This window comes from Uloborus diversus, chromosome 4, assembly GCF_026930045.1.
Source record: "Uloborus diversus isolate 005 chromosome 4, Udiv.v.3.1, whole genome shotgun sequence".
Lineage (NCBI taxonomy): Eukaryota > Metazoa > Arthropoda > Arachnida > Araneae > Uloboridae > Uloborus > Uloborus diversus.
In genome coordinates this window covers 191571112-191643200 of record NC_072734.1, presented here as the reverse complement: position 1 = coordinate 191643200, position 72089 = coordinate 191571112, and the positions used below count along the sequence as shown (strand labels likewise).

At 36.9% G+C, this 72089-nt stretch overlaps 1 protein-coding gene across 1 annotated transcript; it reads left to right on the top strand.

Moving 5' to 3' along the window:
- The first annotated feature begins 48831 nt into the window (after nucleotides 1–48831).
- Nucleotides 48832–71818, top strand: LOC129221069 (monocarboxylate transporter 12-like). Its single transcript, XM_054855507.1, has 7 exons — nucleotides 48832–49072; nucleotides 54652–54795; nucleotides 56536–57049; nucleotides 58773–59068; nucleotides 62132–62518; nucleotides 66813–66938; nucleotides 71649–71818. Exons 1-7 carry the CDS (start codon nucleotides 48832–48834, stop codon nucleotides 71816–71818), a joined length of 1878 nt encoding a protein of 625 aa, XP_054711482.1.
- Nucleotides 71819–72089: the final 271 nt, after the last annotated feature.

The window sequence follows — 72089 nt, the reverse complement described above, 5'->3', positions numbered from 1 at the left end:
TTGCAAAAATGTAAAAACGTTTCTTCGCCAGCCATTAATGAATAAGTTATTAAAAATGTCAAATTTTAATGACTCTAATCTGTCCTGAAATCAGTTTCCATGGGGAAAATATCCTGCTAAACCATGATTAAAATATCTGAGCCCCCCCCCCCCTTACAGTTTTGCATATGGGCGCTCATGACTGGTTATCCTCCCAGCTCTCATATAACTCGCCAACCCCCCCCCCCAAAAAAAGAGAAGAATACCCCTTACCACCCCCCTTTCTCACGAAAAGTTCAATTGGCGCAGTCTGTGCGATATCTCCCCCCCCCGTAGGTAGTCACCCCATGCATTACATCAAACAAAATGTGTGCGTGCGCACGGGCGCCTACAAGGAGGGGGGGGGGGTATTATGGAGCAAGTTGCACTATTAAAATCTGAGGGAGGGATTTTTTAATTTATTTATTTAAATTTATTTTTTGATTTATTTCATGTTAAATTTTTTTATTTTACTTTAATTTATTTCATTCTATTTATATTTTAATTTATTTATTTTTTTAGTGTGTGTGCGTATGTCATTGGCATAGCACAGAACTTTAAAAAATAATAATAACTAAAAATAAATCTCTACATAGTTTAAAATGAAGTCTCCAAAAAGCGTCTGTGTGTTTGAACTCGCAAAACTCCTTTAAGTCCTGAGAAGGTTTGCAGGCGAGTTCGAAAAGAATTCGACGAATAGTTCTTTTTTTATTCCGATTGAGGCCCAATTTTTACATAAATTCCCGAATATGGGGGTGAAAAATTACTCGCAAATAGTAATATTATATATCGTTGGAAATGGAAGAATTTTCCGCGTTCTACGCAATTTGTTCCAATGCTCTAACTCAATTGCGGTGAGAGTTTTTTACGTTTTTAGCTCGAATTTTTTTAGGTTTAGCTGAAATTTAGGTACTACTTTCTTCATTAAATCCATCAATAAAAAGTGAAGGAATTGTCCCACAGTTTTCTTTTTCACAGCATTGGAAAGAGCTGCTTTTTTTACTCCAGATCTAACTCGACCTATGGTCGAAAGTTTAACCCTCTATCTCCATTAGAAAAAAAAAGTTACAAGCGAATTAAATGAAGTTCAAAAATCTGTTCTCTATTCAAGTTTTTAACATTTTATTTTACGTTTCTACGGTAACGCTTTTTGAATCCATTGTTTATTTCCATATTTCTCACTTTCAATTCTTAAACTTATTTTATTTTGTGTTTCCGTGGTTACGCCTTTTAAATCCATCTTTCTCATTTCAGTTTAATTTCTCAAAAGTATTTTAGTATCTGTCGTCATTGTTTGGCGAGAAAATTTTGCATGATTGTTTTTTTTTCTTTCATTTAATCTTAGTTATTGAAAATACTTCACTTGACGCAATGTTTTTTTTTTTTTTTTTCTCAAGGTAGACCGAACAAAGCCGGGCAACGCAGCTAGTAAATGAATAAATAAAAAATGTTTTTAAAAAAATAAAGTGAAAAAAGAGAGCTGAAAATAAAATGGGAAAGAGCGTTGTGAAAAATGGGGGGACACCCCTTTGCATGTGCTTTCTTTCCCCCCAAAAGCCCTGCATGCGTTATAGAAGCCTTCCACGATATCAAAGCCTTTTGGGGTCGATCCCATCCCCACCCACGGATTTTTCGAGGCTTCAACTTTACCCGTAAGGTGAAATATCCGTCGGGCGCTCTGCCAGCTGATCATCGATTTTGCGTGGACGCAAGGGGCAGGGAAGGGGGGGGGGGGGCACGCAAGAGAAACGAGCGTCCAAATAGAAAGCACAACATACCTTCTTGCTCGTGTTTTACATTCTATTTTGAACGTGATGTGAAAAAAATTTTCAGCTAATCTTGGTTTTAAAAGCGAGACTGACTTTTGCTTGCGGCACTACGGCACTTTAAAGACAATTTAAGATCGTCGTTCGGAAGTCTATCATTGATTTTTCCTTCTTGGAAATGGGCTTCCGAAGCACTATTTATTCGCGAAGTACCTGTGGCAAAACCAAACGTTTGGCAAACTCAGCAAAAGGGCAGTTTTCGAGAATATTTCATTTATGTCAGTAGTTTTGACGTAAAGGCAGTCTGTAGAAAGGAAGGGGGGGGGGGGGATACAGGCTAAGGTGGGGGGGGGGAGGGTCATGCTGGAAAATATGGTTTTGGGTGCGAAAATTTTCTGGAACGTTTGGATGTCAATAATAAAGCGCGAAATCGGACAGGAAGGGCATAAACTTTATCTATTTAATTTGATATTTGAGAAGCAATAAAAGGAAGTATTATTTCAAATATTACTGAAACAAATAATTTATAAATTAAAAGAGACATTGGCAAACAGTTACATTTCATTTAAGAATTAATCGAACACAATGGTGTAATAATTTATTTGCTTTATATCCTACACCGATCCATCTTTGTCTGCAATTATTAACTTATGATTATGATGGATGGATAATATTGTCAACGATTTGGGAGGTGGTCATGACCAAGATGGCCCTCTCACTATAGCCCTTCCCTCCCCCTGTGTATAAATTATTATCAAATAAATAAATAAATAAATAAATAATAAAAATTTAATGTAAATTGTCTTCAAACATATCCTTTTTTAAAAAATGTTTGCTTTTAAAATTAAAACTGGCAAAAGTTGTCCAAACTGACTTTTTGACCTGGCAAAAGACCATCAACTATGACATGTAATCTATGAAACCCCCCCCCCAAAAAAAAAATTACTGTACTTGCGTAAGGGAGGAAGGAGTACAGGGAAAAGCTTTTGATGAAAACTGTTTGAAATTCTCCAATTCTAAGTTTTTAGGTGAATGGCATGAATGAAATTAAAAAAATTATTTGATGAAGAAAAGTATTTTTAAAAAAATGTCCAAATTTCAAACTATTTTATTGATTTTAATGACTAAGCACGCAAAACATTTTTAGTATTATTAGTATTTGAAGTACAAATGTTAGTGTTGAAGTACAAATGTCATACATATGAGCCTTTCATACGCTTTTAATACTGATGCTTGAAATTTTTAATATATTTTGTGGAAGGTGCCATTTTTTTCCAAAAATGACATGCCTATCGTTGGCACTAGGCAACTCACAAAAAAAATTTAATGTACATACTGCTGGCCAAATTGTAAACTTGAATTTTTACAAATGCCAGGCTTTTGGCAACGACATCAATGTAATAAAAACGGATTGAGCAATCCCTCATGAATCATCGCGCTTACGAGAATCGTTAAAATACAGCTCATTAAATCACCGCTATCTTTCTAAATTTCGAAGATATTCAACTAGAATTTTTTAATGAGTTGCTAAATCTACTTGGGTTTAAAATTGATGGGTTTGCCGCAAGAATGGAGTAGCTGTAATTTCAAGGATTTCGAAAGTGTCGCATTAGAGCTGGAAACAGCGATCCACTTTTTTCTTCTTTTTTCGAATTTAAAAGGTTTTTTTTTTTCTTTTCTTTTTCTTTCTTTTTTTCTTTTAGCAATCACGAATAACTTATTGTTCTCACTTGACCGTTTTGGGCGTCTTTTGTGTTCTGCTCCTCCAGTGAGCTACTGGGCGGTGGCGTCCATATCCTACACGCACACACACGCCTGTTCATACACTCACACCCATACGCCTGCCCATACTCAGTCCCCCCCCACACAAGCCTGCCCATACGCGCACGACTGCCCATACTCACACACCCCCACGCCTGCCCATACACACAAGTACACGCCTACACACATACATACACACTCGTGATTGCGAAAAGCATAATTTGAATTCAAGATGTCAAAAATTCTTTTTTTTTTTTGAGCAATCACGATTGCTAATTGTTTTTACTTGACCGTCCTTGGCGTCCGGTTCCTTTTTCAACCCCATTGTCCTCTGCAGGCGCGACTCCTCCGGTCCTGAGCAATCCGCTTCTCCTGGTCGGTGGCGTCCATGTCTTACACACACACACACGCCTTTACACACATACACTCACGCCTACGTGCATACACAACTCACAGGTCTACGCACACACACAAGTCTACACACACACACACACACACAACTATACACACGTAATCGCCCAGGAGGAGGGGCAGGCTTGGGGGGACAGGAGCCGTTTCTAGAAACAATAACTCCAATGAGTAGGGTCCTGTCACAGCTCGTGATTGCGAAAAACATAATTTGAATTTAAAATTTCAGAATTCAAATTCATTTTAATCTAAACTATATTCGATCTACATTCGCACTACAAAAATCTATTCTTTTTTTTTTTAATTTTTATTTATTTATTTATTTTTTTATTTATTTATTAATTTTTTTTGAGCAATCACGATTGCTTATTGTCCTCACTTGACCGTCTTTGGCGTTCGGTTCCTTTTTCAGCTTGGACCGGGGACCTCTGCAGCACCACCGCCCACCGTCCTCTGCAGGCGCGGTTGTCCCCCGGTCCTGAGCTATCCGCTTCTCCTGGTCCGAGGCGTCCATGTCCTACACACACGCACGCTCACACACATACAAACACACGACTTCACACACATACACTCACACACGCCTACGTGCATACACACAGGTCTACGCACAAACTCACGTCTCCACACACACACACACAACTATGTACACGTAACCGCCCAGGAGGAGGGGCAGACTTGGGGGGACAGGAGCCGTTTCTAGAAACAATAACTCCAATGAGTACGGTCCTGTCGCTGTTCGTGATTGCGAAACACATAATTTGAATTCAAAATTTCAGAATTCAAATTAATTTACTTACTTTTTTTTTTTTTTTTTGTACTTTAATATTTGCGGTAACCAAATAAGCAAGCCTGTACAGTAAAGCAAATGAAAAATAGGTGCAACTAAAATGCAAATAAATAATTATTCAAAAAAATTGGAGTTACTGCGCTTTTACCTTCCTACAGCAGTTCTACAACATCACACGCTTTTAAAAGAGCTGCGTGTTTTATTGCACAAACAAGTAGTTCACTTTTTTCCCTATTTGAATCATAGGAGAAAAAACCCTATTTGCACCATTATGCCCCCTGTCCCACTGAGTCACCCTTTTAAAGATTTATGTTTTTACACACATACATTATTGCGTGATGTATATGGGTTTTCATTATTTACACACAATGTGTAGCGTAGGTAACGTGTTGTACCGGTCTAAAGATTTAAAAATGTTAGTTGCCGAGCTCATTTTTTTTATGTTGTCCTTCCTAAAGGACTGCTTTCTTCAATAACGAAGAAGCTTCGCATGTACATAGGAAGAAAGAAAGGGGCTTGGCTGTCCAATCCCATGACTCAAATTCGGTAAGCCTCTCGAAATTCAAAAGATTCTACGCGAACCTCGAACCCATTCAATGTAAAAGGAAATCCAATCTCTGAAAAGCTATCTAAAGGGAGGGGGGGGGGTATGAATGTCACAGTCAATGGCGCGATTTCAGTGTACTCTGATCTATTTGTTATACATCGATAAAAATAAAGTTCAAATGTTTCACTCCTAGATTTTTTTTCCTGTATCCTTTTTCTCCCCTTTGTGTCCTGAGATTTTACGCGATTTTGCGATCGTAAAATTGTTTCTAAGCATCCCACCTAAAGGGCCATTCATTAAGTGCGTATGGATGATTTTGGCATTTTTTGACCCCCCTCCTTTACGTAAGGGTAAGATTTTTAAAAACCCTTAAGCTCCCCCCTATCTTACGGACATTGCCGGCTCTAGTAGTTATGCCGCCCTACATGACATTTACTAGTACCGCCCCCCCCCCCCCATTTAATAATAATAATCTTTACTAATAATAAAACTGAAAGTCTGTCTGGAGGATGTCTGGATGTCTGTGACGCGCATAGCGCCTAGACCGTTCGGCCGATTTTCATGAAATTTGGCACAAAGTTAGTTTGTAGCATGGGGGTGTGCACCTCGAAGCGATTTTTCAAAAATTCGATGTGGTTCTTTTTCTATTCCAATTTTAAGAACAAAACTATCATAAGATGAACGAGTAAATTACGAAATTATCATTACGTGGAACCGTAACATGGGTACAAGCCAATTGGCGAGAAAATTCACCATACATTATTTGTAAATGTACAGGCGAAACAAAAGACCTTTTAATTTCTCTATTACGGGCAAAACCGTGCGGGTACCACTAGTAATTAATAAAATAAAAATAATAGTAAAGTGCTTAAAATTAATGTTTTGCATATCCAAGCACTGGTACACACTCTAAATTATTTTTTTTAGCATTGAAGCAGTGCATCTTACGGCGCTGACACAGATATTCATACTTTTAAAAAATTTCAATTTCAAAATTTGCCGCTCCTAAGATCTGCCGCCCTAGGCAGCCGCCAGGAGCCGGGCCTAGGCAGTCATTCCAAGCTCGTCAGCTTGCGAGATCGAGATTCTCGCTCACGTGATCGGTTATGATGTAGAAATGTCACAAAGTCGTATTCTAATCTAGTCGAACTTAGCTTGCGGCTAGGTTCGAGTAGATTAGAATACGACTTTGTGACATTTCTACGTCACAACCGATCACGTGAGCGAGAATCTCGATCTCGCAAGCTGACGAGTTTGGAATGACCGCCCAGCTTACGTAAGATCCCATTTCGTTTTTCAAAATAATAAAATAACGAATCTTACATCACTGGAATCGTTATTAAATTCGCTATTATTAATTGTTTTAAAAACCTTTTTGTGCAAAGAAATATTAACTAAAAAAAATCTAGACTGAATGTGTTTTCGACAAATATTTTTTGTATATGATGCGATACTAATTAAAAATAAGACAAACCATACACAGTGCAATTTTTTTATTATATTTTACACTATTCATTCTTTGAAACACAAGAAAAAATAGTTCATCCTAATGCGTTTTTACTTCCTTTTACAAAAAAAGAAGTATTCGCGAAAATATTTCACCCAAAAATCGGCCTTAATTTCCATTTTGCTCACCCCCGAATGAATGTTGAGTTTTTTTTTTCAACTCGACCGCACGTGGATATATGCCTAGGAACGTACAGACACCCGAAATATCCATTTTGACGATCCCCGAGTTAATTACAACGAGTTTTCTCACGACGCCTGTATGTACGTATGTATATGCGTATGTGTGTATGTATGCCGCATAACTCAAGAACGGAATGTCCTAGAAAGTTGAAATTTGGTACGTAGGCTCCTAGTGGTGTCTAGTGGTGCACCTTCCCTTTTGGTTGCATTCGGATGCTCCAAAGGGGGTCTTTTGCCCCTTTTTGGGGGGAAATCATCGTTAATTTCGATGTAAACTCAAGTGGTGTTATAAATTGGCGGACACTTGGCGATATATTGCCAGTGTTTTGGTCGCCAAGTTTTGTCGCCAACTTGGCGACAAATTTGGCGATTTTTTTAAAATTTTAAATCTGGTTTTAATTTGGCCACTGTTGGTGATATTTAGAGAGTAAACTGTTGAATCATATCAAAACTGCCAATAATGAGAAAATGACATTAAATTGGAGTAAAAAGAAGTCATGTGATGCACACATCAGCCCGTTTACCTCCCAGAAGCAAATGAAATATGATCCTTGCCAAACCACTTGACCGTGCGGTTTCTGATATGAAATATCGACTTAGGAAATATTACGTAAGAATGAATTTGATCCCTCCCCCTCCAAGTAACGGTATGTAGAGATTTTTCCAACCCCCCTCCCCTTCGGGACCCTTACGTAATTTATGAATGGCCCCTAAGAAACGCAGGACCAATGGTGGAACAGACAGATACACACGCAGACACAGCGAAGTATAGTTAGGGCAAACCTAACTTGGTATTGTGAAGACTATGCTGTTCCTAATCGCAGAATTACACGCAGCCAGATTGGAATCGCCTCAAAAATAGAACTACACTAACTAACCAAAAGTAGTGTTAGGGGTACTCCCTTCCCTTTTTGGTTAGGGGGTTAGAAATAAGTCAACGTCTTAACTCTGTACCTCAGAGCCAGAAAAACGCAAGTCACATAATGGCTACTTTATAGGAGAGAGGGAAAATGTTTGTCTGGCGCATGCAAAGGGTGTGACGTGCACTCTCTTAACACTGGTAAAAAATTATAAAGGATTTTTTTTTTTTGAGCAATCACGATTGCTTATTGCTTTCATTTGACTGTTTTTGACGTTCCTATCATTTTTCCCACCGCCACCCTCCGCACCATCACCGTCGACCGGGTCCTCACGATGCTGCTCCTATAGCGAAAGCCGTCTCCATGTTGCATCCATGTCCTAAACACACGCGCATACATACACGCACCTACACACATATACATATTTACACCTACACACATACACAAACACATACACACACACACGCATACACACAACTACCCACACACTCATGCCTGCACACAGACACAAACACACATGCCTACACACACACACACATACCCCCCACACACAAACACACACGCTTACATATACACACAAACTCGTGATTGCGAAAAACATAATTTGAATTCAAAAGGTCAAAATTCAAATTATTATTATTTTTTTAATTGCATTCATATGGCTCGAACTTTTGGACTGGCTCTGAAGTACAGAATTAACACTGAGTTTTCTTTACTAATAATCAAGTTGAAAGTCTGTCTGGATCTCTGTGACTCACATAGCGCGTAGACCGTTCGGCCGATTTTAAAGAAATTTGGCACAGAATTAGTTTGTAGCATGGGGGTGTGCACCTCGAAGCGATTTTTCGAAAATTCGATTTTGTTCTTTTCCTATTCCAGAACATTTTCCCTAGCAAAATTATCACAAGATTGACGAGTAAATGACGAAGTTATCACAACGTGGAACCGTAACATGGGCAAGCCAATTGCCGAGAAATTCATCACACATTATTTGTAAATATACAGGCGAACCAAAAGACCTTTTAATTTTCAACTACAGGCAAAGCCGTGCGGGTACCACTAGTCAAACATAAATTGAACTTTCTTTCCCGATGAACTTCTACAGAAATCACGACATCAATAATCAAGCTCAACATATATTTCCACCTGATGAGATATGTTTTAATTTTTAAGGTGCTGTTTTTGAAAGGATCTTTTTTTTTTCTTTTAAATTTCTTTTTTTTTTTCTTTTTTCTTTTTTTTTTTTTTTTGTGGAAAAGTAAACAGTTTGCGAAAGAGCGAATCTCCGTCATTTGCCTTTAGAACGCACGTCAACAAAGAGCAGGCATATTTTCGGCGTTATTCCCTCTCTTGTTTGTTTTCCCTCACTTACCCTTGGCACTATTTCTTCGCTTGCAAGCAGAAAAAAAACCCCTGAACGCGCAAGAAAATGCTGATACCTAGACCTAAAGACCGAAAAAAATGCAAATGCATATGTTTATATGCAATGGGGTTGTTTCCTTCACTCAAAAGTACTATTCTTGGTCACTGAGATTGATAGAATAAGCAAAAAAATAACATGGATCCAGAAAATACTTTCATTTTCCCAACAGTTAAGGTTTAATTAATATTTTTAAATGTGCGATTTTTCAGACAAGGCGTGGTCTTGATGACGTCACAAATGATGCAATTTGGCGCATCTATCTGCCGCGATTCCACGTTGTGATAATCAAGAAGCGAATTAAATAGTGCGTTCTACCCTTGCTATATCAACCCTATCGTTGCCAATACACGTGAGTAAAGACGCGAATTAAATATTTTGCTCTGTGAGTGGCAACAGCGAATGGCATTTCATCATTTGTGATGTCATCGGCAGAAGCCGTAATCAATGAAAGCGCACCGATTAAAGTTTTTTTTTTTTTTTTTAATATTAAACTTTGTCAAATTATTTTAAAAATGGTCAGATCCTATGTTTTTAAGCATGCTCGTTCAGAAAAAAATACTTTTAAATTTTGTTTTTGGTAAGATTAGTGCGTACAAATGCATACAAAGGCAAACTTGTAAAATAAATGCATATCACTGCGTTTTTCATTTAGCTTTGAAAGAAATTTAAGAACTAAAGAGCAATTCCTCGTCAGATCAATCACTTTCTTTTCCTCCCCATTTTAGATTTTCATGAAATTTGGTACAAAGGGGCACTTTGCCAAGGTGAGTAATCCTGCCAATTTTTAGATTTCTATCTTGAAAATTGTTCAAAATATATTAGTGTAAAAACACTCAAAATGTGCGAAAAAAAAGGAAAAGTGTGTTCTTTCAAATGGCTGCAGCTTCTCTCCTAATTATAGTAGAATGAAACTTCGAAAACCACTGTAAAGCCAGTGGTGTTCCCATAGGTCGTACTTCATATACGCCGTATACTCTCAAACATTTTTTAGACTTACAGCGTATACCCTCAAGCTTCAAAAAATATCATATTATGACATATAATGAATATGATCGCAGACACATAGTGTGTGTAATGGATTACTAGCAGTATACCCTCAGAAAAATTTATGGGAATATCACTCTGCAGAGCTAAGAAATAGAACTTTCTCTTGATATATTACCTGACTTTCTCATGACAGATTTAAGTTTCAAAGTAATTTACAGTCACTTTTGCTTTTGAATATCTCAAAATGCCACCCCCACAGAATTTGTTGAAAAAAATATATTTTACTGCCCCATCACTATTGTTCCACTGTACAAAAAATAGGCTGACACCTCAACAGCAATTACCTGCAAAAAAAGGAATTATTCATGTATTTTCTGCAGATGTTTTACATTACCTCCATCGTTTGCATTTTTTCATAAAATATGCATATTTTCACAAATCGGCAGGTTTTTTGAATGTGATGGCAATTTCATTTAATAAGCACAATTTTTGTGAAAGGAAAATTCGTCCGTCAAGGTATGACGGGTGAAAATTGCTTCCACACTTGAACGAAGCCATTGCCTGTTTGGTGATATTTTGATAGTTGAAATTTTAACCCTAACACCAGTGGATGAACCCTAAACGCCAGTAGATAGCGTCAATTCGCAACTCCAGAGCTCGAATACGCTACCTTGCGGTGATTAACAATACTACCGAAAAAGGTGCTTCAACAATGAAACAATTTCGTCCCGCATGATATGGCGCGAGTTTCGTTGTTGGTGACGTCAGCGCTACTGCATCATTGGCTATTATACATATGAGGATAAGGTTTTTCCTTTTCGAGAAGATACATTAAGTTATTGTAATGAACATTTCTGGTGAGCAGCATTGTTCGAATAAGATTTTCCATGAGAGTTATTTAAAACTGTAACCTAGATTTTGGAGTATCTTTGGGACAAATTTCAAACATGGATTTCTAAAAGAATCCTGCCATTTCACGCGAAGTCGTTCGATAAAACTTTGCCATTCGATAAAACTGCAGTTTTTGACCTGGAAGATTGCTTACCAAACATACATAAGAATTGTGTTTATCTAATAAAACAATTATTACGTTTTAGTTTGTATTCAAAAACCTGCCGATTTGTCAAAATATGCACATTTCATGAAAAATTAAAATAACATTGTAACAGAACTAATGTAAAACATCTACAGAAAGTATGTAAGAGTTTTCGTTTGTTGCAATGGCTTGTCATTGCGGTGCCAGCCTAATGTTAGGTACAGTGGAGCAATAGTGTTGGGGCAATAATTTTATTTTTTCAAAAAACTCTGAACCTTGAATTTTTTTCAGATATTCAAGGTCAACGGTAAAATGAGCTTGAAACTTCAATCTGTCGTTAGAATGTCAGGTATATTTCTCAATAGAAAGCTCCATTTCGTAGCTTTACAGTGGTTTTTAAAGTTTTATTACTATAACTAGTGGTACCCGCACGGCTTTGCCTGTAGTAGAAAATTAAAAGGTCTTTTGGTTCGCCTGTATAATTACAAATAATGTATGGTGAATTTCTCGCCAATTGGCCTGCCCACGTTACTGTTCCACGTTATGATAACTTGGTAGTTTACTCGTCCATCTTATGATAATTTTGCTCCGGAAAATATTCTTAAAATTGGGAAAGAAAAAGGAACAAAATCGAATTTCCGAAAAATCGCCTCGAGGTGCACATCCCCATGCTGCAAACTCTGTGTCAAATTTCGCGAAAATCGGCCGAACGGTCTCGGCGCTATGCGCGTCACAGAGATCCGGATATCCAGACAGAGAGACTTTCAGCTTTATTATTAGTAAAGATTAGGAGAGAAGCTATATAGTCATTTATAAAAACACACTTTTCCTTTTTTTTTCGCACATTTTAAATTTTTTATTGACCTACATTTTTAACAATTTTCAAAATGAAAATCTATAAAATTGCAGGATTTCTTACCAGGCATATGTGTCATTTCTACCGAACATAAAAATCTAAAATGGTGAGGTCAAGAATGTGATTGATATGACGTGGAATCACACTTTAAAAATCGTCACAAAAAAATCGGCCGAGCCATGGAAGTAATTTCAGGGAAATGGAACTATTAAAAAAAGAAAAAAATAGCTCACAGTGCTTCCTTTAAACACGGCACGGCGCTGCTTTCCAGATCCATAAAACGCTCGTAGCACCAAAAATTGGCGAAATACAATTTTTTTTTTCTGCAAAGCACGAAAATACTCAAATTTTGCTCGTGATCAGGTCAACGAAAAAAAGCATGAAAATCCATAAAACTTCTAGGTAATCTGGAGGAATTGGCAGGCACGATCCACTCATCAAGCACAAGGAATTATGAATGAATATGTATTTTTAAGTCGTAATTTCAATTAGTTCTTAATTAAGTCCGGTTCTTCGACATATCAGACAGATTGAAATCTGAACATCGTTACAGCGGTATATCGCCCAGCCCTAGTTTTGATTCCATTGAGTTTCTGATTCAACAAAGCTGGATTTTATTCTGTTTTTGACAATTTCATTCATTAAAGCGGCTGAGTCAGTCTCCACTGATTCAATTAACCGGCGTCCACTGTAACACAAATGTAGTGGTTTCTGAAATTGCATGATTTTCATGTTTTCCTATTTTTTTCTTTTGCGCTTGTATGGGGGAGGGCGGGGGGGGGGTGACACCACAAATTACCGCCCCGGGTGTCACCCATGCTAGGTACGCCACTGGTGTAGGACTTAATAAACACCATTTTTATCATGATATTTTCGAAAATATCGACAATGTCCGACATTTTGATATTTATCGGTTATTTTGATATATATCCGATATTTTCAATCAGCACAAACTAAAGTCTTCAAAATAGTAAATACATCTGTTGGCTACTTTTACAGTTATTTCGAATTATTTTTATGAATATAGAATTGAAAAGGAATACTATATTACTTTGTTATATTATTGGTATATTAATACATCATAAAAATATAGTACATAACTTTTAGATTATTTTAAATAATAAATGAACAATATTGCCATGATTAATATAATTTTTATATTGAAAACATACCGTAGTTTAAAAAATAAATATCGAAAATATCAAAATATGACGATATTTTCAAAATAAATATCGGATATATATCGTGATATATATCACGATATATATATATCGACTGATATATATCGGCGAACTCTGATAAACACCCCGTATTTCAGTGAAACATTCGCTCTAGCGTACTCATTAGGGCTTCTGCAAATGCGACCTGTTTATTTTAAGTCTTACTTCGATCGTGAATACATCCGAAGCTGCTTAAATCGGCTTAACTGACCTCGGGGACATACTCTTTGAGCAGACGCCGAGAAAATCCCGAAAGCTGCTCATGGGAGGGCAAAAGGGGTCACGGGAGCAGTGTTTTGGTCATGCTGATTTAAGAGAATAAGATAAATGAGCCTGGTTTCCAAATCGAAAGCTGATTCAGAGGGGAATTTTATTAGGATGTACCATATTTCGTATACTTGCGAAATAGGTCGTTAGCGTAAATTAATGTTTATTTCATTGCTACAGTGAAAAACTGTATTCGATAATAAATTTTTAATGTCGAATTTCACATGCTCTGGAGAGAGGAAATGAGTATTTTGGAGGGAAAAAGCATCATACAATACAAGAAGTTCTGTCTAGAACTAGACGAGCCTACTTTCCCATATACCCATACTACTTTCTAGTACCCGATCAATATTCTCAAAAATAGCTAAAATCGCAAAATTTTTCAAACATATTTTTAAAATACTTTAAGCTGAGTTCTAGGAATAAAATATTCCTCACTCATCTAAAAAAAATTAGATGCTTTAAAAAAAATAAAAAAAAATAGCAACTTTTAAACAAAGCAGCTAATGCACTTTTTTCCATTAAAAAAAATCTTTAACAGCTTTCAAAACGAAAAAATAATAATTAAAATTTATAAGCTCATTAAAATAAATACATCATATCAAAAAAAAAAAAAAATCGTTTCTTTTTCCCCTGTTGCCAAAAACATTTTTTAAAATGAATTAATGCACTTACTAAAAAAAAACAATAAAATGTCAACTTAAAGAAATAATTTTCTTTGTCAAAAAAAAAAAAAAAATCGTCTGCTCATATCTTTATGTAGAAACATTAATGACTTCGAGTTTATTCGCCGAAAACTGAATACCTAAATTTAAACTTTAGCGTGAAAATAAAAACAAGTCATATCAACAATAATTATTTCACAGTTAAAACCATAGCTGCGGAGTCGGAGTCAATCTCATTTTGAGATAAAGGAGCCAGAGTCGAATATCCAAGAATCGGAGTTGGTCATTTGTCCTCCGTGTATAAATTTTTGCCAAAGCTACGAAGTCAGAATTGAAGTCAGGGAGTCGGAGTCCGATTAATTGTCGAGCACAGGAGTAGGAGTCAGGTGCCTCTAAATTCTCGGAGTCGGAGTCTGGAGTTTGGCGTCAAGAGCTATTCCCAACAAAATTTGCTTCGGATAAATCCGCCCTCAAGTGCGGAATCTACATTGACTTTCAGTTCCCCGTAGGCGCTAATGTTAAGGGATTTGAACTGTTCAAAATTGAACGGAAAATTGTTCAAATCAAAAAGATATTTTATATACAAGATTTTCATCAATAGCTATTTCCTACAAAGTTTGCTTGAAGCAAATTCGCCTTACAGTTCGGAATTGCCTTAAATTTCCCCGTAGGCGCTAATGTTAACTTTTTTTGAACTGTTCAAAATTGAACAAAAAATAGTTCAAATCAAAAAGTCAAACATGGGAATGAGGTGTCCTCGCCGAGATCTTTCGAACAAAAAAAAGTTTGTTCGAATCGGACTATTCATTCAAAAGTTATTAGGGGGGGGGGGGGGCAGACAGACAGATCGACAGACATTTTCCCTTCCAATTTTTAATTTTTCGATATTTATTTAATTATTTTATTTATTTTTGACTTTTTTTGTTTTTCGCGATATTTTTAAGATGCATTAAGCCTTCTTTCATGCTTTTTTCTTCTTTTTCTGACTTTTACTGGGAAAGTATTCTAAAAAGGGGGCTGAGAAGGGGGAGGAGGAGGAATTTATTTCTTGTTTTGAAATTTTTCTTTCTTAGATCATGCGTAAATGTCTTTTTTTTTTTTTTGCGATGGATTGAGAATCCAAGGAAATGACGTTGAAGTTAGGTGCAAAATGTGGACACGAGTCATTGGCACCCCGAATCTACGTTTTCCCCACATTTCACGTTTTTTTTTATCGGGTCCCTGTATTTGCGTATACTATTAACGTTAATTTTACCCGATTTTTTTTTTGGAATTTATGAATTTCCCGCATTTTACGTTTTTAATGAGAAGGGAAAAAAGGAAGAAATGTTTTAAAACAAGCAATATGTTTCATTCGTGCTTTTTTTAATGGTAATCCACGTACTTGAAAGTTAATCTGTGAAAACAGAAATGCTTTAGGCATTTTCATCCGCCATTGAAGATGAACGGTGGAACCGGAAGCCCAGTCAGTCTTTTTTCTCGATATTGCATTGAAGATCTCTTGACAAATAGTGAAAGACTATTTTCTATCTGTGTGTCTGTGTGTGTCTGTCTGTGACACTCTAGTGCCTAAACGCATGGACCGATTTTGAAAAAAAAAATGTTCGAAAGGAGAGTTGACTGAGAGTGTTCTTAGCTAAGTTGCATCTTTGGATGACATTCATTAAGGGGGTCCGGGACACAAAAATCCTCAAATTTTGCAATTTTTTTTTATAATTTGAAAAATTGCTCCGTTTTTTTTTTGCTTAAGAGGACGTTTGAATCTTGTTTCTACCTTAAATAGAACGAAAGTTATAGTTATTTTTGTTGCATGCATCTAACGACTGTGTACATAACTTTAAAACTTTAAACGCGTTTTTCTCCATGATGCAATTTTTCCCGATTTCTTGCATTCAAACTCTTATAAGTCACGAACCGATAGAGATAAAGTAATGAAACTTGGAGCATATCTTTTTCAATCAATTTACTTTAATTTTTATTCGGCGAATTTGAAAAAAACGTTTACTGCAAAAATTATGATTTTTTAAAAAAAAAGTATCTTCGAAATTTTCGAAATTTTTCTTCAAATATTTTTTATTTTTTATTGAATCAATATTTTTAAAATCGCCGAATAAAAATTAAAGCCTAGATATTTGTGCATACTTTTTTGAAAAAAAATTGAAAATTGACCAACAATATTTTGAGTTATAGCAATTTAAAGCAACCCCATTTTTTTGGAAAAAACTAATTAAATTTAAATAAAAATATATATTTTTTTCATATTTATGTTATGATTTTGCTTATTAAATAAATGATGAATCAGTTCAAAAAAATTCAAAACTCTAAAGTACATAATAAAAAATTTTTCAAAATGTGTCCCGGACCCCCTTAACGAAGATATTAATTAAAAACCTCTAAATGGTTTTTCGCCATTTTTTTCAGTGAAAACATAGTTAAAAATTTTATAACTTAATACCAAATTAAAGAGAATTTTTTCCCGCGTCTTATAGAATGTGTTTAGAACTTCCATGTTTCTTATAATTCAAATTATAACGTTTTTTTAAAGCAGATTTTAATAACGGCTAAGCCTTTATTCACGCGATTGATAACCGAATTCATTGTTGACCGACAAGGAAATAAAACGCAATGATTTAAAATTTTTATATGTTGCCAGTTTCTATTAATTAAATAGTAAATAAAATACTTGACATTGATTTTGAATATTATAAGGCTTTTAAAATTATTTTCAATTTTCCCTCTTGATACTACAGCTGTGACTCAGTCGGGGTTTTTTTTAATTTTTTTTTGAGAACATTGATCAGGTACTAGAAAGTCGATAATTGTATACAGGAAAGTAGGCTCGTTTAGTTCTGAACGGAACTTCTTGTTATATTTGTCTTACTTCTGTTGCTGGGGCACGATATGAGTTTCAGTGCAGAAGTATAAACCCGATTGTACAAGATTGGGGTCGTTTCCAAAATTTCAAAAGTATTTTTTTCCGAAAGAGCATGCTTAAAAACATAGGATCTGACTATTTTTTAAATGATTTATTTAAGTTTAATATTTAAAAAAAATACTTTAATCGGTGCGCTTTCATTGTTTACGCTTCTGCCGATGACATCACAAATGATGAAATGCCATTTAGTGTTGTCATTCACAGAGCAAAATATTTAATTCGCATCTTTACTCACGTGTATTGGCAACGATAGGGTTGATAGTAAGCGTAGAGCGCAATTTTAATTTGCTGCTTGATTATCATAACGTGGAAACGTAGTAGAAAGATGCCTCAAATTGCATCATTTGTGACGTCATAAAGACCACGGACTTGTTTGAAGAATCTTGCATTTTAAAAAAATAATTAAAAAAAAACTGTTGGAAAAATGAAAGTATTTTCTGGGTCCGTGTAATTTTTTGAGCAATCACGATTGCTTATTGCTTTCATTTGACTGTTTTTGGCGTCCTATCATTTTTATTTTCCCACCGCCACCCTCCGCACCATCACCGTCGACCTCATCACGATACTGCTTCTATAGCGAAAGCCGTCTCCAGGTTGCATCCATGTCCTACACACGCGGGCATACATACACAACTACACACACACAAACACATACGCACTCACACATACACCTACACACACAGAAACACACTCGCATACATACAGACACCTACACATACACAAAAACATGCACACAACTACCCACACATTCATGCCTGCACACAGACACAAACACATATGCCTACACACACACACATACACATACCCCCCCCCACACACACACATTCATACATACTACCCACACACTAATGCTAGCACACAGACACAAACACACACGTCTACATACACACACTCGTGATTGCGAAAAACATAATTTGAACTCAAGGCGTCAAAATTCAAATTAATTTTTTTTTTTGCTCATTCTATCCAATTCAATGACTAAAAGTAGTACTTTTGACTGATGGAAACAACCCCATTGGCAGAGATCTCAAGGGCCGCATGTGTGATGGAATTGCTGTCAGCGCATCAAAAGCCCTGTTTTCGAAATTTGGATCTGTTTCCATGACACCTCGGCGAACGATGTGTGCGTGCCGCTTCCGCGTTACGGTATTCGAAGAGTGACCGGTAGTGACCTATCGATTCCTCTCCATTCCCCACAAATCTAGAAACACTGGGCTAAAATACGCGCGAAAAAGGACTGGTTTAATAAATACAACAATTATATCCAAGGGTTCTCCCGGGGAGGGGGGATTAGGGTGCAAGTTGCGCTATCTAGATTTTTGGGAGGGAATTTAATTTTTTTTTTTTTACTCATTTAAATTTGTTTATTGACTAGCAAAAATATCCGGCGTTGCCTCGGTTAGCAATAATTATCAGAACATTTTTTTCTGTTTTAAGTGAAAGAACTTAAAACACACCTTTTTGACGTGACTTAAAATCTAGCTTCTTCCTTACTCATAAAACTAAAGTAGCAATAAGTAAAAAGAGCAAAATAGTATTCATTTAGAAACGAAAACACGAAATTTAAGCGTATACAAATTTGAAGAATTTCCGAAATATGAAATTCACATGTTTAAAAAGATTTATCAGTTAATACTTTTTTTTTTACATGGAGTCTTACCTTCTCTGTACGTCTATTGAAGAACGAACTGTTTACAAAAAAATGTAGCCGCGCGCCCGTGATCCCCTTAAACTGCTTTAGTTATTTTGGAAATTTTTAATTATTGTGGGTTCTTGGTGCGATTTAAAATGTTACCGAATTTGCGGGAATCGTTTTGGGATACCTTGGATAATGCTCCCCCTCCTTACTTTGTAAAACGGTATGTTATTAATTTTTGTTAAAGAGATATTGTCGCCATATGCTAAGATACCTTTGGTCACCATAAAATGGCGCTAAACAATTTCATCCGTAATGTTTCCAAAATAAGTAGTAAAATTTGGCAATGGTTTGAATTTGTGCACAAAGTCACATTAATGGAAGTTTTTGTGCTGTTTATTGATTTGCCTAATTTAGTTGCTGGATTATTTTACAGCAAAAAAAGTTTTTAAAGATTCTTTGATTGACGATATTTTGTTTACATGGTGAAAGCTGACAAACATTATTACGTAGTCTTTGACTTCAAAAACCGTGACATTTGAAAAAACTGCCAAATGCATCCGCTACTGAAATCTTTCTGCATAAATTTTGGCGAGGTTTCTGCTCTTAGATTGGATAATGATTAAAAAATCCAATCAGCACAAATAATAAAGAAAAAACCCATTAATTACACTAAAGTTCCGTTTAAATGAAAAATAATCAACCAAATCCAGGGGTGCCCATCCCCCCCAAGCTCAATGGCGCAAATTCCCCCCAAAAAATTTTCTCGCTTTTGAATTGGGTTAAACATAAGTTTTTAGAGCGTATAATTTCCAGTGAAATTCACGGGGGGGGGGGGGGGGGGTAGCGCTAACAAATACTACTTGAACTGAAATGTTGCTGGATTGTTGACCTGCCTTGCCCTCCTTAATTTTAAAACGTGGACCTTGAGTAAACAAGTTTTGGGTACCCCTGAATTTTGCTACACCGAATTATTTTTTTTTTCTTCAAACGTTTGAATAATTACAGGGACAACTTTCTGGCTTGGGATGGGGCCATTACTAGATGTACACAATATGAACCGTGAAACGGAAATTTATTGTCACTTAGATAGTCCAAAGTGTTTCTCCCATGGAAAATTTTCGAAATTGTAATTTTAAAACCAGAGTTTTACACGATCTCTGGTGATGTTTGGGGAATAAAAGGTTTGGTGGCCTCTTCCCGGTAATTTTTCAATATCGAAACATTAAAAGCGCAATTGTAAATAGTCTACCGTTGTGTTAAGGAGGGCTTTCCTTTGTTTTTAAAATTGTAGTTCTAAAAACGCAGTTTTAGACTATCTGTGGTCAGAGTCCGATCATCCTGATATTTGACATGGGGCACATTTCTGTTTCAGGGCCCCTCTAGGGTCGACTAAGATTTTTGAAGACACTGGGCATGAAATTCATTTTGTTCTCCCCCCCCCCCATTCTCGCTTATTCTATATAATGAGAAGCTATAAAATATTTCGATACTTGCATATTAACACAACCATGCTAAATTTCGTGGTACTTCATATCACAATATAGTACACCATACATTTAAAAAGTGGAAGAAATTTTGTATACAATAATTCTATAAGATGTGGTTAAACTTTGTCTGTTGCAGTAAATCCTAAATATCAAAATTATCAAAAATGTAACTTTTAACAGTAAATACAAACTAAACTTAGAGTAATTTTGGAATTTGCAAAGAGATCAAAATTTTAAGGAGAATTTTTATATACAAAAAAGAGATCGCCCCTGTAAAATTTTCAAAATTAAAGTCTTAAAAACGCTATCTATGGTTGGGGGACAAGCAGTTTTCTGAAACTGAAGTTCTAAAATCGCAATTGTAGACGACCTTTGTGATGTTAAGAAAAAGAGATTTCAGAAGCTCTCCCAGAATTTTCTCGATATTGAAGCCCTAAAAACCAAATTTAAGACAACTTTTTAATAATGTTGATGAGAGTGGGGAGGAGATAGAGGGGCGCTTCTCTTAAATTTCCGAACTTGTCGTTTAGAAACGCAGTTTCGATATACAGTCGAGTCCCGACTTACGCGAGGGATGCGTTCCAAGACCCTTCGAGTAAGTTGAAATTTCGCGTTGTGGAAAAGGGTATGTGTAAAAACTTTTATAAACATACACATACGATTAAAGACACTTGTAAACATCACCTCAAACTGTTAAAAACCATTTCTTAACTATACATTACTGTTTCTTAAATAAAAAATTGAATTTTTATTTATTGTATTTTTTATTTAAAAAAAAACGTTTTATTAAACATAAAAAAATGCTACGATGCACAAAATCAATGATTAATGGGAAAGGAAGGCGTAAAATAAACCACTACGGTAACATACATTATGTAGTAAGAAAAACAAATGAACTATAGCTGTTGAAACTTTCTCTTTTTCTTTCTATCTTCACAAACTTTAAATGAAACAGCGCTCTTAGGTGTCATTATATTTCAGCAACTTTCCCATATAGAATGAAAAAAATAAAAGGAAAATGAGGAGTAGTTATTTGACTAATAGTTCAGACTAGTACGGTGTGGGAACTTCCTCTCTCAGTGATGCCAAAGGGATGAAGGTCCATTCACGAAAAAACGGTATTCCCTTAGGAAAATGTTCATGTTGCGGGTGAAGAATTCGCGTTAGGAATAAAATTCTTTACCGGGGGAAAATTCGCGTTATAGCCATTTTGCGTAAGTCGGATCGCGTTGTAGCGGGAGTCGACTGTATCTTGATAATGTTGGTGAAAGATGAATTTCGGTGCCATTCCCTCTGCAATTTTTTGAAATTGATGCTCCAAACGCAATTCTAGGCTTGTCTTTGATCGTGTTAAGGAAAGGGGGGGGGGGGGGGATCGGGCTCTCTCCTATACATTTTTCAAAACTGCATTACTAGAAACGCGGTTTTAGATGACTCTTGATGATAAAGAGGGTGTCATTCTGGCGTTACAGTGGGGGCGCTCTCCTGGGAGTTTTTCAAAATTGAAGTCGCATAGCCAAAAAAGATGGATCACACACACTATGACAGATATTTTTCGAAAGTCCTCAAAAATAGTTTCAGCTATTCTGCACACATCGAAAATCAGAACTCGAGAATTTTAACGAACAAAATTTCTACACATGGTATTAGATATGGAAGAAAGTAAATATGATTTATGAAAAATAATTTAAACACCTTAAAAGCAGACTATTCTACTTCCATCAGGGAAAACCAACATCACTCCAAGTTAATAGAAATCATCTAATGATAAATAGAAACAATCAGTTTAAAAATGGTAGAGAAGATGGGAGTAAAGTGAAATGAAAAATTCTTCAAAAGCTTAAGATAGTTAATGGAGAAAATATATAAATTGTCGATTGAAGGGATAAAAAATATGTAATTTGCAAACTTCAAAACTAGTTCTTATTGATTGTCAAGGTGCAAATGAATCAATGAAAGACTAGAGCATACTGGTCAGAATTATTACAAACAAAAAAAAAAAAAAAAAAAAACATTTTCGACCTCCCTTCCTTCTTCTCATCACTGTCACACGTATTCATCATGCAGAAATGTGCTACTTCCAGAAAATTTATAAGATATTGAAAAGAAATCAAATCGTCTGATCGAACTCCATGCCGTCTGTGATGCTCCTTTCATTGAAAAAGAGACAGTCATTAAATTTTGGAAAGAGTACCAGAGCCGTCGCTATTTCAAAAAACTGGGGGGGGGGGGGAGAGAGGGGGCGCCTTCGGCGGCTCCTTAATTTTTTCAAACGCATGTTTGAATATGCAGAGAGAGAGAAGATTTGGCTTCTGGTTTAGCAGGGATAGTCATATTACTAGACCTTAGTACTAGTAATATAAATAATCGTAAGGATAATATTCAGTCAGAATTAGTGGGTGTCGCAGGGCTACTTTCTTGCATTATTTCGCAATTTGAAGACATAAAAACGCAGTTTTAAAGTAGATTTTAAGTTTGGGGGAAGGGGAGAGGAGTTCCAGTATAGCCTCTCCCGATAATTTTTCCAATTTTAAGTTCCCAACACAATCGTACGTTATATTTAATTATGTTCAGAAGAGGGGGTCCGGTTGCTTTCCCTCGGGAATTTTCAAGACTGTTTTTTAAAAAACACAGTTTTAGACGGTCTATGATGATGTTAAGGGAAGAAGAGACTTGGGGTCATCGTTCTATAATTTTTCAAATGCAAACTTTAAGCACGCATTCCCAATTGTGAATTATTTGTGATTGTGACACGTTGGGGTTCTGCTCCGGGAAAAATTTGAAAATTGTAGTTCGAAAAATGCAGTTTTAGAAGATCTATGGTGATATTAAGAGGAAGAGAGATGCGGCCACTCCCCCCCCCCCCCGAAATTTTTAGAAATTTTGAAGTCTTAAAAACGGGATTGTAGACTTTTTTGTTAAAATTTAGTGCACCGCCAGTTTCTTGAAATCAAAGCTCCGAAAACGTAATTTAAGTCAACCTTCGGTGAAAGGGGGGGGGGGGGGGGGAGTTTTGAAGGGGCTCGCAACCAGAAATGTTTCGTAATTGAAGCACTAAAAGCGAGATTTGAGACATTTTTTGATGATGTTGGCGAGAGAGAGAGAGAGGCATTCTCTCAAAAAAAAAAAAAAAAAAATCGATCCGTAGAAACCACAATTTTAGACGATTTTTGTTAATGCTAATGGGTTTTAGAGATTCGGAATCCTCCCCTGGCAAATTTTCGAAATTGAAATTCAATTAAAGCAATCGTAGACGATTTATTCATACTGTTAGAGGGGTAGAAGGTTTTGGAGATCTCTCCCCGAAAAATTTTCTAAATTGAAGCCTTAACAATGAAATTTTTGAGGATCTTCGGTAATATTTGGAGTATGTCAGTTTTGGGACAACTCAGGGAGTTTTTTTTTTAATTAAAGTCCAAAAAACGAAATTTATTCGACCTTGAATGAGGATGAATGATGAATTGAGAGGGCGTTTCTCGGAGGTTACGTTGGGAGCACTCTCATGGTTTTTCGAAATTGCAGTCCTAAATACTCAGGTGTAGGCCATCTTTAATGACGTTAGGCTAAAGGATGGGGTTTGAGAACATTTTTCTAGGATTTTTTCAAAACCTAAATTTTAAAAACTCACTTCCAGGCCAGCTTTGGGGAAGTCTTCATTGTCAATTTTAATTGCTGCTAAACATATTGTGGTAATATTTTCTTCCAATTTTCCTTTGCCAAACACGATTATTTGCTTGGATTTTCCATAACAAAACTTTCAACTTTCCTCCTAATATTTTTGCTTTCTTGCAATACAAGCGTTTGCGGCCTTGGAAAAAGGACTTTTAACATTTTGAACGGATGTGGTAATTTTCTCCGAATCCTTAGGTCTCTATTCCACTTCATTTTATTTTAAATATGCCACCTGCATCTCTTGATCAAGCTGTGATTTACTTACGATTTTTACATTCAAAACTTTAGAACTTTTGGTGTGAGTATTCATTACAATGCTTTGAACCTCTCTTTGCATTTAACTGTTATTATTAATTTTTTTTCTCTCTATTTCAAATTTATTTCGGCGACCCATACATTTTTCTCCACTAAGCAATGATTTTCAGGACAATATTTTTCATCAAAAAAAAAAAAATATATATATATATGTGGGAATGTTTCGGCGAACCTTATCCTATGGGCTGTTCTAATGAAGCTGTCTTATTATTATTTTTTTAAACTGAAGAACCATGAAGCATTATAACCAGGGCCACTGAGAGACACCATGAGCGTGCACCATGTTAGTTTTGTTGCCTTTCCTCCCTCCCATTATGCTAATTTTACTCTATGTACAATACTTTAATTTGAGCCGAGCCCATAATTTCCGACTAGGCAGACATACCTATTCTGCGGCCAAGTGAAGTACTGTACTGATTTTTTTTTTTTTTTTTTTTTTTTTTTTTTTTTTTTTTGCGTTAATAAAAAATGTTTGAAGCGCACATTTCCGCGACTCTTAATAAAAGAGAATCATGGATGTTCCTAAATTGTATTTTAAAATTACATTTTCTATATTCAAATTTTACAGAAAAAATACTTTTTGTCACTATTATTTCAATTGTTCATTTATAATTACTATTTTAATTTTTTAAAACAACGAAGAGTTTCCCTTTCTCTTCGTTCGTTTTCATTGCTAAAATGAAATTGTCGGCCCCACTTCTGATAAACTGGGGGGTGTAGCAGCTCCCTTCTTGATGACGGCCCTGAAGAGTACGTGAAAAAAGTATTATTAATGCAACTATTTCTTGTTGAATAAGTTTAAATATTTTTTCTTTCCAAAATTCAAAAATTGCATGTTCTAAAGAAAAAAAAAGTTCTGGAAAAAAAATCCCCCCCAAAAATTTTGATGGCGCAACTTGCGCCATAATCCCCCCCTGTGGGCACCCCTGACCAAATCTATAGTTATTATTAGCCAATCTTGGGGAAAAAACGTTACTTTAAGATTTGACTTGAGAAAAGCCTCAAACAGTCAGACGAAACACAAAAACATTCAACAATTCTAACTATGAACTGGGAGTTGAGATGATACACTAAATAATGAATTATTGGTTGAGGAAAGCCTTCGAACATGGAACAAAAAAAGCTCATAACTCGTTTTTCATACAACTTAGAACTTTCTAACAGATACCATCTTCAGCAGAAAAATAAGCGCTTTCGATGGACACATAATTTTAATATGTGGACGTATTTTTTAACCGTCATATTGGGGCATTTATGCGAAAATTTGGACAAATTAGAATAAAAAAGGAACTATCAATCGAATTTTTATCGAACTGGTCTACAAACCTCCCCAGTACCAAAAAGAACAAACGGTGAAAGTTTCAGCCAAATCTGCCGGGTAGTTTCTGAGATCTTAGGGAACAAATTTACCAAAGTCCATTTTTATATATTTAGATTTACTCTTAATTTAAATTATTTTCTTTTATTTTATTAACCGACTTCAAAAAGGAGGCGGTTATCAATTCATACCGTATGTATGTTTTTTTTTTTTTTTTTTTTTTTTTGTCCACTCATAGCGTCTCACCTAGTGAACTGATTTTGATGATTCTTTTTTTAATGGATAGAAGATGGCTCAACTTAGGTCCCATTACTTTGTTTGAAAATATTTGTTCTTTAGAAAGAAAAGTTATGAGCAAAAAACAGTAAATTTTGTGCAATTTCCCTATTAAATGATTTTGTAGCGAAGTTCGCACTTCTCATCCGTGGATAACGGTGGCTCAGTGGTAGAATTCTCGCCTCCCACACGAGCGACCCGGGTTCGAATCCCGACTAGGACAAAGTGAATTTTACTAAAATTTCGTTTCTACTGTTTCCCGTATTTTCTCGAATGTTCTATTAATTTCTGCATCTTTCCAAGTCTGGAAAGTTCCAGCACTTTCTCAAGTTGTATATAAGGAGATGTAACGTTCATTCGCGGTTCTGAATAAAGATCTCGAGTTGAGACTAACGAGTATTCGCTTCATTTGGCTTTCACATTGTCTTCGCTATCTTCATCTACGCGACAATAGGAAACTCATTGTTATAAAACTTTGGTGCCCTATAACAGTAATTGTAAAGATAATTTTGAATGAAGGCTTCTCTGAAGCAAACATCAAATTTCTTCAAGGGATATTTCGATAATGGGGAATCTGGCGCTGTCGTCTTATTTTTGACGTAAATAATTTTATTTTATTAACCCTGCTGATTTATAGTAACCCTATGTGAAATATCAAAATCTTCCTTTCTTCAGTGCTATTGCTCCATACACTGTTAAAACTACAGGTTGCATTCGGCACTTTTCAAGGGTGAAAAGCTTGTTCACCAGCGGCACTCTTTACGGCGCCGAAATTGCACCCTTAACACGGGCGAAAAACCGGCACCCTTCACCCAGCGTGCCCCGCGGTGAAAAACGGAACCCTATGGCAGAACATTGGCACCCTCTGTTTCCTGTTGCTGAGCCCCCCCCCCCCCTTCGGTTTTGTGTGCATTTCCGTAAACAATCGTATACGTTATTATTTATTATTTTGAGTTATAAAAAACTAAGTCTTGGTACATTTTCCACATTGAATAGTTCTGAAAATGATTAAAACTTGTACTTTATGGCATTTGATCACATTTCAACTTTCGAACATAGTTTAGAAGTGTTCATGACTTAAATTTGTCTGCCGTGCACTAATTTTCGTACATCCACTTGGATTGCTCAGTAATTTTAATATGTTATTGACATTTACTGCAGCACGATCGTACCGAAAATGAAGAGTGTAGGTACTCTTTGTAAATCATTTACACGAACAATAAATATTCAATTATATTGCAATCATGGAAAAATAAAATCGTTTCATCACGTTCGAAATTTTAATCAAGAGCACCATATTAGTACGTACGTATTCGACATTTGAATATCCGTATAGAATATAAAAGAGCACAAGTCTTTCGATAAATTAAAAGCCAAAACAAATTCTAACGAGTTATTCATTCTTACTATTACTAGAGTGACGGAAAAAGCTCAGTCATTCGCTCTAAGCAATAACGCCGAGGAAAGCTAGTTAACTTAGACACGAGATAATAAATTAAAAAAAAAAAAATCGAGACGGAGAAGAAATTTCTTTTTCTCAATCCGCTTTCCTTTTTACTTTCTTCTATATCTAATATATAGAAGAAAGTATTGGATTCGTGCAAATTTTCGAATTTCGAATTTTGACGGATTCGAACGTTTTGAAGTGTGCTGAGTCCATTTCGACCATTTTTGGAAAATGTCTGTCTGTCTGTGTGTGTGTATGTATGTGTGTGTGTGTGTGTGTGTGTATGTATGTGTGTCACGTCTGTGTGTGACCAGTTTTTTGTGGCCGCTCTACAATAAAAACTACCGCATGAAATCGAACGAAATTTAGTACACATATGTGCCCCTATGTGAACTTGTGCCCATTAGTTTTTGGCGCGAATTCCTCCAAGGGGGGTGGAGCAATGGGACGTTTTTCGAGTTACGCGTGCTTGCTATTCCTCAGGAAGTAACTGGCGGAATCAAACAAAATTTGGTCCATATGTTGGTATTAACAGGAACAGGTGCTGATTCAATTTTGGTGTCAATAACTCAAACGGGGGTTGAGCTGTAGAACGTTTTTTGTCGTCAATTGTGACTGCTGTATCTCAAGAAATAATGAACGGAATGAAAGAAAAATTTATCGGCAAGTAGCCCTTAGTGGGTATAAGAACTGATTTTATTTTTGTGTCAACAGCTAAAAGGGGGGTAGCGCAATCACCCGTTCTTTTTTTCCATTTTGAGTGCCCTATCTCAAGAAGTAATACTACGTTCTGGTTGAAATTTGGAATATATGTGAATCCATATGTAAACAGGCTTTGGTTCTATTTTGACGCCGATCGCTCCAAGAGGTGTTGATTTTTTTTTTTTTTTTTTTTTGCGAATAAAAATATTTTTATTAATGCAACAATAAGAAAGATAAATCGTAATAGATTGTCGTCTGCGTATTTCTCGTGATTTTAATTGTATGAAAATGATCGGAAATATTATCTCAATGATTTAAAATTTTGAACTGTTGCCATCTTATGTTTGTTAACAAATAAAATATTTGTAATTCATTCAAGCAAGGCTTTTAAAATAACTTTCAATTTTCGCTCTTTGCTTTGCTTTTGCAATAATTCAGACATTGGGATAGTCGTCAAGTTTTTGCATGTGTCATTTTGTTTTTGTTGGGAATATTGCTTCCTCGTCAAGCATGGGGAGGGATCAGAAAAAAAAAAGAAAAATATAGAAGAAAGTTTCGTGATGGCCACAACATACTAGTTGAAGTTGAGGATGCAAATGAAAACAAGCTGATGTGTGTGCATCACATGACTTCCTTTTACGCCAATTTCATCTTATTTCCCCATTATTGGCAATTTAAATGTGATTCAATAGCCATCTGATTTTTTTTTTTTAAATATAATCGCTAAGAATATTTAAACCATTATTTCAGAAAATAATGGCGCACTTCTGTTTATTAATAACTAGTGGCACCCGTACGACTCCGCCCGTAATAGAAAAATTAAAGGTCTTTTGGTTCGCTTGTATATTTACAAATAATGTATGGTGAATTTTCTCGCCAATTGGCTTGTGCCCATGTTACGGTTCCACGTTACGATAATTTCGTAATTTACTCGTCCATATCTTATGATATTTTTGTTCTTAAAATTGAATAGAAAAAGAACAAAATCGAATTTTCGAAAAATCGCTTCGAGGTGCACACCCCCATACTACAAACTAACTTTGTGCCAAATTTCATGAAAATCGGCAGAACGGTCTAGGCGCTATGCGAGTAACAGAGATCCTACAGACATCCTACAGACATCCAGACATCCTCCGGACAGAGAGACTTTCAGCTTTATTATTAGTAAAGAAGTCCATCAAGATGAACTAAGTCAATGAGGTTTTTTTTTTTTTTTTTTTTTTTTTTTTTTTTTCAAAACTTTTCATTAGTCTTCAAAAACGAGCTGTTCTAAAAGGGACTCGACTAGGGTGGTTCAAAAAAAACCTTTTTTCAGCTAGAGTTCAGGACACCCCCTATTTTTTTTTTTTTTTTTTTTTTTTTTTTTTTTTTTTAATTTTTAGACTTACTAATAGTTTTGTGCTGTAAAAGTTTCAGCTCCTTACTCGAATTTTAAGAGTGTGCTCAATGACCCCTCCATTTAACATTAGCCGTAGCATAAAAAATGTCACAAATTTATAGAAACATTTCATTTCTCCGACTGTTTTTACTTTCTTCTATATCTAATATATAGAAGAAAGTATTGGATTCGTGCAAATTTTCAAATTTCGAATTTTGACGGATTCGAACGTTTTGAGGTGTGCTGAGTCCATTTCGACTATTTTTGGAAAATGTCTGTCTGTCTCTGTGTGTGTATGTATGTGTGTGTGTATGTATGTATGTGTGTGTGTGTGTGTGTGTGTGTGTGTGTCACGTCTGTGTGTGACCAGTTTTTTGTGGCCACTCTACAGCAAAAACTATCGCATGAAATTGAACGAAATTTGGTACACATATGTGACCCTATGTGAACTTGTGCCCATTGGTTTTTGGCGCGAATTCCTCCAAGGGGGGTGGAGCAATGGGACGTTTTTTGAGTTATGCGTGATTGCTATTCCTCAGGAAGTAACTGGCGGAATCAAACAAAATTTGGTCCATATGTTGCCCCTAACTGGAGCAGGTGCTGATTCAATTTTGGTGTCAATAGCTCAAACGGGGGTTGAGTTATAGAACGTTTTTTGTCGTGAATTGTGACTGCTGTATCTCAAGAAATAACGAACGGAATCAAACAAAATTTTTTTGACAAGTAGCCCTTAGTGGGTATAAGAGCTGATTTTATTTTGGTGTCAACAGCTAAAAAGGGGGTAGCGCAATCGCCCGTTCTTTTTTTCCATTGTGAGTGCCCTATCTCAAGAAGTAATGCTACGTTCTGTTTGAAATTTGGAATATATGTGAATCCATACGTAAACAGGCTGTGGTTCAATTTTGACTCCAATCGCTCCAAGAGGTGTTGATTTTTTTTTTTTTTTGCGAATAAAAATAGTTTTATTAGTGCAACAATAAGAAAGATAAATCGTAATAGATTGTCGTCTGCGTATTTCTCGTGATTTTAATTGTATGGAAATGATCGGAAATATTATCTCAATGATTTAAAATTTTTAACTGTTACCATCTTATGTTTGTTAATAAATAAAATATTTGTAATTAAAGTAAGGCTTTTAAAATACCTTTCAATTTTCGCTCTTTGCTTTGCTTTTACAATAATTCAGACATTGGGATGGTCGTCAAGTTTTTGCATGTGTCATTTTGTTTTTGTTAGGAATATTGCTTCCTCGTCAAGCATGGGGAGGGATCAGAATAAGGAAAAATATAGAAGAAAGTTTCGTGATCGCCACAACATACTAGTTTTTTTTTTGTAAATAATCATTTTATTGCAATGTATGCGCATATTACTAGGGTATATTATATGTGGCATTGTTTTTTCAGTTCAATGTACTTTTTAACCCCCCCCCCCTCCCCATACTTATGAAGTTTGGGGGAGGGGGTTGAGCACACTTCTTCAGTTGAAATAGGAAACTGGAATTCTCCCAATATATTGCTGTCCACAAGCCTAAAAATAGTGAAGGGTGCCCCGTTATCTAGGAGAAACTTTTTTTTTTTTTTTTCAGATTTATTTTTGAACCACCCTAGACTCTACCTTCCCCCAACGAACCCTACTATTAACCCTTGGGAGTTCTCCGCAATTACTTTAAATTTAAAAACTGGTACGATCCGATCTAGCGCTATTGATTTCTCGTTCACTGTAGCGAAAAAATCAATTCTCGTTGAAGGAAGACATGAAAAAAATTTAAAATGAAAAAACTATCGTTCAATTTCTGAATGGCCTTTCAGAGAAAGACAGACACCGAGAAAGCCGCAGTTGCGTGAGAAGTTTTTGAAGTGGGTTAAAGATTAATCTAATGCTACAATTGCCTCATGATATTTATGTCAAAACTACTTTTTTTCGTGATACTTTGAATGTCAGACAGTCTGCTGGCATCCGTCCATTTCTTTTCTAGGGATGGGCTATTTTTCCTTCAACACTGTTGATGCAAAATATCTTAAATAATGAATCAAATTCAACAATAAGATTTCTGTGATACCAAAAACTAATGTAAAACAAACTTTGCCTATCGTAAAAATCAGGGCCGAATACAAGGGGATTATTAGATCAAATCATAATTCGTTGAATGTTTTTCTGAAAACGAGAAGATTCGATTTACTTCACAAAAACGTCGGGTCGGTGTGACAGCATGCATAATTAATGACTGACTATCACTGTGGGTCAAATCGCAGCATGAAGCCTCGTCCCTTTTCTCCTACAGTTTGCGCTCACACCGTTTGTTTGTTTTTCTTTTTCCGTTTAAATGGTAAACAGTTTGCGAAATGGGGAGGTTCCCTCATTTGCCTATCTTTCCGCACGTCAACAAGGGCAGGCATATTTTCAGCGTTATTCCCTCGCTTGTTTGTTTTCCCGCGCTTACCCTTGGCACGATTTCTTCGCTTGCAAAGCAGAAAGGACAGGAAACTCGCTAGAAAATGGTGTTTTTCATTAGAATTAACGTTAGGCTTGCCAGATTTCTGAAATATTAAACCGGAACACCAGACACCAGAATGCTCTCCCCCCCCCCCAGGGGCGGATACAGAATTTTTTTCAATGGGGGTCAAGTTTCAGTGGTCAGCCTGTTATACCGTTTAAAAAAAAACAGTTAAAGGGGATGACCATCCCCCCAAGGGTGTGGGCATACCCCCTCATATGCAACGACAACCCACCTACCCACCCACCACCAAATGAAATCAAAACCCTTTAAAATCACCCTCTCCCCCCTAAATTTTTCATTGGTGTTACCTGTGCCATGGATCATATTTCCCCACATTTTCATTAAAATCATATTTCATTGGGCAGGCAGGTTGGTCACGTTACTGTATAAAATAGTTGGATAGATTTACATAGACATTTTATGGAACACACAGCGTGTGATTTGAAATAGAATAGTGCTGAGGAAAAACATTAAGTTCATTTGAGGTTATTGTTCTTTTGAAAATGAACAAAAACCTCATAATAGCAGTAGCCCAAAGCAAACGAACTCAGTCATATCCTTTGGATTATGACGTACTGGGAAGAAAAACCCTACAGAATGAAGCGAAAAAAGGTTAACATTGATTCCATATAATTACGTATTAGTGTTTCATATCTAAAAATTTGAAGATTGAAAAAATAAAATAAAAATAAAATTCTCGTCACTGAGGGGGGGGGGTCAGCTGACCCTTTGACCCTCCCCTGAATCCGCCCTTGCCCCCCCCCCCCCCCCCGCGTCGCTGATATCCAAAACACACCACTGGCTGATTTTTGGAGCGTATTATAGGGCAGTTTAATTTTAAGGATCGGTTAGTGAGCTTTTTCATCAGAATGACTTTTTTGACATTGAAAAAGGTACTTCTTGACTTTAACATTTGAAATCGAGTTAGCGGGAAAGTTCTCAATGCTATGAATAAATGGTCACTAATTATGAACCTAAAACAGGGGTAATAAAAAAAAAAAAGACATAAGCAGATAAAATTTGAACATTACACTTCCGAGATGTAAACATTTTCAATTTATTTCAGTTAAAACGAGCTGATGTTGTGCATCACATGACTTCCTTTTTACTCCAATTTAACGTCATTTCCCCATTACTGGCAATTTTAATGGGATTCAATTGTTTACTCTCTAAATATCACCAACAGTGGCTAAATTGAAACAAGATTGAAAAATAAATAAAATAATCGCCAAATTTGTCACCAAGTTGGCGACAAAACTTGGCGACCAAAAGACTGGCGATATATCGCCAAGTGTCTGCCAAAATATACCACCACTTGAGTTTACATCGAAATTAACATGATTTTCCCCCAAAAAAGGGGCAAAAGACCCTTTAGAAACACCCGAATGCAACCAAAAGGGGAGTGCAACAACTAGACCCCGTTAGGAGTCTACGTACCAAATTTCAACTTTCTAGGACATACCGCTCTTGAGTTATGCGACATACATACGCACATACATACATGTGCTCCGTGATATTAAGGGGGTGCGCCCTTGCCCTTAGGGGGTGAGCACCCTTGTTATTGCAGAGATGTCCAACCTACGACCTGCGGGTTATATGAGGCCCGCAGCTCTTCATGGCTCGTTGTTCTGTTCAGTATCACGAATAGAAAATTAGATTCTGGTACTCTCCCAAGCAGTCAAACTTCTTCATTCGGTGTTTCGAGCGATCTTTACGAATTTGGAACCAAACAGTCAGAAATTGGTTTCTCAAAACACAGTGGAAACTTCGTGTTGATAAAATAAGCAAACATGTAGTAATGGTAACAACAATTCTCGGTTTGTAGTTTTCATTTTCCGAGTTTGCACATGATATCTACAAAAATTTTAACGTATTTAAATTTTATCTGTGTTCTGGCTCGCGAGATTCATCTGAATATGAGGTGTGGCCCTCCGGTTAAAAGAAAGTTTGGGCACCACTGTATTATTGCACTCAATCAAGTGGAAAACATTTCTTTCGATTTTTTCCCCCACTTTTTAAAGTAAACAGCTTCTGGATGAACAATCGCCACTTAAAAATAGCTTCCTCATTTGCTCACTTGTGTAACAAAGGCCTAAAAACCCAAATTTACTTGATGCCATTTTTAAACGTCGCATCTTCCTACTTTTATTTGAGGTGTCAGAAGCAGCCGGTGATTTATTTCGTTTTTTTCTTATTTTAGTCTTATATTTAGAAATTAGTAGAACAAAACAGCACATTTAATGTTCCACGATGTACAAGAATGATGTACGTCGGAGCCAAAGAAATTGTTTTTCTTTCCCCGCGCAGCATTTAGAATCCGAAGAACTGCGTATTGTTACAAATTCTGTAAATAGTAATTATTTTTGTGATTAATTTGTCGTAATCTAGCTAAATTTGGCGTTTATTTAATTATCTTTCATCTAAAATTATTGTAGTAACGTAACCTGTAAATAGTTTCTTGTAATGAATATACAGGCCCGGTACATTCGGCCGAAGTATACGGGCCCCTCATTTCTGAATGATAAAATTTGTGAATGGAAAGAAATAAGATAGTGTAGAACGGTGTAGCATTTTCTGGAATAGTTGAGAGGTCTCTTTCGATGTGTAAAAAAAAGCTGTTATGCATGATAAAGAGTTCAGTTTCGATTGAGAATTTCTACTGAGAGTGCATTAGCTCTGTTTATTGTGAGGCATTTCGCTGTGTTGTTTTTCATATTTGGAAGTAAATACGTGTGTAACCGTTGAGTTTACGGTGTTGATTGGTATTTGCTTAACTGCTGATGATTAATTTAGCAGTTGTTAACGATCTTTCCTGTACATAGTGTAAATAAATCTCCTGTGCGTTCTCAAGAACTGTGTCGTCCTCTCAAGAAAGTAGGAAAACGCACAGGAACCTTTAACAGTATGTTTCAGCCACTAATTTGAGACTAGCTATGCAGAACTCTCGAGAAGAACTAACCCCTACTGCCAGGCATGTCATTTCGAAATTGCCCGAGGGGGGTTGGGGGCAAAAATAAGGTGACCATTAGGGTGGTTCAAAAAAACGTTTTTTCAGCTACAGTCCAGGAGAGCCCCTATTTTTTATAGACTTACTAATAGTATTATGCTGGAAAAGTTTTAGCTTCTTACGCAAATTTTCAGAGAGTGCTCAATGACCCCTTCATTCAACATAAGCCGTACCCCCTGGCGACGAATCGGGGAGGGGGGCAAGGGGGGAGACTGCCCCCGCATTAACATGAGCCGTAGCATAGAAAATGTCATAAATTTAGAAACATTTAATTTCCCCAGCTGTTTTTTTGTAAATATTTTATTGCGATGTATATGCATATTACTACACTGAGAAAATTGAAGTTTTCAAATTTTCTTGAAACCTTTTGTTTCAAAAATGAATACCCATGTTTTCAAATAGTCTGCGGAATTATTTCATACTCAAAAATGAGTACATAATACTCAGTTTTGAAATTATTACATATTCAAAAAGGAGCACAAATACCTCAAAAATGAGCCCTCATGTTATTTGAGTATTTGATGAGTATTTGAATGTTTCAAATTTGAACACCACGTAGTCGGAGCCACTTTGACTCGCGATATACTCAAATTTGAGTACTTTTTCGTCATTTTTGAAATTGTTGTTTTTAGAGTGTAGTGTACATTATAATACTTAGCATTGCTTTTTCAGTTCAATGTATTTTTTAACCCCTCTCCCCACACGTATGAAGTTTGGGGGAGGGGTTTGAGCACCGTTTTTCAATTGAAATAGGAAGCTAAAATTCTTCCACTATATTGCTATCCAACAAGTCTAAAAATATGGAGGAGTGTCCTGTTATCTAGGAGAAACTTTTTTTTTACATGTATTTTTGAACCACCCTAGTGACATACGTCTTGGTTTCAAGCATACTGTCCCGTGACTGAACTTTCCCGTTTTGTGAAGTGATTTCAGTTTTCATTTGTTCAGTAATTGAGAAAATGCGTAAAAATTAAAAACATTTTCGAAAACCATCTCTAAAGTTTAAAATTCAGAAAATTACGCTTTAGAAATAAAATAAAGAAAATATCACAATAGAGAAAGGAGCTAGGGGGTGTCTTGAACTGTAGCCGAAAAAAGTTTTTTTTTTTTGAACCACCCTAATGTAGCCAGTAAATAATTTGTTTTGAAAATGAAAGCGTTTTTCTGCAAACGTTCGGCGCAAACAACATTAATTTTAGCCTCTGACGACAAATAGCCCCCCCCCCCCAACCGATGGAACTCCGTTGCATAAGGAGGTCCATTCATCTCCGTTTAGTGATGTGGATCGGGTAAATACCCAGTGGGTAGGTAAATATTTTTTGGGTATTTACCCAGGTATTTACGCAAGGCCTGGGTAAATACCCAAAAACTGGGTATTTTACAAAAAAATGCCAAAAGTGAATGGGAAATTTTTTTTTAAAAAACTAAATATGAAATAATTGGTAAAACTGATACATACATATGTATAACACAGTTTATAATAATTTTTCTTTGAAAGATTTGATGAAATTATGAACAAAACTTATCATGAACCAAAGAATCTTTCTTTTCAATGTCATAATTGGAGAAATATAAGTAATTCAATGACGAATTTCAGGATTTCAAAATCACAATCTAGGTTAGTCATATCCAAAAGGAAAAAAAAAAGGAAGCATGAGGGATGTTTGGAAGAATAAACTGAAAAGTTATTAAGACTATGATGTTATTTATTTTATTGCTGTTTAAGTGATAACCTGGCAAATATAGAAACAGTTTTCACATTAATAAGCAAAAAAAAAAAAAAAAATCAAAATATTGTTTTCTGTTTCCTTGCTCATTTGCATTTGCTCCTCGGTACTTCATGAGGAAAATTTGTTCAAACTATTTTTAATACATGCAAATAGTAATGTAGGGTGGGAAGGTTAATATTTTTTTGGGTATTTATCCGAAGGCAGGGTAAATTACATAGTAATTGCGCATTTTGTAAAAAAAAAAAAATTAGGTGATATCAAAAAGTGATGATTTTCTTTTTAAAAAACATAAACCATAAAACATCTTCAAACACATTTTACTGAAAAAGGAATGATCAAGTATTTTTATGCTAACATTTTTGTTGTACTGCATTTATTTTTAGTATTAAATAATTTTGCTCTTTAAATTAAAACATATCAGCTGCAACGTCTCTATTTTATCTCAAACTCAATACATATGCTTGAAATACAATATGAAGTGAAAATCAAAATATCAAAATGAATTAAGCGAACTAAGGACTGATACGCTATCTGCAGAATACACCTAAACACTTGAACTAGGTTTGGAGGAAATTTCTGCATATAGGATATAGGTAAATAAATATTAATAAAATATTGAGCGGCATTTCGTTACATTTTGATGTCATGCAGGGATATATTACTGGGTTATAAAAGACTAGGACCTTAAAAAAATTGATGTTTACTTTTTTGTAACTAGTTAAGCTTTTTACTTTTTGTAGAATGGCTTTTTGTATCTGAAATTTGGCTATCAACATTGATTAGGCATATCCAACACATTTAATGCGAATATCGTATTAGATTGCTAAGTTGTTTCACACAATAATTCTTTGAATATGTGATTAAAATACAATTTTTGGGCAAAAATTTATTGTTTTGTATATGATTGGTTATATACATACATAGTGGAATACATACAGAAAAGTATTTTAGTTGAATATAAATTTTTAAAATAAATACCCGGGTATATACCCAATTTGGGTATTTACCCGGGTATATACCCTGGGTATTTACCCTTAAAAATAAATACCCAGGTATTTTACATCACTATCTCCGTTGCATCATTCCCCCATTCGTCGCTCCAGAGCTTCTGCCAACAGCTAAAAGAACACGAAACTTCGCCAGGGGGGGGATCTGCTCTGCCGAAGTCATACGACAGCACGAGACATCCACGTGCCCAATGACTAAGGGGATCGTTTATTTATTTCCTCAAAACGGGGCACCTGAATGTTTTTGGCAACAGCAAATGTTGAGAAAAAAATTCAAAAAAAAAAAAAAAAAAAAAGAAGAGAGACTCACATAATTTGTAGTAACTTATGCTTATTGCAGAAATGAACACTTCAGTTGTTAATGAACAAATTGAGAACATTTAGAGCTTATTTAAAATGAGATTTTTACCAATCTATTTTTTTTTCATTTATTTGTTTTTTGTTTATTGTTTTTATTTTTTCATTTTCATTTATTTATTTATTGAGCAATCACGATTGCTTATTACTTTCATTTGACTGTTTTGATTTGCTATCATTTTATTTTCCCGTCAGCACCCTCTGCAGCATCACCGTCGACCGGCTCCTCACGATGCTGCTCCTATAGCGAAAGCCGTCTCCAGGTTGCTTCCATATCCTAAACACACGCGCATGCATACACAACTACACATGCACACACACACACACACATACGCACACACACAAACCACATACACCTACACACACAGAAACACACGCATACATACAGACACCTACACATACACAAAAACATAACCACAACTACCCACACATTCATGCCTGCACACAGACACAAACACATATGCCTACACACACACACACACACACATTCCCCACCACACACAAACACACACACACACGTGATTGCGAAAAACATAATTTGAATTCAAGAGGTCAAGATTCAAATTAATTTTTTTTTATTTATTTATCATGGATTTGAATTCTAAGCTGGATTTCGCACAATTTACTTTTACAGTCGACTCCCGCTACAACGCGATTCGACTTAAGCGAAATGGCGGCAATAACGCGAGTTTTTCAGGAGTAACTAATTTCATAGCTAACGCGAATTGCTAGCCCACAACGCGAAAATTTTTAGCAGAAAAAAAAATTAATTCATTACTCTCCTCTTCTCCTGCGAGTTTCCTGACGCCAATGCGGTGTCAGGGAGAGACTAAACAGTCAAATTACACAGCATAAATCCTCATCATCTTCACATTTTAAGTTATAAATAAAGGTTATATTACTGTATCTACTGTACCGTACTATTATAGTGCTGCATTTTATTATTACTACGTACTCTACATACCGAACTGCTTTATTTTATTTTTATTTCTCTCACTGATCATTGTATTTGTGCATCGTAACATTATTTTATGCATTATGCACGGCTTTGCCCGTAATAGAAAAATTAAAAGGTCTTTTGGTTCGCCTGCATATTTACAAATAATGTATGGTGAATTTTCTCGCCAATTGACTTGTACCCATGTTACGGTTCCACGTTATGATAATTTCGTAATTTACTCGTCCATTTTATGAAAATTTTGTTCTTAAAATTGGAATAGAAAAAGAACCACATCGAATTTTCGAAAAATCGCTTCGAGGTGCACACCCCGTGCTACGTGCTACAAACTAACATTTTGTCAAATTTCATGAAAATTGGCCGAACGGTCTAGGCGCTATGCGCGTCATAGACATCCTACGGACATCCTACAAACATCCTACAGACATCCTCCGGACAGAGAGACTTTCAGCTTTATTATTAGTAAAGATTAAACTGTTTTTTTAGTACAATTAAAATTGAGTTCTTTATGCAAGAAACGGTAATGCATAGTTAAGGAATGATTTAAAACAGTTTGAGATGGTGTTTACAAGGGTCTAAAATAATTGGTATGTTTATAAATATTCGTACACATACCCTTTTTTTCACGACGCGGAGTTTCAACTTACGCGAGGGGTCTTGGAACGCATCCCTCGCGTAAGTCAGGACTCGACTGTACAATCAACATTGCTTGAAGCACCGCGATTAGCAGCCGCGCTTTCTCTGCTAGTATACAAATCAGTCATACGGGTGAATAAGACTAAGCAAACATAAAGATATTTATTAATTACTACCGGTACCCTCACGGCTTTGCCCGTAGTAGAAAATTGAAAAGGTCATTCGGTTCGCCTGCAATATTTATACAAATAATGGATGACGAATTTCTCGCCTATTTGCTATGTTCATTTGCTCGCCCATGTTACGGTTCCACGTTATGATAATTCGGTAATTTACTTTCCACGTTGTGATGTTTTGCTCGGTAAAATTTCTTAAAATTGGAATAAAAGAAGAACAAAATCGAATTCTCGAAAAATCACTTCGAGGTGTACACCCCCATGCTACAAATTAACTTTGTGAAAAATTTCATGAAAATCGGCCGAGCGGTTTAGGCGCTGTGCGCGTCACCGAGATCCCAACATTCAGACAGAGACTTTCAGCTTTATTATTAGTAACTAGTGGTACCCGCACGGCTTTGCCCGTAATTGAAGGATTAAAAGGTCTTTTGGTTAGATAAGATAAGATAAAATTTATTAACAAACAAAATACACATACATAACAGTAAGCAAAATTAAAAAAAGTAAAGTTAAAAAACTTACAAATTATAAAACATAAATTACAAACTTCATAACAAAACATTAAGAAAATCTTAACTATAGTTCAACACGAGTTAGTATTAAATTCAACACTAAAGAGCGCCAAAGGCACTGTCCGCAGAGTTTTTTAATTGGTTTAGTATGGAGTACAAACACAAATATGTATTAACAGTAATATTTGCAAACTAATTTTACACAAGTAGTAAAAATTTTACACAGAACAATTATTGGACTGTTTGACTCCAGAAAAAAAAAAACACAATAACTCGCATTGAAACATTCAATAGTATAAAAATTACAATACAAAATCCCCCCCGGTTGGCAAGTCAGTATATTTTATCAGCTAAAAGTTAATTGTTGATAGAATGTCATTATTTTGTATATATTCATTGACCCCTTGTTTATATTTTTTAAAGTTCTTCTCATTCCTAACATCTTCCGTTAGTTCATTAAACAGCCGCGGTGCCAAGTAAAATAATTGTTTTTTAATAATCGTTTTATTTGGTTTTATAACTTTATATTGTTTACCTGAAATTCGAGTATTATATTGTTTTTCATTAATTTCAAACCAGTTATTGTTTTATGCAAAAAATACAATATTCTCTGTGCATATATTTCTCTGATATTATAGATTTTCTCTGACTTTTGTAAAATAGTATCGTTTTTATTAAGTTCTTGTTTAGCTCCATAAATTATTTTCAATATTTTTGCATAAGTTCTATTTAAATTGGTAAGATTTGTTTCATAATCGCCTCCCCATGCACAAATACCATACGTAATTATTGAGTTAATCCAAGCATAAAATGGTTCGTCTGTATATTTACAAATAATGTACGTATGGTGAATTTTCTCGCCAATTGGCTTGTGCCCATGTTACGGTTCCACGTTATGATCATTTCGCAATTTATTCGTCCATCTTATGATATTTTTGTTCTTAAAATTGGAACAGAAAAAGAACAAAATCGAATTTTCGAAAAATCACTTCGAGGTGCACACCCCCATGCTACAAACTAACTTTGTGTCAAATTTCATGAAAATCGGCCGAACGGTCTATGCGCTATGCGCGTCACAGAGAACCAGACATCCTACAGACATCCTCCGGACAGAGAGACTTTCAGCTTTATTATTAGTAAAGAAGATAAAAATAAATTATATAAATAATTAGCACGAAAGTGCTTAAACAGCTCTACCCAACGGGTAGTAATTCCGACGGGTATCCTGACACTCAAACGTCTAGTTTCGAGTAGTAATAACGTCGAGTAGTAGTCGAGTAACGGCTTTCGGTTGAAACACTCAGTGTTCCGAAAACGGGACATTTCAGGATGTGCAGGGACAACGGGACAGACGACCTGAAAACGGGACGTAGGGTCACTTTATGAATGACCGACTCCATGCTTAGGGCAAACCTAATCTGACAGAGTGAAGGCTACGCAGATCCTAATCACAGCATTACGACGCTGCCAGGTTAGGTTTGCCCCAGCTATAATGACAGGCCGTTTCTCTCTCTTATTACACAACTGAATTCTGCACCATGTTCTTAGAGATGTTTTGCGGAGTTACGGAGATTTTGGAGATGTTTTGCTGTAAAATAAATTTAATTTATAATTTTTAATCATTTATATTGAATTTTTAAAAAAAATATTAAATGCATTTTCAATGAATGAAACCGTTCAAATGAATGAGTTCATTCATTAAAAATGCATTCAATTAAAAAATGCAGTTGTGAGTACGGGTAAAAACAATGAACGATCCCCTGATGCTGATGAACTGTTCATTAATAAAAACAACACTGTCCATTCCTAATTAGAAACAGGCCCGGTTCCAGGGGTAGGCGATCTAGACAGCCGCCTAGGGCGGCAGATTTTAGGGGCGGCAAATTTCGAAGTTGATTTTTTTTTTCTTTTTTTAAAGTTTGAATATATCTTTCAGCGCCATAAAATTCACTGCTTCGGTGCGAAAAAAAAATAATTTAGGCCTATAAGAGTGTGTACCAGTGCTTGGACATGCAAAGCATAAGTCGGAATGTAACTAAAAATTCAATTTAATTTTAGAGTCGACAAATTGCGTGATTTAAAAGTCTTTTTAAAACATTAATATCTGTTTCAGTGCCATAAGGTGCACTACTTTGATGTTAATGAAGATAATTTAAAGTGTGTACCAGCGCTTGGATATAAAAAATCCAGTTTGGAATTTAACTAGAAACTCGTAAAATTTTGAACACTTTACTAGTATTTCTATTTTATTAATATACTAGTGGTACCCGCACGGCTTTGCCCGCAATAGAAAATTAAAAGGTCTTTTGGTTCGCCTGTATATTTACAAATGATGGATGGTGAATTTTCTCGCCAATTGGCTTGTGCCCATGTTACGGTTTCACGTTATGATAATTTCGTAATTTACTCGTTCACGTTGTGATAATTTACTCGGTAAAATGTTCTTAAAATTGGAATAAAAAAAGAACCACATCGAATTTTCAAAACATCGCTTCGAGGTGCACACCTCCATGATACAAACTAACTTTGTGCCAAATTTCATGAAAATTGACCGAACGGTCTAGGCGCTATGTGCGTCACAGAGACCCGGACAGAGAGCTTTATTATTAGTAAAGATTATTATTTTATGATATTATTTTTATAATTATTATTCAATGGGGGGGAGAGGGGCGGTACATGTCAATATCGCCTAGAGAGGCAGAACTATTTGAGCCGGCCTTGACTAGAAAACAGCAGATTTCTAAGTAACTCTGACTGAATCGCAGTCGCATCTCCTCCGCCCTCTCCAGCCAACCTTCATTTGCCGTTCGTTTACCCTCCCTCCTCAGATGCAGCAGAGATCTCTGAATCTGTGTGCGTGATGTGATGCAAGAGCTCCCGAAATAAATCCGCATCTCTGGATCGCACGAGTTTCCACCACTTGTGTGGAAATCCCGACGAGCCGGCTGGGAGGATCGCTTATTAAGCACTTGGCCTGATTGTCACGGAGAAATCTGAGGCCTGCTTTTGCTTATATCTCTGCAACTAGACTACTTAGAGACTTCGGGATTTCACTAAATGATTTGATTAATCTTAAAGTACAACTTAGCGCTGAAAAATTGAAGTTCTAAAATAAAATTATTATTTCGGTTCGGGTGGAAAACAGCAAATTTCATCTCATTCCCCTATTAAATGTTTAAATATAAAACCTTTTGTTACAAATTGTGTTGCCTTGCAACAGTAATGTTAAACGCAATCATAATGCAAATATCGAATTAAGGCTTCTCTGGAGCAAGCATGAAATTGGCAAGCATATATCCTAGAGAGGAACAAGGATCAATTTGCTCGGTAAAATGCCTCCCCCCTCCTCTCCCCCCCCCCCCAAAAAAAAAAGAATTCGAGAACTATTTGCTGTTTTTATTTATGGTTTCGATCCGGCTCTTGACTTTTTTTTTCAAGCAGTCATTTTCATTACTCAAATGCAATGAGCTTCGAAACAGATTACAGAGTACTGTCGCAGATTTGGGGGGGGGGGGTCATGACCCCCCCCCCCCCCCCATGATCCTCCCTCCTCCTCCTTGTATCAACTTCTTGGTTTCGATCAAGTTTTTTATTTTTATATTCAAATGTTGTTGCGGGTTTTGGGAGGGGAGTCAAACCCGTTCTTACGCAATATTTTCCAAGTCGATATTTTATATTAGAAATCGCGCGGTCAAGTGGTTTCGCAGTGAGCCTATTTCATTTGCGTCTGGAAGGTAAAAAACTTATTAGAGTGAGCAGTTTTCTATTTGTTTTACAAAGAAAGAATTGTGTAAAATATAATAAAGGAATCGCACTAAGCATGGCATGTTTTATTTTTAATTAGTGTCGCATCATAAACAAAAAAAAAAAATGTCGAAAAAACATTTAACCTATATCTAAGCTTGCCAGATTTTTGAAATGCTAAACTGGGACACCGGAATGCCCCCCCCCCCTGTTAAAGTGTCACGGTTTTTCAAGGGTACACATCGTTGATTGGTTTTTTAAGTGTAGTATTTTCTCAATGCTATGAAAAAAATGATTCTAGTTATGAACTAAAATTAGGAGTAATCATAAATGACACAAGCATATAAATTTAAACATTAATTTTTTTTAAAGACAATATTTACAATTTACTTAAATAAGAATAAGCAATAAAAATGAGGAGAAAAAAAAATGAACAATATTCACAAGTATTTTTCACTGGATAGGAGTTTTTTCAGAAAGTCTTTTTTGCATTTAATCTTATCGTAAAAATCGGTACAATACAATCCGATATTATAATTACATGTCATTTAGCCTTTAACCGTAGATTCCTTCGTCAAATCCCTATCATCAGACCATATGCGCTGTTCTTCAAAGAAAATACTCTCGCAACTGGTGTGTGAAGACTTATTTTATCTTTATCCTGAATGGCTGACGACGAGACGAGCGGCTTCAACAGTATTTCACGCGAAGGGGAGTAATGTGCGGCGAAATTTCTTCTGATGCTAAAGCTGCACCCTTTGGTGCCTAGTATTGGACTCGACCGTATGATAACGATTGGCGAGACATGACAATATGAAAACAGTATTACAATTTATTAACAGAGATAACCGCCCTTCTATAGTTTTTATTTTTCATACAGTGCGGTGAAAAGAGAAAGTAATTATTCTAAATAATCCTTCTTAATTATTAATAAAACATTGTTGGTCGTCGATAATCAAATAAGTTTTTTTCCGGGACGACAAGTAAACCGGCCGGGACACCGGGATTTTGTCTGAAATCCGGGACTGTCCCGGTCAAACCGGGACGTCTGGCAAGCCTACCTATATCCAACGTTTTAGTAAATATTTCTTTGCCCAAAAAGGTTAAAATTGAGAATAGTGAATTTAATAACGATTCCAGTTATCATATCCACTGATGTAAGATTCGTTATTTTATTATTTTGTAAAACAAAATGGAATCTTACGTAAGAATAGGGGGGAGGGGTTTGAAAAATCTTACATACCCTTACACTTGGCGGGAGGTTGGGGGGATTCAAAAATTGACAAAATCAACCTTACGTAATTAATGAATGGTCCCTTAGCATACACTTTTTAGTACAAATTTCGACTTTCATGTTCTGTGAGATCTGAGATATACACAACAATTCATTTTGAACTAAACGCACTTAAATCGCCAAAACTTCATTTTGTTCCCAAATAAGCAAACTTAAAGGGAGGACAAATGAGCGAAAAAAGAGAAAAAACTGGCAAAACTCATCAGTTTGCTCTCTCGATCCCTCTTCCAAAGATCTTTGCCAAAGGCCAAGCAAACAAGATCGCGTTGGGAAAACACGATTTCTCCATCAGAACGCAGCGACGGCTCATCATGGGGTAGGGATGGCGCAAGGAAATACATATTTCCAAATGCCAAAAACAGTTTTGAATGTCATTCTTGACCTTGAAAGAGATTGGCAGGTGCCTTTGCCAAGTTTCGCGGAAACATTTTTCGGTGCCAAATGGTTTTCGGAACCAACTCCCTTGAGAGCTCGGGATTTGGGACTCTTTCGCCTGGTAACAGTGGAACCCCTGGAATAGGACAGGCCAACCTATCCGACATTTTGGTTCCAAGACAGCTTTGGATTCAACCTTGTTTCTCGTATTTTCGCTGGTTGCTATGCCGTAAAACAATTGATGACAATGAAGTAAAAAACAACAACGTCAAAAAGCACAAATTGCTGCAGACACGTTATCTTAATTGATGATAAGTTGAGTAAGATGTCGCTTAATGTGAATCTAGACAGATAACTTAGTTCACAAATTCAAGAAAAATGTATCGGGAAAGGTTTACCGCAAGGAACCTCATTTTCACACCTTATTCGTTGTTAATTTGTATTTATTAAATCTTTTTCATTTACAGACAACATCAATCAAACAGACAATCAAACATCAATCAGGCAACACATCTAAAGACATGAAATACACCGCCAGCTCAGTCAATTCCAGCCGAGGACTGCAGTTTCGTGCTTATTAGCACTCATCAGTCCGGCATAGGAAAGTGACTGAGCTGGAGATGGAAAACCTCTTAAGGAAGCCAAGATCGCCAAACAAACTGGTAGCTAATGCAGAATTGGCACTGACCAGACGAGTGACCGAAACAATGGTTCGGTTCAACTCATTGTTTCATTGTTCAACTCATTCTCTGTTTCGGTCACTCGTCTGGTCAGTGCTAATTCTGCATTAGCTACCAGTTTGTTTGGCACTCTTGACTCCCTTAAGAGGTTTTCCACCTCCAGATCAGTCACCCCTATGCCTGATGAGTGCTAATAAGCACGAGACTGCAGTTCTCGGCTGGAATTGACTGAGCTGGCGGTGTATTTCATGTATTTCTGCCTTAGCTTTGGCTATAGGGCAGTACCTTACTGAAAACACATCTAAAGCTTGGGCACCCGTTTTCTGCAACGAGGCTTTTGTACAAACACTTTTTTTTTCCTCCGACAATTTTGGAACCAAAATGGCGGATGAGTCGGCTCCCTTTAATGGCCTTAACAGTGTTTCTCCTCCCCAAGCCGTCCGTTCGAGAACAATGGACAAAGCTATTTAAATCCCGGGTTTTCTAAAACGGATCAAAACATTACTTCAGCAACTTGAAACGTGCATTAATCACTGCGATGGTTCGACGAAAATCTTGGCCAACATTGATGTTTTTCACAGCCGTGAAGAAATTCTTTGAGCTGATGTAACCCCTTTCAGCTATTATGAAACCCCTTCTTGCTTCATAGCGGCATCTTTTGTGTCGTTGCGATCTGTATTTGTCATCGATTTAATTTTAGCGTGCAGAGCAAAAATAATTTTACTGAAAACGCTTTAACTGAGAGCAAAATCAATGTTTTTCAGACGTAGAAAGGATATGAATGCATGCGCACACACACACATGTATAATATATACATAGGGTGATTAACCCCTTCAGACCTGGTGTCCGGTATACCGGACAACCACTTTAAACAGCTGCTAATCATTTAATAATTGATTTAATTAGTTGATTTTTTTTTTTTTGTAGTTGACTCTTTACACTCTGCCTATTATAATCTGTGAAATAATTTTTCGTTTTGGGATTGACAACACTGACACATAAGGATTGAGAGATAGAGAGTGGCTCATTTTCTCAACCATGGATTTTCATCTGAAAAGCGAGGTTTTTTTCCTGATTTTTATAAAAATATATAATCTTTAATTAATCGCTTCAACGCTTATATTATGTTTTATAATTGTTTGTAGAACATTTTATAATGAAGTTTGTTTGGTATTTTATCGTTTTTGTATATGAAATATTGATTTCAAAAATATAAGTTTGGAATATTGGACGTGCCATAACTCTTTTAATTTTTCTCCTACAAACTCAAAATTTTGTCTATAAGATACCCTTTATCAAAGTACACTGTGTACCAAATATCAACATTTTTGGTCAAATATTTCATAATTCCGACTGAAGGGGTTAAAAAAGAATGGTATGGTTTCAAACATGTATTTCTTACAGTAAAAATGGAACCAAAGAGAAAAATTTTTTTCGCACTTTTAAATCATTGCATTCTAAAGGTGTTCTATGTCAGTCGTTTCCAACCTTTTAGGACGCTTGACTGACACTTATTGTCTCCCTCCCTTCCCCCTTCGTTGAAAATGTTTCAAGTTGGCGCTAGTGAACATCGTTATTATTTAAAATATGAATGATAAACTTTAATTTGTATTTCATAACGCAATTTTATTGCACAAAGTGGTAAATGTATTTATTCACTTCTCTTTCCAGATCTGGAATCAGCCTTTGAGGCACAAAATACCAGGCTACTCACCAAAACGGGTCCCGGTACACTGGAGTCCCCAAGTGGCGCGATTGGGCGGCAAAGAAATATCCGATCCACCGAGTGGTGGAGGTGCTGGATGTGTGGAGGAGGTTCGAACCACAGATTAACCTCCTCCTCGAGGTCACAAGACCTCTCCTGGACACGGTGACAAACCCTTCTCTGTGGCAAGGAAGAGTGTGGATCTCCAACCCCAGCGTGATCCTATATTGACCTCTATGAGGTACGGATGCGTCTTCTGTTGAAAAGAGAGTGGTGGAGTCCTCACCAAGAAAGGTTCGACAAGATGCGAGTTGACCTCCACGAGGTCTACCAAACAAGGGCTCTGCTCAAATAAGCAACCTAACGGAACCGCATTTTGTGTGGAGGAGGCTCGAACCAACCACAGATTAGCCCACTCCTCGAGGTCACAAGACCTCTCCTGGACACGGTGACAAACCCCTCTCTGTGGCAAGGAAGATTGGATCTCCAACTCCAGCGTGATCCTATATTGACCTCTATGAGGTACGGATGCGTCTTCTGTTGAAAAGAGCGTGGTGAAGCACTCACCAAAAAAAAAGGTTCGACAAGATGCTAGTTGACCTCCACGAGGTCTACCAAACAAGGGCTCTGCTCCAATAAGCAACCGTATTTTTTGGCCTCTATGAGGTTTGTCTCGAAGGTCTTCGCCTGAAGATGGTGGTGGTGAAAAAGGATTCGACGAGGAAGGCCGCTGACGAGCGGACGATGTCCCCGCCCCCTGATGGTGGATGGGGGTGGGTCGTGGTCTTCGCGTCGTTCATGATACACGTCATTGCAGACGGCGTGACGTACACTTTCGGAATCTTCTACTACGAGTTTCTCAAGTACTACGGCAGCAGCAAGGGCACGACTGCGTGGGTGGCTTCCATTATGGTCGGCACGACGTACTGTATCGGTGAGTATTCTTTTTCTGAACCTTTTTTTTTTCTTTTTGGAGCCAAACAACCAAAAATTTGTTTCTAAAAACGAATCAGAACTGCATGTAGTAATGATATAACGACAAAGGGATTGTTTCCTTCAGTCAGAAGTACTACTTTTAGTCACTGAAATTGACAAAATAAGCAAAAAAAAAAAAAACATAGACCCAGAAAATACTTTCATTTTCCCGACAGTTATTTTTTAATTATTTTTTTTAAAGGTCCGATTTTTCAAACAAGGCCTGGTCTGATGACGTCACAAGTGATGCACTTTGCCGCATCTTTCTGCCGCGATTCCACGTTATGATAATCAAGAAGCGAATTAAATATTGCACTCTACGCTTATTATCAGCCCTATCGTTGCCAATACGCGTGAGTAAAGCTGCGAATTTAATATTTTGCTCTGTGAATGGCATTTCATCATTTGTGATGTCATCGGCAGAAGCTGTAAACAGTGAAAGCGCACCCATTTAAGTAATTTTTTAAAAATAATAAACTTGAACAAATTATTTAAAAAATGGTCAGATCCTATGTTGTTAAGCATGCTCTTTCAGAAAAAAAAATACTTTTAAAATTTTGGAAACGATCCCATTTTTGGTTTGTATTTTCCCTTCCTTTTCTAGGATTTTCCATGCTGTGTTAGAAAAATCATGGCGTTCTGAAACCCCGATTTACGTCCCCCAAATCTACGTTTTTCCCGCATTTAACGTTTTTTCATTATATCCCATCATCGGTTTTGCTGCTATGCATTTCCCGCGTTTTACGTTTTTCCCATTATTTGCGTTTTTTAACCCAGTTCTTTGAGAAACGTAAAATCTGGGTTTCACCGTATATTTAAATCTTATTTGTGTTCTGACCCGAGTAGAACAAAGTAGGGTACCACAGCATTACAAAATATTACATTGGAACAAGTTAAAGAAGGTAAAATGGGAGAACGTTTTTTTTTTTTTTTCTTTTTGTCTAAAAACGAAACATGTTACTTTGATTTAATGATAGAAACACTTTGAAATGTATTAAAAGCACTCAACCAAACGAAATTAACCCAAACGCAAAAGTTTGTTTATTCCTTAAGAAAAATGAAAACGTCATTTCAAAGGGTGTCGGATTTGTTAATAAAATGTCCTGACACATAAAACTTCTTGATGTCCAAGGTCGAATGGATCTATAAATATATTTCACTGTTTATAAATAGTTTGCCAACGCAGCGCTGGCAAATGTTGGGTTTCCCAAACCATGCTCATAGATTTTGAAGAACTAAAAAAGAAAGACGAAAAAAGAAAACATGTCATATTTTTCTGGACTTGAAAATGCTGTTAAATGCTCTGCTCCTGTAAAGAAACTAAACAGACTATGCTACTTCAGCGGCCAGCCATTCGATACATGACCCCTTCATTTAACATTTGCCGTAGCATAGAAAATGCCACGAATTGAGAAATATTTAATTTCCCCAGCAGTTTTTTTTTTTTTGTAAATGATTATTACTCGTGTATATTATAATTTGTAGCATTATTTTTTCAGTTCAATGTATTTTTTAACCCCCCCCCCCCCTTTCTATACGTATGAAGTTTGGGGGAGGGGGGTAGAGCACCCTCTTTCAGTTGAAATAGGAAGCTAAAATTCTTCCAGTGTATTACTATCCCCAAGTCTAAAGTTCTTCAAGTGTATTGCTATCCCCAAGTCTTGGGGGAGAGGGGGTTCCCCCCCTCCCCCAAGAGCAATAGCGCACTCTCCGCCTCCTTTTCTGAAAAAAGAAAAATGCGTCTAAGTCCCTCACCTATTGAATCTAATTTTAGATAGCTTTTAGATGTTCATCATATTCGAAGTTCTATTTTCAAGCTAAAACAATAAGATGTTTTATCTTCATGTTTTTTTAACAAAACTTGTTCAACAATAAAAAGTCAACTATAATTGGGGCAAACATGGCAGTGTTGTAATGCTGCGATTAGAATCTACGTATCCTTCACGATGCTGTCATTTTGGTTTGCCCCCAACTGCAGTATGAGAACCCGGTTTCGGAATCCCGAAAACCGGAACCTTCTTCCATAATTTTTTTTTGTCATCCCCCCCCCCCCCCCCCAGTTTTAAAAGTTCATAATTGTTTGTGTTCGGCTGCAAACACAGTTCAGTTTTTTTAACATTTTTTTCGATAGCAATTGTTATGCGTAAATAAGCGTTTTGGCTGTAATGGGATCGTTTCCGAAATTTTAAAAGTATTTTTTTCTGAAAGAGCATGCTTAAAAACGAATGGTTTTGACCACGTTTTAAATAATTTGACTAAGTTTAATATTCTTAAAATTTACTTTAATCGGTGCGCTTTCATTGTTTACGAAGCGTAAACAATGAAAGCGCACTGCATGCTGATGACATCATAAATGATGAAATGGCATCAGCAGAGCGCAATATTTTATTCGCATTTTTTCTCATGTGTACTGGCAACGATATGGTTGATAGTAGGGATGCATCGATAAGCAAATTAGCAGATTACAGTTTAATCGGCTGCTGACAATCGCCCGATTAATCGACTCTGGTCGATTAATGATCATAATGATTATTTTTAATGCTACCAATTCCTCCGTCACTTTTTTTTCTTTTCTTTTCTTTCTGACTTTAGAAATAGTTAACAGTTTATTTCTGAGAGACGATTTTTCTCCTCTTTCTAATTTTCCAAAAGTAATTTTAAAATTTCATGCAATTTCTTTCAAAAAATTTTTAAATTAAAGTTAATAAAATTACATAATGTGAACTAGATATGAACATTTAAAAGTATTAGGAGTAGCTTCTGGTCAGCAGGCAAATTTAGGAGCATTTGTTAAAATTTATTTTTTAAACACCAGTAGCCATTTCATCCAAGTTTTTAATTCATTAAAAAATATATAAGGTTATCTAAAACCACTATTCTAAAGGGAAAAGTATTGACTAATGAAACATGATGCAACATTGTATATGCGTGCACATTTATTCGAAATGAAAAAAGTTTAATTAATAAAATAATATTACTTCAATCATCAGTTTGTAAAAAGACATTAAAAAGTAAAGTATGTACATATTTTTTAACATCTATATTCAAAAAATATTTTATTTGTTGAATCAAAAATTAATAATTTAAATAATGAGTTGTGTGATGTAATCATATTTATAGTTACGAGGAACAAAATAACTGAAAGCATAATGAAGTTGCGTCACCAAAAGCTGGGGTTTGGGCATCGTCGTGAATTTTAGGAAAAGATCCTGATTATCTTTTCTTTATCTTTACTAATAATAAAGCTGAAAGTCTGTCTGGATCTCTGTGACGCGCATAGCGCCTAGACCGTTCGGCCGATTTTCATGAAATTTGGCACAAAGTTAGTTTGTAGCATGGGGGTGTGCACCTCGCAGCGATTTTTCGAAAATTCGATTTTGTTCTTTTTCTATTCCAATTTTAAGAACAAAATTATCATAAGATGGACGAGTAAATGACCAAGTTATCATAAGGTGGAATCGTAACATGCGCAAGCCAATTGGCGAGAAATTCACAATACATTATTTGTAAATATATAAGCTTACCAAAAGACCTTTTAGTTTTCTACTTGCGGGAAGAGCCGTGCGGGTACAACTAGTAAAAAATAAAACAAAAGATTTAAGGTGGGGAAAGAGATTTAATAAGGCGAGGTTCCAGTGGGGTCGTATACACATTTGTTTATTTCTGTTCCATTTCTGTTCTTTAAAAGATAGATAGAAATAACAGTACAGAAAAGTAGCTGCAAGGCAGGTGATATGATAGGGCGGGGGGTAAACAATTTTAGCATTCCAATTTAAATGTCCTGTAATTCAATTATTCTTTGTAATGTCATGTGAATTTAAGCTGTGAGAATTATTCTTAAATATTTCATTCAGTTTTACGCTCTTTCTAAACTACTATTTGTTTTTACTCTGTACACTTTCATACTGCAGTTCTAAAATAATGTTTGCAGCAAATTACGTTCATTTATTGTTCATAAATGCATTCATTATAATCATAGTTTATTGTTGAAAGTATGTTGAAAATTATTTTGCAAACTATTTTTCCCCGTCGATTAATCGGCAAAATTTGACCGATTATGGCCGATTAATCGGTACATCCCTAGTTGATAGCAAGCGTAGAGTGCAATACTTAATCCGCTTCTTGATTATCATAACGTGGAAACGCGGTAGATAGATGCGCCAAAGAACATCATTTGACTACTAATTTATCAAAGGGGAACATATAGATTTTCCAAAAATGTTCAGGAGGTGAGAAAAACGAATTGGGATGAGAGCAAAATAGTTTTGCCAACTTTTCTGGGTACAGAATTGAGCACGAAAGCACAGCAAATCACGGTCCAGAGTAAGAAATGTTTGTGTGTAAAAAAAGAAAAAAAAAAAATTCTCATATTCCCTTATCGAAGTACATGAACCTGAAAGTAGTAGATTAAAATTCGACGGTTTTGGACATGGGTGTTACTCTGCATCTAAAAGTCTTCGTACAACAGATTCTTTCAGGACATGTCCTCTTTTGTTCAAAATAATGCGTGCAGAGGACAGATGTTCCCTTTTGATCAAAAAGCCACACTTTACTCTTAAATAAAAGAGGATTTTCCACGTTTGGACTTCCAGGGAGTAAGTAATTAGATAAAGGTCATTTGAACGATTTAAAAAATGTCACAAAATGAATTTTTCTAAAAAGTGGATATGTTCCCTATTGATAAATTACTCCTCATTTATGACGTCATATAGACCATGCCTTATTTTCAAAATCGGGCATTTAAAAAAAGTAAAATAAAGTTTTTTCTCGCTTCATGTTGTTATTATTAGTATATAATTATATTCTTTTTTTTTTTTTTTTTTGCTTATTCCATCAATGTCAGTGACTAAAAGCAGTACTTTTGACTGAAGGAAACAACCCCATTGTGCAGAAATCTTTTAACATCCGCTTTCGGTGAACGACACTTCTTTTTTTCTTCTCATAAATATGCAGTACGAAGCCTATTGAACAAAAGTACAAAATTATTTTCAGTAAAAATATGATTTATTTCTTGTATCGATAGGCATAATTATTAAAAGCAACATCCGCGGATTTTCGTCGCTGCAAATTAACAACTATCTTCACTATTTACTAATAATAAAGCTGAAAGTCTGGATCTCTGGATGTTTGTGACGCGCATAGCGGCTAGACCGTTCGGCCGATTTTCATAAAATTTGGCACACAATTAGTTTATATTATGGGGGTGTGCACCTCGAAGCAATTTTTTGAAAATTCGAATTTGTTCTTTTTCTATTCCAATTTTAAGAAAACTTTACCGAGCAAATGATCATAACATGGACGTGCGTAAATTACCATCACGTGGTGGACGAGAAAATTATCATCACGTGGAACATGGGCACGCAAGTGAACATAGCAAACTGGCGAGAAATTCACCGTCCTTTATTTGTGAATACAGGCGAACCAAACAACCTTTTAATTTTCTGCCGGGCAGAACCGTGTTGGTACCACTAGTACTTAATAAAAGAGAACAGCTGACTATTGGGTACTATTTGGCAATTGTTTCATTAATCTTTCCAGGTCCCGTGGCCAGCGGCCTGACGAACAAGTATGGCTGCCGCGCAGTTACGGTCGCAGGCGCAGTCCTGGCTGGCACAGGCCTCGCCATCAGCACCCTGGCCCCCGACGTGCTCTTCCTCTTCTTCTCGACTGGACTCTGTACGGGTGAGTTTACTCTTTCGATCTTTATTTACTTTGGAGTAACTTTGAAACTAACTGTACACCCAAAATTATTTTTGTGCGATTTTGTTTTTTGTGCGAATTTTTTTGGGCGGTTTATGAAAATATTTACTAATAATAAAGCTGAAAGTCTCTCTGTCCGGAGGATGTCTGGATCTCTGTGACGCGCATAGCGCCTAGACCGTTCGGCCGATTTTCATGAAATTTGGCACAAAGTTAGTTTGTAGCATAGAGTGTGCACCTCGAAGCGATTTTTCAAAAATTCGATGTGGTTCTTTTTCTATTCCAATTTTAAGAACAAAATTATAAGATGCACGAGTAAATTACGAAATTATCATAACGTGGAACCGTAACATGGGCACAAGCCAATTGGCGAGATACGAAATTATCATAACGTGGAACCGTAACATGGGTACAAGCCAACTGGCGAGAAGATTCATCATCCATTATTTGTAAATATACAGGCGAACCAAAAGACCTTTTAATTTTTCTATTACGGGCAAAGCCGTGCGGGTACCATTAGTAATTTATAAAACGAGCAGAAAAAAGCTCCAAGTCCCTCTGTCTGGATCTCTGTGACGCGCATAGCGCCTAGACCGTTCAGCCGATTTTAATGAATTTTGGCACAGAAAAATTCGATTTTGTTCTTTTTTTATTCCAATTTTAAGAACATTTCACTGAGCAAATTGTCACAACGTGGAAGAGTAAATTACCAATTTATCATAACGCGGAACCGTTACATGGGCGAGCAAATGAACATAGCAAATTGGCGAGAAATTCATCACCCATTATTTGTAAATATACAGGCGAACCAAATGACCTTTCAATTTTCTTCTACGGGTTAAGCCGTGCGGGTACCACTAGCACTAAATAATCATACATGATTCAGTTGATTGTAATAAAACCGATCAAATTACTTCGCCCAGGGACTTTTGGTAGAAGCATTCAGTGTCCCTTTCAGGGCTTCAGAAAACGGGACAGTTTAGAATGTGCGGAGACAATGGGGCAGGATACCTGAAAAGGGGACTGTCCCGTTCGTAAAACGGGAAGTATGGTCTCCATAAAGGGCTACAGGGGCAGTTCACGTTACGGCTGTCCGTCCCGTTCATCCCGAAGTTTTCCACCCGAAACAGGTTTTCTTTGCTGGTTGCCATGACGGCAAGCCATCTTGGACGGGACCGGTTTCGATCAGAAGAACCTTGATATCTGACGGCCGTCAAAAGTAGGACAGGATTTCATTGTTTTCGGCCAAGCAGCGCGCTCTTCTCTCGTGTCGGTGAATTCAGCCAAGTGATTGATGTACGGCCGCCGTATGTGAATGCTACTCTGTTTTCGTCGGCAGTCTGTACGTCAAAAAACGGGATGGACGGGACAGACGGCCGATGAGTGAACAGCCCTCGTCCATCCCGTTTTCTGACGTGGCGGACTACTGACGAAAACAGAGCAGCATTCACATACTGTCGCCGAACAGCAATCACGTGGTTGAATTCACCCACTAGAGAGAAGAGCCCGCTGCTTGGCGGAAACCAATGAAATGCTTTCCTACTTTTGACGGCCGTCAGATATCAAGGTTCTTTTGATCGAAACCGGTCCCGTCCAAGATGGCTTGCTGTCATGGCAACCAGCAAAGAAAACCTGTTTCGGGTGGAAAAAAACGGGATGGACGGGACGGATGGTCGTAGTGTGAACTACCCCTGACTTATCTGTTGACTTTTCATTCGACAGGTGCGGGCCTGGGCCTCATGTACCTACCATCCATCGTCAGCGTGACGTGCTACTTCGAGAAGCAGCGCGCCTTCGCAACTGGGGTCGCCGTCTGCGGCTCGGGGATCGGTACCTTCGCCCTTGCGCCCCTCACGGAATACCTGGTCGAGGCCTACGGATGGAAAGGTGCCATGCTGCTCATCGCGGGACTCGTTCTCAACTGCGCCGTCTTCGGGGCCCTCTTCAGGCCCCTCGAGCCCCCCAAGCTCAGCGCCTGCAGCGCCCCCCTGCTGGTCCCCGAGGGCGACCGAAGCCCCTTCCAAGCCGACCGGAAGACGATTCTGGAAGAGACGCCATTTGCGGAAGATCTGGCGACGCCCAAGCTGACGAACGGATTCGTCAGTCTCTCGAAACCCGACCTATCGACGACGACGAACGGCTACAGCACGCACCCGTCCACCCCGTGCGAGAGCAAGGCCAACGGTTTTGCTAAACTCAGATCAAATTTCGAGAAAAAAGAAGATGCTTCTTGCAGGTACAGTTATTTTTGTTCTGTCTTATCATTCGGTTTATTAAATTTATCAAATTGAAGGATGTTGATGGCTACATTTTTGCCCTGAAGGCAGTACAAGAGTTCATTGTCTTAATCTATACAAATCTCACCTGGAAATTAGGAATAATTACTAACTCAGTACACTGAGAAAAATGGTTTTCAAAAAAGATCACATTCATGATTTCAAATATTCTTGAAGCTTTTTATTTCAAATGTGAGTGTCCATGTTTTCAAATAGTGCAAGGGCGCCCATATGCAAAATTTTAAGTGGAGGGGGGAGGGGGGGCTCAGATATCTTCCCCATAGAAAGCGATTTCAGTACAGATTAGAGGTATTAAAATTTGACATTTTTAACAACTTATTCATTAATTGCTGGAGAAGAAATGTTTTTACATTTTTGCACAGAAAAAAGTACTAAAAGCAAGGAAGTTCACATTTCAAAAGGGGGGGGGGGGAGCTTGATCCCCCACTTGCCCCCTCCCATATAAGAGCCCTTGAAATAGTGTACTGAATTATTTCATACTCGAAAATGATCACACAATACTCAGTTTTGAAATTATTACATATTCAAAAATGAGCACAAATACCTCAAAAATGAGCACACATGTTGATTTGAGTATTTGAATGTTTCAAAATTTGAATACCAGGTAGTCGGATCCATTTTGACTCGCGATCAGTTCAAATTTGGGTACTTTTTCGTCATTTTTGAAATTGTTGTTTTTAGAGTGTCGAGTTAGAGGGAATAATTACAAAGTCAGTAGAGTTGTAGGCATTTCGAAAAGCTTACCGGAAGAGACAATTATGACATGAGTAAGGGGTTAGATAGCATCACATTTTTCCCCAGAAAAAAAGGCGAGTTTTGAGCCTCTAAGCGCCATTTGTGGGAAATTTTGAAATAATTCTAATATGAAAAAAAAAAGCAAATTTTATGCTATTTGAAATTACCGGCAGGAAATCTGACTCTAATTATCGAAACTTCAAATCGCGGCAAATGTTTGACTGGACCCCTTTTGTTTAGACAGCGACAGAAATATACAGTTTATTGCATTATGCTTACACAATGGCAAATTTTCAGACAGATAAACTTTCAAAATTAGTTACAATGTTCCTCAACAGATGGCGTTGCAGGTATTTGGAGGAGGATGCAGATGTGTGTCTGAAAATTTTACTGTTTTTACAAGCATATTTTAAATAAACTGTATTTCTGTCGCTGCCAATTTAATTTTTATTGATTTTTCAAGTATACTGGTCATTTTGGCGATCTTACAGATTGTGTTTTCTTTTATACATTTTAAAATACCTACTGCGCTATTTGTTGAGGAACATTGTAACTAATTTTGAAAGAAAGAGGGGACTTGAGTCTGACCTTAAACACTTTTTTAAAGGCTTTTCTTTTTTCCAGAAACAGCCTGTTCCTTCCGTCTGAGTTCTTTTATACCTTTGAAAATACCTACAGCGCCATCTGTTGAGAAACAATGTAACTAATTTTGAAAGAATGAGGGGACTTAAGTCGCACTTTAAACACTTTTTTAACGGCTTTTCCTTTTTCCAGGAATAGCCTGTTGCCTCCGTCTGAGTTCTTTTATACCTTTTAAAATACCTACAGCGCCATCTGTTGAGGAACATTGTAACTAATTTTGGAAGAATGAGGGGACTTAAGTCGGACCTTAGACACTATTTTAATTAGGACTTTTCCTTTTTCCAGGAACAGCCTGTTGCTTCCGTCTGAGTTCCTGAGGAGGAAGGTGGAGGGCGGGCCCCTCTCGAGCTTTGTGTGCTCGTCCGCATCCCTGGCACAGACCAACAAGGAGCTCTCCCAGCTGTCTTCTTTGTCGCAGTCGCACGCGGGGGGCGGCCTCATGTGCCGCAAGGACATCTTCTACAGCGGGAGCCTCGTCAGCCTCGCCAAGTACCGCTCGAACCCGAACCTCCCCTACCACTCGGGGGGAGTGGACTCTCCCGAGAAGAGGCGGGAAAAGGAGGGATGCTGCCCCGCACAGAGTAAGGATTTTGTGTTTTAATGGGCAGGCCTCCCCCCCCCCTTTTTCTCAACTCTTTCCCTTTTTTTATTTTTTAGCTCTTTTTTTCATTTTAATAGCTTTTCCAAATACTTTCCATTTATTGTTTTATTTTTATAGTTCTTTTTACTTTCTTCTATATCTAATATATAGAAGAAAGTATTGGATTCGTGCAAATTTTCGAATTTCGAATGATTCGAACGTTTTGAGGTGTGCTGAGTCCATTTCGACCATTTTTGGAAAATGTCTGTCTGTCTGTGTGTGTGTGTGTGTATGTGTGTGTGTGTGTATGTATGTGTGTCACGTCTGTGTGTGACCAGTTTTTTGTGGCCGCTCTACAACAAAAACTACCGCATGAAATCGAACGAAATTTGGTACACATATGTGCCCCTATGTGAACTTGTGCCCATTAGTTTTTGGCGCGAATTCCTCCAAGGGGGGTGGAGCAATGGGACGTTTTTCGAGTTACGCGTGCTTGCTATTACTCAGGAAGTAACTGGCGGAATCAAACAAAATTTGGTCCATATGTTGGTATTAACAGGAACAGGTGCTGATTCAATTTTAGTGTCAATAACGCAAACGGGGGTTGAGCTATGGAACGTTTTTTGTCGTCAATTGTGACTGCTGTATCTCAAGAAATAATGAACGGAATGAAAGAAAAATTTATCGGCAAGTAGCCCTTAGTGGGTATAAGAACTGATTTTATTTTTGTGTCAACAGCTAAAAAGGGGGTAGCGCAATCACCCGTTCTTTTTTTCCATTTTGAGTGTCCTATCTCAAGAAGTAATGCTACGTTCTGGTTGAAATTTGGAATATATGTGAATCCATGTGTAAACAGGCTTTAGTTCAATTTTGACGCCGATCGCTCCAAGAGGTGTTGATTTTTTTTTTTTTTTTTTTTTTTTGCGAATAAAAATATTTTTATTAATGCAACAATAAGAAAGATAAATCGTAATAGATTGTCGTCTGCGTATTTCTCGTGATTTTAATTGTATGGAAATGATAGGAAATATTATCTCAATGATTTAAAATTTTTAACTGTTGCCATCTTATGTTTGTTAACAAATAAAATATTTGTAATTCATTCAAGCAAGGCTTTTAAAAAAACTTTCAATTTTCGCTCTTTGCTTTGCTTTTGCAATAATTCAGACATTGGGATAGTCGTCAAGTTTTTGCATGTGTAATTTTGTTTTTGTTGGGAATATTGCTTCCTCGTCAAGCATGGGGAGGGATCAGAAAAAAAAAAAGAAAAATATAGAAGAAAGTTTCGTGATGGCCACAACATACTAGTTTTATTTTATTTACTCTTTTTTTCAATTATTTTTATTCATTTATTTATTTTTAATTACTATTATTACTATTTTATTGGAAAAATTCTGTGCTACGCCAATGACATACACACAAACTAGATAAATAAATGAAATAGAGTAGAAAAAGAATAAAATTAAAAAAAAAATTAGAAATAAATGAATAACTAATTTTAAATAAACAAATTTAAATAAATAAATTTAAAAAATCCCCCCCCCCCCCATTTTGATGGCGCAACTTGCGCCACAATCCCTTTTCCCCTGCTAATGTGGCTGCATTAGAGGCACTACTATTTGCAGACCTAGCACTATCCCCTCGATATAGCACCCATTCTTTCATGTAGCATCACTATCGGCGGATGCCATTGCTACGAGAATTAACACCCAGTTTCCCAAACCAGATGGAGGCACCTGAACTCTCTTCGATGCGAAACTGCACTAGGAATGTGAAATTTTGTCAAGAGCACTCCAAACCACGAGTACTCGAGGAATCTTTTTTACATGCCGCTTAATCACACGTCGATTTTTCTGCGTCTTGAAAATCTGTCAGGCTCAGACCATTGAACTTTTCAGAAGGCGTAACTTTGGGGTGAAACTTTGAACTGAACTTTGTGTGTAAGATACTAGCGTCTAACCACTACACCACTCTGTATAGAACACAGAGTAGTAGAACACACACTCTTAAGCCATTTTGTGGCCCCGTTGCACCAGTGCCACCAACTACGTTTCCGTGAACTAAGTGATAAGAAGTCGCATTAGAAATTTAACTCATGTGCACTCTTACGACAATGGTTTCTTTGTTTGTACTCTATTTATTTAGAATTGGCGTGTCAAGGCCAAATAACTTGTCCATGCTCCACCCTTTTCCTCTTCTGGCAGTCATTTACTGAACTAAGAACTTTTTCCGATCATGCAACTACACAGCATTTGCAGAAGCAACGCTTCTAGTTCCGTGGTCAAGCTTTAATTACAGGGTTAATTAAAAACAAAAACTTTTGGAAATTTATCTGTTTGAAAAAAGAAGAAAAAAAAATTACTTTTCGGTCACCCTAACCTAATACGAGGGCAAATCAAAAAGTCTTTGTCCCTATTTTTTAAAAGCAAACATATGCATTCGCAGCAGTGACAGTTCCTTGAACCATAAACCAGCCGTATCTGCCTTTCGCTCGGAAGAGCGGAGCTCTGCTATCAGTAATTTAAGATGACGGTTGTTCTTCAGACGTCCACAGCTTATGAGCTGCGAAGTGTTATTCGTTTTGTATGGAGCAACGGACAAAAGCACATAGCAATTCACAGATAAATGCACCTGTAGTCCAGACCTTGCCCCTAGTGATTTTCACGTTTTTGCTCCACTGAAGAAGTTTCTGGCAGGACAGAGATTCGCATGTGACGAAGAATCCAAGAACGAGAGCCGACGGTGGTTCCACGGGCAGCCAGAAGAATTCTACCACAGGGGAATCTCTAATTTAGTGCTGCGATGGGACAAATGTCTGAACCGATGTGATGACTATGTGGAGAAATAGTGTAAGTGACATAGTTTACTACGTATATTTGTAAATACCTGTATGTATCTTTTTTTAGTAAATAAAAAATAGGAGCAAAGACTTTTTGATTTGCCCTCGTATATCATTAGAGAGCGGATTTTCTGCATCAGGAAGAATTTGTTTCAACTTTCTAACTTAATAATGACGGGAATTATTCTAACAGCTGATTGAAACTAACACTAAGATGTTCCGCAGAATCCTTATGCTGCCCGGAGGAGATCCTCTCCGCCCTGCGCGAGATGACGGACTTCTCCCTGCTCCGGGACCCCGTGTTCCTCCTCTTCGCAGTCTCCAACTTCCTGACTTCGATCGGGTTCAACGTGCCCTACGTCTACACCAAGGACCGGGCGGCCGAGCTGGGCATCGGCGGGGAGCAGGCCAGCCTGCTGCTGTCCGTGATCGGAGTCTCGAACACCGTGGGGCGCGTCACGCTGGGCTTCCTCTCGGACCGCGCATGCGTCAACAGGCTGTGGATCTACAACGTCAGCCTCATCCTCTGCGGATTGGCCACGGTGCTCAGCTGCTACGCCGACGACTACACGCTCATGGCCATGTACTGCGCCACCTTCGGAGCCACGGCCGGTGAGCGTCCACTCGCTTTTTTTCCCCCTTCGGAACTTCAATTTCTAAAAACTTTCGAACTGAACCTCATAGCTAACCCTTCCGGGAATAAGCGCTGTGGCGCATACAAGAAAAAAAGTTTTAAAAAAATTGCCGGTGCGACGCATATAACGGGTGCGGCGGATAGTTTTTTTTTCAAGTTAAAAGTTGAAAATGCTGCTAACAGATGGCACCACATCGTTTGCTTTAATTTTGCGAAATCCTTCGCCCTTGGGCGACAAGTAAAGCAAAGCCGGGGAGGGAAGGTGAGTCAGCGATAGCACGTTTTTCACTGAGGAGAGAAACGCTGATACACGTGGGCAAGCAAACCCTATCGCGTCGGAGCGAAGGGGTCAAGGAGAGGAGGCAGCAAAAGTAAGAGAGCAGGCCCTTCATCCGATCCAGGGCTTTAGTAAGAGTGAGGGATGGATGTCCAGTTTGTAAAGGGAATTTACCACCTCCCTTACAAAAATGGGTTGCTTGGTCAAGCAAGCCAATGGGAAACTTGTCTCCTAGCTCTAATTTTATTATTGACTCACATCGTCGTGTTGCATCTTTTGCTGTCGTTCGTGCGTTCTTGGCTTATCTTTTTTTTACGGAATTTTTTCAGAGTTGCTTTTGAAATGGCTTTTAAGCAATTGAAAAGTTAATACTGCAGTCTTTAAGTTTAAGGTAATAAAGGCAGAAGCAATCGGAAATCGTTTTGTTGCCATAGAGCTTGGCATCGACGAGAGATGCGTTTGCCGTTGGAAATGGGATAAATTAACCATCGAAAGTGATGGCAAATCGAGGGATGCCGAAGGCAAAAAGTATAAAATGGGGATTTTTCAAAATATTTCATTATTATTAATTAAAACTACTAACAAGAAATAAAAAAAATATTTTTCATTAACATTTAATCCAGCTTTCTTTACTACTGATTGTGCTTTTAAGTTGTTTAATGCTGGGTGTGCGCTTATGGAAGGTGCGGCACTTACACCGGGTGCGGCGCATACATTAAAAAACTTTTTTTCTTTGAGAATATATTACAGTGCGACGCTTATTCCTGAAAATACGGTAGTCAAGGTCCTACAGTTGTGTTTCTTTCGAAAAAGATCCAAATAGAGCCTTTGAACCTAGCCCTAAGATCGTCTAAAATTCAGATTTTGAAACTTCAATTTCGGAAAAAATCCCATAGAAAGTTCCGGTCTCTATCTCCAAGAGATAAGCTACGAATTGTGTTTTCAAGACTTTTCGATTCCGGGGAAGAGCTCCCTTTCTTCTAACACCACCGAACATTAGGTAATAGAGTTTTTAAATCTTTGATAACGAAAAAATATGCAAAGAAAGTTTCTATTTTTCGGCTCAATGAGGGGGCGATCGACCCTCCCTTGTATCCGCAATTGCCTACCAGTCTTTCATGTGCCACCATTAAGGAGCTTATGTCAATGGCACAGATAGTTTTAACTCAGTTTCCCACCAGATGGAGGCACCTGGGCTCTCTTTGATGCCAAACTGCACTGAAGATTTAATTTTGCCGAGGACATTTAGAGAAAAAAAACCGAAGGATATTTTAGATGCTCCCTAACCATGGGCTTGACAATGCTCGAAATGGACCCTACTCAGGATTTGGCAACGGTCCCTTCAGCTGTCGGTCTGCGTGTATTTTGACTTCTCTAGTGTTAGTAGCGCTAAAAAAAAAAAAAACTCTTTTTATTTAATGACTAGTGGTACCCGCATGGCTTTGCCCGTAATAGAAAAATTAAAAGGTCATTTGGTTCGCCTGTATATTTACAAATGATGGATGATGAATTTCTCGCCAATTTGCTATGCTTGCCCATGTTACGGTTCCACATTATGATAATTTGGTAATTTAGTCGCCCACGTTGTGATAATTTGCTTGGTGAAAAGTTCGGAAAAGTAAAATCGGAATAGAAAAAGAACGATCGAATTTTCGTAAAATCACTTCGAGGTGCACACCCCCATGCTATAAACTAATTCTGTACTAAATTTCATGAAAATAGGCCGAACGGTCTAGGCGCGTCACAGAGATCCTGACAGAGAGACTTTCAGCTTTATTATTAGTAAAGATTTCTGGACTTGATACACATCACGAACATGCTTAGGGCTAGTGCAGACTTACGACTGCGGCAATGATGAATGCCGAGAAAAGGGAAAAGTAAAAAGAGAATTTTAGTTTTCACCATGTTTTTGATGAGGAACCATAGAGGCTTAAAACCATGAAAATACGATTTATAAAGAGAGTATTTCGTATTAAATACATCGTTCATCGTTCTTTTTCAACGTTTCTTAGTTAAAAATATCAAAAAGATCTCTTTTTTAAACAGAAAGAAGAGTTTATAAGCCGCATGAAAGCAGGTGTTATTGCTAGCCGTAGTACCGGATTTTCGTCTGCTACAGTACCCACAATGCAATGCACTGACGACGTTTTATACCCGCAGTGATGTCAGGTGAATAGAGTCCATCTTTTCTTTTTTCGTTAGGCACCTTTGCCTATTGCAGACCTAGTGCAATCTCCTGATATGGCCTACTAATAGTCTTTTATGTGCCACCATTAAGGAGCGAATGTCGATGGAACAGATAGTTTTGACACTCAGTTTCCCACTAGATGGAGACACCTGGGCTCTCATCGATGTGAAACTGCACTAGACATTTAATTTTGCCGAGAGTATTCAGAGAAAATCCCGATGGATGTTTTACTCGCCGTATAGTCATTGTTACCCTTTATTAATTTCTGTTGCTTATTTAAAACCGTATGCTAATGCATTCAGTAATTAAATGAGCTTATTATAAGTTTTCTTTTTTACTTACGGCATTATGACGATTAATTTTCAAATTTACATGCCCAATAAACCAGCAAACTATAACAAAAATAAATTTCATTTTATTAAAATCTTTGGTATGCCTGGTCAGAATAAAGAACAAACGGGAAATGCGGAGCAAAATAACTTCTTTGCGGAGCTGCGCAATTTCGCTATTTTTGAGGGGCAAAAAACTCCACAAATTGAGGAGCAGTAAGCAGTTGGCAAACCTGTAAGAATATTCAAATTTTCCGAACGATTATTTGATAACCTTTTCAGCATTCTAGCTAAAATTAAGGCTTCTTTCATTATACTTATATTTAATATTACATTTTAAATGTCTATCAATTTTAATGTAGTTATTTTGCATTAGCTGTTTTATTCATTTTTCTTCTGTTAGCTACTTTTACAGTTACATGATTCAGAAGTAAATTATATACATTAGTCGATGCACAGTCATAAGACATCCTTTTTCTGAGAATGTTTAACATTTAACTAGGCACTTTTAATATGAATTGAAATTGTTGCATTACATAATTATTTTATAAATATAAAATACAAGTAAAAAAAAAGAATATTGTATTACTTTTGTTATATTAATGATGTATTAATAAATCATAAAAATATAGTGCATAACGTTTTGGCTATTTTTAATAATAAATGAATAATTTTACTATGATTAATATACTTTTTTACATTGAAAATACCATAGTTGAAAAAATAAATATCAAAAAATCGTGATATTTTCAAAATAAATATTGGATATATATCGTGATATGTATCGGCGAACCCTGTGTGTCAATTCATCTACCTCTGAAGAAGGGACACCTCTATTTAATACAAATACAAATGTGACGACCAGCAACAGGCTCTGGGCCCAGCTAGGCTGGTCCTAGTCAATTAATTAGTCCCCAATGAAGATCAAAGGCCCTCTTAAAGCTATCCACTCGCTTGCTCATTACCGCCTCTTCCGGTAAGCTATTCCAAGTGCCCACGACCCTGCTAAAGTAGTAGTTTTTCCTGATTTCCAAGTTAGCCTGAGATTTAAATAGCTTAAAACAATGACCCCTCGTCCTGCTTTCCCCGCAAAAATTTAATCCATTTACATCTTTCATTTTGATAAATTTAAATAACTGAATCATGTCCCCTCTGACTCTCCTTTGCTCCAGGCTATACATGTTAAGCCTATTAAGTCTGGTATCATAATCCAAATCTGAGAGTCCCCTTACTAATTTAGTTACCCTTCTTTGAACCCTTTCCAATACAAAAATATCTTTCTTCAGATAAGGCGACCAAAACTGAACAGCATACTCCAAATGAGGTCTTACTAAACTCCTATATAAAGGCAGAAGAACTTTCATAGATTTGTTTGAAAGCTAAGTTTTTTGAAAAATTTGTTTGAAAGCGAAGTTTTTTAAGGGACAAGTTGTTCCGTTCTTTTATTGAGAGCTTCTATCATATTTCTCTGCTTCCAGGAGCATACGTCAGCCTGACATCTGTGATCCTGGTGGATCTCCTGGGGCTGGACAAGTTGACCAATGCGTTTGGAATCCTGCTGGTCTTCGAAGGCATCTCTTGCCTACTGGGCCCACCCATCACAGGTCAGAATTGTTGTTGCAACTAACAAGCATCAGCCTGCTTTGTATATACCATAGACTAATACTAAGAGTAGACCGAGCTTTCCCAGACTTGCTGATGATAGAATTGGTTCACGGATACATCATGTGACTGGTGGGAGGCTTGGCGAAAACTTTGGCAGCATGGTTGCTGGATGTCAATATTATCTATAGTTTGGCACTCGACATGTATTTTAAGACATGTATTTCATTATAATTTTTGCAGAGATTGAACTGTTTTTCTTTTAGTTATGCATTATTTTGACATTAGTAATTAGTTTTTGATCAGTTTTCAGTAACTTTTATTTGATTTGGAACTGCTATGTCAGAGTTCGCGTGAACGTAATGGCGTAAACGTTTTGCGTTAACGCAAAAATGTACTAATCGGATTTAACTTAAATTGAAATTGTAGGTAAAAATCTTACCGTTTTCCTGATTCTTTTTGGGCGCTTGCATCTGTAATTGCTTACAGAGTTATTAAAATTGATTAAAGAAAATGCACAATACTATTGAAACGAAAAACTCACTATATTAACAAAATATTTACAACTTAGAATAAGAAATTTACAAATCGGACTCCATAAAAGATCATTCTTCCTTGTTCCATCAATTCTATTTATTTTATTTCTCGCGGGCATTGATCGTCTGCTACGATCATCAACGCCCACTGTTGCTAGGATATCCACCAGTCACATGGTTTGGTTTATGAGCAGCAAACGGGTTGCCATAGCTCGGTCTATTCTTATTATTAGTCTATGGTATATACGTTACTAGTGGTACCCGCACAGCTTTGCCCGTAGTAGAAAATTAAAAGGTCATTTGGTTCTCCTGTACATTTACAAATGATGGATGATAAATTTCTTGCCAGTTGGCTATGTTCATTTGCTCTCCCATTCCACGTCAGGATTATTTCGTAATTTACTCGTCCATCATATGATAATTTTGCTCCAGAAAATATTCTTAAAATTGGAATATAAAAAGAACAAAATCGAATTTTCATGCACATCCCCAAGCTACAAACTAACTTTGCCAAATTTCATGAAAATTGGCCGAACGGTCTAGGCACTATGCGCATCACAGACATCCAGACAGAGAGACTTTCAGCTTGATTATTAGTAAAGATTAACACAGGCGCCCATATAGGAGGGTAAGTGAAGCAGTGGGGCCTCAAGCCCCCCCCCCTCCCTAGAAATTAGAACTTCCTTGCTTTTAGTACTTTTTTCTTTGCAAAAATGTAAAACTTTAAAAACTGTAATCTGTACTGAAATCGGTTTCTATGGGGAAAATATCCCCCCCCCCTTAAAATTTTGCATATGGGTGCCCATAGTTATTAATAAGAAATTGTATCTCATGAAAGTATAGTATTATTAAATGTACAGGGGGTGTATGTATTGGTGGTGTATGAGTGGTTTTAGGTTATGCTCGCTATGTGTTTTGTGTTTTTATGCAAAATACAAACTTTCAATTGCTTTTTCTCAATGATCGGTTTCTTTTTTTTTTCTTTTTTCGTGTCATTAGAATGCCCAAGGATTTTTTTTTTTTCTATTAAAGATACAGCTTTAAAGTAATACTTTTTGCAGTCAGGATAATATATTTAACAAAACTGTGCATTGGATAAGCATCTTATAAATTACTCAAAATTTTAGAGCATGTTATACCTTTAAAAATAATTTTTTTTAATAAAAAATAGAATTTTTACAGAATAAATATGTAATATTTTCTAATAAATATGTAAACAAATGAATGCAGATTTTTAGAGATGATTATTGTGATCGTTTAACAAAACACGTTTTTTAAATAAGTGCAAAAACAAAACAGCCTTAGAAAAATTTTAATATTTTTAAATCCCTAAATATTTTGAATAAAAAGAAAGATCAAGGATGCCCATATAGGGGGGGCTCGAGCCCCCCCCCCCTTTGAAATTAGAACTTCCTTGCTTTTGGTACTTATTTCTTTGCAAAAATGTAAAAACACTTATTCTCCAGCCATTAATGAATAAGTTAATAAAAATGAAATATTTTAATGACACTAACCTGTCCTGAAATCTGTTTTCAAGGAGAAAATATCCTCCTAACCCATGGGTAAAATATTTGAGCCCCCCCCCCCCCTTACATTTTTGCATATGGGCGCCCTTGAGAAAGATGGCAATATTTTAAAACTTTGAAAATAAATGATTGATTACGAAATAAGTATGCATGTTATGGCTTCAAAGAACAACAAAATGAACTCATACTTAAAATAAAATAATAGTTTAAAAAACTAAAAAAACACGCTTTCGTAGCAAAATGAACTAAAAAGTGAAAAATAATCTTTGGATGATAGTAGTTGACCAATCACTTAATTTCAATGTAATACAAAAAAGCTTGGGGTGCTGTCTATTTACATTTTTGCTTGGACATTAAATGGAAGAAATTCAAGACAACTGATAAGAAGCCCCCCACGCTTTTTTGTATTACATTAAAATTAAGCGATTGGTCAACTACTATCATCCAAAGATTATTTTTCACTTTTTAGTTTATTTTGCTACGAAAGCGTGTTTTTTTAGTTTTTTAAACTATTATTTTATTTTTCTGTTTTTTAGTCTTATGTTGGAGAATTATCAGGCAAAGGTTTTTTTTTGCGCGGTATATGAAAATTTGAATCAGATTGGGACTTAATTGACGAAATTATTTATGAAACGAGTGCGAGGTAATATCTCAAAGTTAAGACAAGGGCACCCCGATGGGAAGCTACTGTGAGTCATCGATGTATGTTTGCGGAAATCATATTTATATTACTTTAGAAATTTGAGATGCATTTGAAAAAAAGTTTTGTTCAACAATGGTCTGATCAGCAATGAATTTCCAATTGGAGGCTCACCTAAATTTTGGCATGAAATTAGTTAAAAACAATTATATTTCATGTTCTAATTACCTTGGAACATTGGAACAAATTTTGTCTGATGCAGAAAAATTAAAGGTTTTTGTAGATATTTTTAAATAACTTTTGCGAGCATTTTTTTAATGTTTTTTTTTTTTAAATTTTCCTTTTTTACATTGTTGGATTTATGCCAAAATATTGATAAAAATTGGAGGAAACTAACAGTTTAAAGAATTAATTAATTAATTTGATTATAGAATATTGCATTGTCATCGGGTCTGAGGTCGCGTGCCAAATTTCAAAAGAATCCGATCGCAGGAAGTGGGCGAAATTTGAGCTGCAAGATTCCGTTACTAGATACATACATACATACATACATACAGGTGAAGCTAATAAAAGCGTGTTAAAAATTGTTGCGAAGGTACTGTGTTACTGTTGCGTTACTGTGTAACTGTGCGTTACTGTGTACTGTGTTGCGTTACTGTGTGTGTGTGCGTTGTGTTACTGTGTAATTGTTGCGAAGGTTATGTGTTTTGTGCTCTTATGCAAAGTAAAAACTTTAAATTGCTTTTTCTCAATGCTAGTTTTTTTTTTGTGTTTTCACTGTGACCCCTTAAGTAGCGACATGTCCACCGTCTTGGGGCTAAAAGCCGCTTTCTTTGAATGTTTACTACGATGAAGAATAGCGTGTTTTGCTTTTTGATTGTGGTACTTTTTGATCGTGGATTAACTAGTAATTAAAAAGAAGCACCAACCAAGACGCAAAAGACGCTACTTCATTATAGCAGCCATTGGAAGAAAGTGACGTTTAGCCACAAGATGGCAGATGTGCCGCTACTTAAGCTACGATTGAGGGCTTTAACATAGTCTTCGTTCACAACCAGTTTGTTTCAAAAATTACCAGTTATTGTGAATAATTATCACAGTTTGCTTCCATCCAGCCCATGTTTCTTCCTACCCCAACTCACTCCTCTCAAATCATGGCCCCACTTGATTCTTATAGGCTGTGGCAATTGCTGAAACCCATGGCAACAAAGAGGGCACAAAAGGGCACCTCTTTTTCCATTCCTTTGCCATTGATTGGTGGATGTAGAAGTTCCGCTCAGCACCTCTTGCGGTCCAAATGGGCGACATCCAAACAAAGTTGGACTGTTCAGTTTTGGTCGCCTTATCTGAAGAAAGATATTTTCGTATTGGAAAGGGTTCAAAGAAGGGTAACTAAATTGGTAAGGGGACTCTCAGACTTAGATTATGATACCAGACTTAATAGGCTTAACATGTATAGCCTGGAGCAAAGGAGAGTCAGAGGGGACATGATTCAGTTATTTAAATTTATCAAAATGAAAGATGTAAATGGATTAAATTTTTGTGGGGAAAGCAGGACGAGGGGTCATTGTTTTAAGCTATTTAAATCTCAGGCTAACATGGAAATCAGGAAAAACTACTACTTTAGCAGGGTCGTGGGCACTCGGAATAGCTTACCGGAAGAGGCGGTAATGAGCAAGGGAGTGGATAGCTTTAAGAGGGCCATTGATCTTCATTGGGGACTAATTAATTGACTAGGACCAGCCTAGCTGGGCCCAGAGCCTGTTGCTGGTCCTCACATTTGTATTTGTATTTGTATAAAAATAAACAAACTTTGAAAGATTGATATTCATTAGTGGATGCATGTGCTGAATTGAAACATTGACAATGACTTGTGGATGCATGAGCTGCATCGGTTAAACACAGAAAAGTCGAAAATTGTTAAGGCCTAGCGCCATCTAGTGGGGCCATGCTCAAATGAACAATAATAAAAACGTGCTTGTGATAAAAATGGCTCTGCCTTTTTTGCAGGTTGGTTATACGATGGTCTGGGCTCCTACGATCCAGGCTTCTACATGTCCGGCTGCATGATCGCGGCTTCTGGCCTCATTCTCTTCCTGGTGCCTTGCTTATCCAGAAAGTTGGCTCCTGAGGAACAGCTGCAACCGGCGATCAAGCTGATAGCAGAATCGGCCGCTTGAGGGCGCCACCATCGCACTTGCGGGGGACGCCGTTGCTGTTTGACTACCGATGATTGTCAATGAGAAGCAAAACTGAACTTTCGCTTTGCGGTGCTTTCGTTTCGCACTCGGTTCAACATGAAAATATATTCACTGCCAAAAGTTAAGCACAGGGAGAGAAATGTTAATATTCGAAAGATCCAATCTGAATTTGAGAGCAGGGGTGCCTCCACGACATAAGGGCCCTGGAAAGGGCCTGTTTCTCCAACATCCCCGTAATACATAATGTCTA

Excerpts from the sequence above, each read along its gene's own strand:
- LOC129221069 (XM_054855507.1), top strand. The coding sequence starts at position 48,832 with ATGGTGGTGGTGAAAAAGGATTCGACGAGGAAGGCCGCTGACGAGCGG. Across the intron at positions 57,050-58,772 it reads AAAGAAGATGCTTCTTGCAG|GAACAGCCTGTTGCTTCCGT; the intron begins GTACAGTTATTT and ends TCCTTTTTCCAG. Across the intron at positions 62,519-66,812 it reads CACCTTCGGAGCCACGGCCG|GAGCATACGTCAGCCTGACA; the intron begins GTGAGCGTCCAC and ends CTCTGCTTCCAG.